This window comes from Calonectris borealis, unplaced genomic scaffold (genome assembly GCF_964195595.1).
Source record: "Calonectris borealis unplaced genomic scaffold, bCalBor7.hap1.2 HAP1_SCAFFOLD_72, whole genome shotgun sequence".
Taxonomy (NCBI): domain Eukaryota; kingdom Metazoa; phylum Chordata; class Aves; order Procellariiformes; family Procellariidae; genus Calonectris; species Calonectris borealis.
Window position 1 is genome coordinate 618057 of NW_027441474.1, and position 71567 is coordinate 689623.

Here is a 71567-nt window from a genome sequence, read left to right on the forward strand (position 1 = left end):
ACCAGTCGATATTCTTGGGTTCAGGGCTTCTTAACCGGTAAGATGGGAGTATTATCATAGCATATTGTCTTTTCCTTACCAGCTGAGCTCCCAGATCCAACTCTATTTTTACCGGAATGGCGTTCTTGGCTCATCCTGGTTTCTCAGAAGCCCATACCAGGGGTATCACAGCGTCCAGCGTTTCTTGTGGGATCCCGGTCTTTTTCCCTCCTTAGTCAGCAGACACAATTGGGCCTTCCATGCAGTCTCCTCAGGCACATGTAGCTGAGCAGACTTATCAGAGAACGTTAGCTGAGCCTTTAATTTACACAATAAGTTGCATCCCAATAATGGCAGAGGGCATTCTGGCATTCATGAATAGAAATTCATGAGTCAATGTAGTTTTTCCAATTGTGCATTCCATAGGTTTTAAAAATGGCCTAAGGGCTTGTTTTCCCGTGACCCCAACAATTGGCATGTAAGTTTTACTTTAGGGGTCCTTTTACAACTAGTTACTACTGAGTGTGTTGCTCCACTACCTACTAAGAAATCTCTAACTTCATTCCCCAGCTTTACTGGAACCAGGGGATCAGCTGGGGAGATCTTAATACTCTCCCCCGGTCCTCTTCATTCAGAGTCAGAGGTTCCCAACACAATCAGGTTAGCAACTTTCTCTTGCCTTCCTTTCTCCATAGATTCAACAAACAGTTTTTCCCTCCGGGACATTCATTTTTCCAATGTCTCTGCTTTTTACAAAAGGCACACTGGTTAGGGCGCGAAGGGGCACGGTTTGAGGGATTCTGTCCTCGCCCTACCCTGTTCCACCCGCTTCCTCCTCTCTCTGACTGAATTTTCAGTGATTGCAGCTGCTAGCAATGCGGCTTGTAATTTTATTCCTTTCTGGGTTTTTTTAAGTTTTTATTGTTTGTTTTTTTTTTTTTTTAATCATCTCTATTATTGTATACTTTGTACTCTATTTCAATTAATTGTGATGCAGATATTTCCCCAGCTCCTTCTACTCGCTGCAGTTTCCTTCTAATATCAGAGGCCGATTGTCTCATACATCTACTAGCCTCATCCTCCGGATCTAAATCCATCCATCTATGAGCAGTTTTACAGCATCTTTCATAAAAGGCCGAGGGGTTCTCCTCTGACCCCTGCCTGATTTCATGTTTACACATCTTCAGCCTCCCCACAGTCCTTAACACACTCCTTTCCTTTTTCACATCTCTCACAACAATTCTGTTTCCTTCTTTTCCCATTAGCACTTCCTGCTAACGTACACATTCCATTTGCATCATTCATCATCAGTTTACATTTCTTTTGCCACTCAGGATGTTGCCTCAGAGTAAGGAACGTGTCACCATACAATACCTCATCTCATTTTCCTTCCCTCCTTAGAAACAGCATTAATTGCAATAAAGTATTATAGTTCAAAGTTCCATTCATTGGTCACTTCTCTCCGTCTTCTAGTTTATATAATGGCCACCATTGATTACAATACTTAATCAAATCATGCCTTTTTGTGGTCTCTCCAGGGGATCCTGCAATTTGTTTCCAATGTGTTAAATTGCAACCCAAAGGTGATTTTCTTAAAATTCCCCCACCCGTAGACAATCTGCCACCCATTTTACAAACAGGAAACCACACAAACAAACAAACTTTTTGCACAAACCACCACCACAAATATTCAATCACTATGACAATAGACAATACCTTTACACAAAACAATCCAAGGGGACTCGAACCCCTGTGTCACTCTCAGCAAACAGACAAATATTTATAATAGTTACCGTGGGCTTATTCAGATTTTACCTTAAGCGGGGACTCTAACCCCTTCCAAACCAAGCGGGGACTCAAACCCCTTTTGAACCAAGTGGGGACTCGAACCCCTTCCCAGGTTCCCAACCCAACCCTGCAGAGCTTTCGCTGCGACTTACAGGCAGGCAACCAAATTCCTGAAAGAATGCCGTAATACTCACAATTAGTGGTCTTTGCTCAGGGGCTCTTCGGTCCGGGGATCGGGAGAAATCCTCTCCAAGAATCCCTCGGTGCCGGCTGAGGTTCCGCGATCCCAGGATCCATCGAGGCTCAAGAGCGATGTCCCATCTGGGTCGCCAAAACTGTTACCGTAAGTCGGTGAAATAAGAACTCTCCAAGACTCAATTTTGGAGTTTTAGAAAACAGGCATTCTTTAATGCGGCGCCGGGCGCACAGGGTATCGCTCCCCTAGCGTGCGCACCAAATCACTCAACCATAGAAGTTACACACAATTAGAATATACATATTCATTACATTTCCGATAAATAATCCAAATATTCATGTTATTTCCCGGAATTCATTAACACATGCAAAAGTCTTTGATGTATGCGCCTTTATATCCATAGGTGGTCTTCCAGGGTCCTCTGGTGGTCGTCGATAGTCTTCCTCACAGTGTCCTTTAGTTGAACTCAGTCTTCACGCATGCTCAGTTTTAACCCTTGGCTTAATTAGCACAATTCTCATTAGCACAAACTAGCTTAGGCTGGCACAACCCCCGTATCTATTCTACTCCAAGGTTGGCTTCCTCATCTATTTTACGCAGAATACGAAGTTTCAAGGCCTTTTTACCTACTGAATGTCCGGCCTGTCTATTCATAAAGCATTCCTACCCCATGTACATCGTTTCAACCACGGAATCATATGTCTCTTCGCTGTTCCTTTGCAATTGGTATCAGTGCCACAGCGGGATTTAAACGCCGAGAAACTGCCCCTGCCTGCGGGTTTCTTAGCATTACGCGTTATTAGATAATTATTAAATAACAATTACATTATCAATAATGCTTAGCAAAATACTAATAATGCTTAAATTGTTGAATTATTAAAATCAGCAGGCTTATTTCCAGCGGCTGTGGCAGCGAGCACAGCTCAGGCAGTCGGAGCCTGGCCCAGCCAGCCGGGACCCTCCAGGGCCGCTCTGGGCACGCGGGTCCCCCCCTCGCTCGGCGGCCACCCCCATGACATGGGACCGATGGAGCTGATCCACGGGGTCAGCTGTGATAAAGCCTCCCCCTCCTGCTGAAGAGAGCTGAGCGATGCGAATCTGCTCTGGGTAGCAATTAGACCCGTTACGTTTCTCCTTCCAGGGTTCATCTGGCTTAATTTTGTAACTCCTCAGTAAAATGAGGAATGTGCTGTTCCCACCACAGTTAGCAGCTCTGCGCCCCCATTAAACCCCAGCACAGATGATCCATCAGCAGAAGACTCTTCGTTCTGACAACGGGAGGATGGCAGCAAGCTACAGCACACCCTGCACGTCACTGCTCTTCCCGAGAGCCCACCAGCACGGGAGCCCATGATGCTCAGAAACCGAAAAACAGAAACACAAACTCTCATGTTTCTGTTTTGAAGGAAAATATGGGGAAGGAGGGAGGGGTAGGGCTGTCGCTGTGGATGTGCTTCCTCCTCCTCAGGAGTCCTTCTCCTTCTTAGGATGCCTCCTCCCCCTTCTCCTCCTCCTTAGGAGTTCTCCTCCTTAGGAGTCCTCCTCTTCCTCCTCCTCCTCTTAAGGAGTCCTCGCCCTCCTTCTTCTCCTCCTGAGCTCTTTTTCTCAGTAGTACTCCTCCTCAGGAGTCCTCCTCCTCCTCCTCCTTTATAGGAGTCCTGCTCCTTCTCCTCCTCCTCCTTTATAGGAGTCCTTCTCAGAAGTTTTCTTCCTATTCAGGAGTTCCCCTCCTCCCCGGACAACTCTTTCTACAGAGTTCTCCTCCTCAGGAGTCCTGCTTCTCTTCAGGAGTCCTCCTCCTCTTCCTCTTCAGGAGTCATCCTATTTTTCTTCCTCTTCCTCCTAAGGAGTCCTCTTCTTCCTCCTCCTTCTTCTCCTATTCAGGAGTCTTCCTTCTCCACCTCCTTCTCCTCCTCAGGAGTCCATCTCTTCCTCCTCAGGATTCCTCCTTCACCTCCTCAGGAGTCCTCCTCCTTCTCTTCCTCCTCAGGAGTCCTCCTCCTTCTCTTCCTCCTCAGGAGTCCTCCTCTTTCTCCTCCTCCTTCTCTTCCTCCTCAGGAGTCCTCCTCTTTCTCCTCCTCCTTCTATTCCTCCTCAGGAGTCCTCCTCCTTCTCCTCCTCCTTCTCTTCCTCCTCAGGAGTCCTCCTCTTTCTCCTCCTCCTTCTCTTCCTTCTCAGGAGTCCTCCTCTTTCTCCTCCTCCTTCTCTTCCTCCTCAGGAGTCCTCCTCTTTCTCCTCCTTCTCTTCCTCCTCAGGAGTCCTCCTCCTTCTCTTCCTCCTCAGGAGTCCTCCTCTTTCTCCTCCTCCTTCTCTTCTTCCTCAGGAGTCCTCCTCCTTCTCTTCCTCCTCAGGAGTCCTCCTCTTTCTCCTCCTCCTTCTCTTCCTCCTCAGGAGTCCTCCTCCTCCTCCTTCTCTTCCTTCTCAGGAATCCTCCTCCTCCTCCTCCTCCTCCTCCTCAGGAATCCTCCTTCTCCTGCTCCTCAGGATGTCTCCTTCTACAGAGTTTTCCTCCTCAGGACTCCTGCTCCTCCTCAGAAATCCTCCTTTTCTTCCTCCTCCTCAGGAGTCCTTTTCCTCCTTCACCTCCTCCTCAGGAGTCTACCTCTTCCTGCTAAGGAATTCTGCTCCTCCTCAGGAGTCCTCCTCCTCGTCCTCATGAGTGTTCCTTCTACTCTACAGGAATCCTCCTCCTTAGGAGTTTTCCTCTTCCTCCTACTCAGGATTCCTCCTTGGCGAGATTGTCCTCTTCTTCCTCCTTCTCCTAAAGAGTCATCTTCTTCTTCCTCCTCCTCCTCCTCAGGAGTCCTCCTCCTCCTTCTCTTCCTCAGGAATCCTCCTCCTTCTACTCAGGACTCCTTCTACAGACTTCTCCTCCTCAGGAGTCCTCCTCCTCCTCTGTCTCTTCCTACTCAGAGTCCTCTTCTTCCTGCTAAGGAAACCTCCTCCTCGAGAGGAGGACTCCTCCTCTTTGGGAGTCTTTCTCCTCTTCCTCGTACAGAGTTCTCCTCTTCAGGAGTCCTGCTCCTCCTTAGGAGTACTCCTTAGGAGTCCTCCTTCTCTTCCTCCTCCTCAGAAGTCCTTTTCCTCCTCCTTCACCTCCTCCTCAGGAGTCCACCTCCTTTTCCTCCTCAGGAGTCTTCCTCTTGCTTGTGAGTCCTCCTCCTCCTCTTCCCCTTAAGGAGTCCTCCCATCCTCCTCCTCAGCATCCCTCCTCCCTCCTCAGCATCCCTCCTCCCTCCTCAGCATCCCTCCTCCCTCCTCAGCAACCCTCCTCCCTCCTCAGCAACCCTCCTCCCTCCTCAGCAACCCTCCTCCCTCCTCAGCATCCCTCCTCCTCAGCATCCCTCCTCCTCAGCATCCCTCCTCTAGAGTCCTCTTTCTCTTCCTCATGAGTCCCTCTCCTCCCATGGAGCCCTCCTCCTCCTCTTAAGGAGTCTTCCCCATCCTCCTCCTCCTTCTCTATAGGAGTCCCTTTCCTCAGGTGTCCTTCTCCTCCTCTTCAGTGATCCTCCTTCTCAGAAATCCTCGTCTTCCTCCTCAGGAGTTCTCCTCTTCCTCCCCCTCCTCCTTCTCCTCAGGAATCATCATCATCTTTCTCCTCCTCCTCCACCTCCTCCTCAGAACTCCTTATCTTCTTACTCCTCAGGAGTCCTCCTCCTCCTCCTCCTCAGGAGTCCTCCACCTTCTCACGTGGTCTCCTCCTCCTCCTCCTCTTTAGGAATATTCCTCCTTCTCTTCCTCCTCTTCAAGAGTCCTCCTCCTCTTCCTCAGGAATCCTCCTCGTCCTCTTCAGGAATCCTCCTCTTCTTCCTCTCAAGAGTCCTCCTCCTCTTCCTCCTCTCCTCAAGAGTCCTCCTCCCCTTCCTCCTCTTCAGGAGTCCTCCTTCTCCTTCTCCTCCTCCTCCTTACCACCAGACAAAAGGACACCTGCGAATGTTCCTTTGCCTTGGGAGACTTTGGTTTAACCACAGAAAAGAGGTATCCATTCTTCAAGATAATGTAGAACCTGAACTGCCAGAATCAGGCACAGTCTCTGACACAGGCTGGGCCATAGCCAGAACTGCATCTGCTCACAACTGCAGTATTAGTACCTTCTCCAGAACTTTGAGAGACCTCTTCCTTCTGACTCCATGTTTCCTTTGTTGTCCATTTGGTCCATTTGCTGCAGTAGCTGCATTGCACCCTCAGCCTGACTGGTTGCTGTTCTTTGTTCAAGGTTATATCCCACAGGTCCCCCTGTAAGAAACAGCAGCAAGAACAGAAACACAAGCTCACTCTCTCCACACTCCCTGCATACCCAATGGCAGACCCTGAAACGGAGAGATGGGTCCAGACTCTGACTGACATGACACGTGGGAGCTTTCAAAGAATCAGTGCAGACTGATTTGGAGGCTCCCATCTCATAATCCAGCTCTGAAAGAGCTACGCAGCCTAGCTCTGTGGGTGGGAAGTCGTTATGCAGGAAGAGAGTCTCGGCCAAAATCATCGGTGACCTAACCTCACGTGCTGGCAAATACCAAACACGATTTTTAAAGGAAAACTAATACCAATGTAATCCTTGCAGCTTTTGATTTAATATGACCAATTGGAATGAAACGATCCAGGAATTCCTTCCTTACAGAAACTCACTTGGTTACAGCCCATAGTAAGGGCTGCTGGACTAAACTCACACTTACTTTCTTTGGAGGAATTCTGTGTAGGAGACCAGCTGGAAGCTAACACCAAGGCTCACTTGTAACCCCTGGAACAAAGAACTGTTTTCTCAGAGGGTGCAGGCAAGGACAGGAGACAAAACCTGATAAGGGAGCAGGGGGTGGAAATCCCCCGAGCCTGTCTGAGGAACTTCTCAGACACTTGCAGGAATGGGGGATGAATCCCAGGAAGGCTCTGGTGAGATAAAGGAATGCAACAAAAGACATTATTCACCCTCTGTAGAGAGTTAACTGGGCCTGGCCTTGGGGGAAGAAACATGCTAAGTAAGATAAGCACCAAGAGAACAAAGACTGCCAAAAAGTACTTGAACTGTGGGTGAACTATCCTAATTAGCATGTTAAGAAAACCACCCACCAGCAGGAAAAGCCCCCTACCCAACAAAGCCCCTTCCTCACTGAATATGCGCAGTAAAAAGAAAGGACACTGCAACTTTAAGTGAAGAGGAGGCACACAAGAACCAATGGAAGCAAACTACGGAACTGCCACCGCAGCAGAGGGGCAGTTTGTAGTGAACGGTGGACATAAAAGGGGAAGGCAAAGTGCCAGGGGGTGGGGGAACTTCTGGACGAGTGCTCCTACAGAGCAGTGACCTCCCGTTGGCTGGACCAACGCTGGAACCCGGATCGGTGATCGATCTCTCCCCGTCTCTCTCTCTCCCCCCCCACCTCTTGCTCTCCTCTTCTCTCCTTCTTTTATTCTTTTACCTTTTCTAGTAAGTAACGCAAGGCATAAACCCCTTCAGCTGTGGCGAGCAATAAGTTTTTCTGCTACCCAATTATTTACCAATGAGCCTAGCTATACGGTGATGTACTGGATAGAGTTTGTTAAGATTTGTTGCTTAAAAGTTAGGTAACTAGCAGGTGTTGTGTCTGTAGGTATGCAGATAAACTGTGTACCTTGGAAGCATTGTTAAGAAAGGAACAGGGAAGAGACATGAGATTCTTTGGTTGAAATGATGTAGATGGGTTAGGAATGCTTTATGAGTAGATAGGCCGCGCATTCGGTAAATCAAAGAACCTTGAAACTTGGTACTCTACGTAAATTAGACAGAGAAGCTAACCTTGTAGGGTAGATAGGGAAGGTAGACTGGAATAAGCCAGCTTGTTACAAGTGAAAAACATGTAAACCAAGCCAAGGCATAGACGGAGCATGCGTAAAGACTGAGTTCAACCAGAGGGCACTGTGATGAAGACTATCGACGACCACCAGAGGACCCGAAAGACCACCGAAGGGCGCATGCCTCAGAGACTTTTGCATATGTTAATGAATTCCGGGAAATGACATGAATATTTAGATTATTCCTCGGAAATGTAATGAATATGTATATTCTAATTGTATTTAACCCCTGTGGTTACGTGATTTGGCACACACGCTAGGTGAAGCGACCCCCTGTGCGTCCAGCGCTGCAATAAAGAATACTGCTTTCTAAAACTCCAAATTGAGTCTTAGAGAGTTTGTTAGGAACGTCTTCGTTTCAATGGAATAAAAGTCTTTGTTTATGTATAGACCTGGAGTGTCGTTTCACCTTAATCCACACCGAGGGAATTTACGAATCTGAGTCACCTCTCCCTCCGCACAGGCGGGACGTGACATTCTGAAAGGAAAAGTTTTGGGCTTACAAGAAGATGAGGGCTGTTTCACTACAGCAGTTTATCTGTGCAGGCTGAAGATAACCATGCAGCTAGGAGCACCTGAAATTGCAGGCCATTGTATATGCAGTGAATCCCTGCAGAGCAAATATGCTGGGATTGGCCCTTTGAAACCAGTTCTACAGGAGCAAGAAGTATGCCCTGGCCATCTGAGATTGCAAGCAAGCCCACAGACCACATTTGCATAAAGGCTCAGCCAGTTGCGGAGCGGTCCAAAAGGTTCCTGAAATGGGGGCAGCATGTCATCATGCAGAAACAGGCAGAAATCCAGGTATGATGCAACTGTTCACCTCCCAAGGAACAGGGGGAGAAGAAGCTGTTCCTTTTATACTACCAGGCAACTTCTTCTGTGGACAATCCCAAGAGGAATGAGTTTGCCTCCTTGGAAAATACTCTCTCTAAGAGTTGGAGAGGGAAAAAGGCCAGGAAGGCGCTAGGGTGGCAGGGATTTGAACTAAACTTAGAACGGGTATCAGTATCCAGAAAATGGATGAAATGCACTGGGACATTTGGGAGGATGGGCAACAGCCGGGAGGAGGAGAACAGGGGCGTTGGGGAAGAACCTGTGAGCTAAAGGGTCTGCCGAACAGCAGCTCTGTCAGAGCAGCCTTTTAGCCTGTGGGCTAAAAGAGAAAGAATCTTCCCCTCCTGCAAGGTCTTTGGAGAACAGTGGGTTTAGAAAGCAACTGCCAATCCCTCTGGAATGATCCTGTCGTAAATCTGCCTCCCGATGCCATAGTGAGAAAAGTCATGACGCTGTTCAAAGAAGAGAGAGGTGCCTGCAAGGCCATCTGCACAGAGGAAGGACACTGGTGGGGGGTGGCAGGTACTCACACCGAAGCCAGTGTCAAGGTGTCAGCACCCACTGTTGGCCCTCCATCGAGTTCTGCACGAAGGGGCATCTGAGGTAAAAGAGGACTGGAGTCTTGAAGACAAGGCAAGGGCATCCTTCAGGCTCATCTCTGAGAGGCCACGCTCACCCCTAGAGTTTGTAGCTTGACAGTCAGAAAAGCTTGTGTCGTCTCCCTCTAAAGCTCATCCCTTGGCTAAGTTTGATGAGCAGGAATCAAAAATGTCTCCATGCAGGTGATGCAGGTGAAAAGGGAAAAAAAATACCTGAAGGCATTTTTATGCTTGCCACTTTAAGAATCCAGGACTAAACAGATGCTCTCGTCTCCTTCTGAATATTCTGTAGCTTACTGTTTCAAATCCATGCTTTGCTTTACTCATATGGTGAACACACTCAGCTCCAGTTCTAAAAATAAGTGAAATAAGTAAGAACTGAGCTTACAAAAAGTCACAAAAAGGAAGCAATCTCGTAAATGGCTACTCCAAGTATTTAATTAGAAATCGGGATTTTAGTACCTCTAGCCAACAAGATCTATACCCTTAATCTATATTCAGACTCATGTTTCAAAGTATCACTTAAAAACAGAAAATATGCACTCATTCCAGTATTAGGCTTTCTGCTTTTCTAGAAAAATCAACAAGCAGTTAAAGAGAAAAAAAAGCGTTACATGACACGGAAAGGGGGATGAGCAGCAAATTGAGCGAGCTTGCAAATCCTACATGGTTACTGACATAAAGAGACGGGCAGGTAGCAAAGAACCATAGCAAGATCTTACAAGAGTGGGTCATTGTCGCAAAATAGTAGTTTTGAGGCCGCTTAAAGAATCACTGGCAAAGGTATCAGCAAAAGTGATTTTAATAGGAATTTGTAAAAGCGCAAGTTAACAGAATTCGATGGCAAGGTTCACTCTGTTACTCATTACGTGGATTAAGCGTACACAGGGAAAATCGTGTCAGAATTGTATTGGAATGATTTATAGAAAGACCGAGGACAAAAGGCTAAGGGAGACCCTCCTGTTGAGTCACGAGGTTCAGAGAAGACCCGGCTGGATCCAATCTTAATCTCAGACTTGGACAATGGCTGGTGTCTAATACAAAAAGGGTAAGGAGACCCTCCCGTTGAGTCACGAGGTTCAGAAGAGATCCAACTGGACCCAGTCTTAGTCTCAGACTTGGACAACGGTTTATGTCTAATACAGAAAGGGATAGGAAGGACCTCCCGTTGGGTCACGAGGTTCAGAGTAGGCGCCTTTGCTTTCTAAACTCCTCCTCAGAGAGGAGCCTAGGTGCGGCTGGATCTACCCGTAGTCTCAGACCTGGGCAACGGATTTATACCTAGGGGTTACGTGTGTTTAGCAGCAATTTAAAGTTTTGAGGTAAATCATAAGATTCTAACAATATTTAATCATTAATCAATTTGGCAGCTACAGAGTAAGGTAGTCAAGTTTACTACAAATACTAAAAGAACTTAACTACAGATTATACTTATCATTGATTATACACATAAACACACAAAAGATCTAGATCAATTTTTATATATATATATATGAATATGGTACCAAAGCTAGATAAGTTTACAAGGGTATACCTGTTAAAAATCCGCCTCGAGTCTCGTGAAATAGTCACGTTAAATGCCTTGGCATTTCTCAACAGGCGAAGGGTTGAGCCCCGAGGAGTGTCTTGGCCGAGGAGTGTTTCAGCCCAGGTCTCAGTGATCCTCCGAATCGCACAAACTCAAGAGTTTGCGAACTCTGAGAGGCGTCCCACTCAGAGGGAGGTTCTGGGTGCAGCCCGTGCGGTCCAGGAGAGCTGAGATGGTCTCACTAAGGACCACTGTTTATAGTTCGTCAGATGACTGGCTTTAGTCATCCGTGACAATTCCCAAGATCTCATCAACAATGGTGCCACTCCCCTCAAATTACAACTCAGAGAAGTGTGTCAGGGAAGTGATGCATTATCCCCAACCTTGTCCCCCACCTGGGTTAGGTAACGGAAGTTCTGGGACGGCCAGTGCTGTTCCTCACTCCTGCCGTGCAGGAGTTCTTGGAGCAGTCAAGGGACACTTCACTGCCCAACTCGTTACAGGGGGGCCAAAGTTTATCAGGAGTTCCTGAGGTCGTAGAGTGACACTGGAAAAAAAAAAGGGGGGGCAGGAAGGAACGCACCACCACAGTCACGGAGCAATAAAATGGCAGAGGAAACTCTGTACAGAGAGGTACAGAGTGGGGATGCACGTGGGGAAAAACAATCCTGGCTTCACACACAAAATAGTGCTCTTTGAGCTGACCAGTACCACTGGGCAGTGACACCTGGAGATTCTGATAGCTCAACACTCAACAGCACCCCAAGAAAACCCAAATCCAAATCCTCCATGAGGAATTATGAGCAAAAGAGCTTGTCCAAAAAGAAAAAAAAATCAAGAGGTGGTCTGATTACAGTAGACAAACTCCTTCCTGGGGGCGGGAGGGGGGGAATGCTCAGACTGAATGAGGTCTTCAGTCTAACAGAGTACTCGGAAAAAAAGGACAGAAGGCTTGAAGTTGATGCCTCACCAATTTAATTTTGAAATCAAGAATACACTTTAAAATGATTAACTGTTTTAATCTTTTCTGGAATAGCGTAACTGCTGGGGCAAGATACAGGACTAAGAGAGAACTGCCAGATTGCATCATGAAATAGCCCTTTCTGGCCTTGTATTGTATGAATCTACAACTCATGTCTTGGCTAAAAGAGATTAGAAAGCATTTGAGATCCTGGTCTCATTCTTCACTCATTTCCAGCAGTTTTAGACTGGAAACTGATGGGGGGCGGGGGGGCAGGGTGAAAGGACTACATTTGTATGAGCAGGAAAAGAACGGGCTTCAGCCTTCTCCCGTTACAATCTCTGCATGAAATACATTTGGGAATTGGGTAGAATATAAGGCAACAAGGGAGATGAATTGACATGGTCTGTACATCGCCATAGGAGGGGAAAGGTGAGCATAAACACTTCCGATCACAACGCTGCATCTGGGACTGGCTGCCACGGACTTGTGAATATTAAGTACAGCACAAATTTTCTTTTTTTAAAAGCTACACTCTATGAAAGAAAGACTCCTGCTAGACTGTTACTAATATTGGGCCTGCCTCTGAAAGGCAGTCAAGAACGAAGCTTGAAGTTCGCCATCACGAGCCAGCGTTGCACCCTCGTGCTGAAGGCGGCCAACAACATCCTGAGCTGCATTAGGAAGAGTTTTGCCAGCAGCTCGAGGGAGGTGATCCTTCCCCTCTGCTTCAGGGCTGCTGAGGCCAGACTGCGAGCTCTGTCCAGACTGGGCTCCCCAGGACAAGACTGGGGAGAGTCCAGCAAAGGGCCACAAAGATGATGAAGGGACTGGAGCACTTTTCGTATGCAGAGAGGCTTTGAGAGCTGGGACTGTTCAGCCCGGAGAAGGCTCAGGGGGGATCTTATCAATGTACACCTGATGGGAGGGAATGAAGAAGAGGGAGCCGGGTTCTCCTCAGCAGTGCCTTCTGGCGGGACAAGAGTCAAAGGGCACAAATTGCAAGACACAAAATTACATATGAACACAAGAAGAAACTTTTTGACTACAGCTGTGGTCAAGCACTACAACCAGTTGCCCACTGAAGTTGTGGCGTCTCCACCCTTGGAGTCCACTCAAAACCTGAGGGGACACATCCTGGGCAACCTGCTCTGGGTGAGCCTGCTTGAGCAGGAGGGGTTGGCCTTGATGATATCAAAGGTCCCGTCCAACCTCAATGATTCTGTGAAATCCAGAGATAGAGATCTTCTTTGGAATCACCGCGAGAAGTTTAGTCAGCAAACAAACTGACGGGAAAGATGCGTGATAATCCTCATGTGCACACACAACGTGCAATTCCATGAGACTTAAAAGCACTTTGAAAACAGCAAGCTCAAATGTGTTTTGCTGTCAGCCTCAAGCTGAGAGGCAGCATTCATCAGCCGACTCAGAGGAACAGGCTGGGAGGCAGCTAGAAAACTGTTCCTAGTTCTTCCCTTGTCATCCCCGGCTCACGTCTGCAAGTCAGTGCACTGCTTTGTCTAGTTGCCGAGTTCTCACCCTGCTGTGATTCGACAGATAATGTTAACACGAAGGCGTTAAACAGGAAGACCTCTAGTTAATGGCATGGGAACCTGAAAGTATATGACTTTTCTCCAAATATGGGCAATGCTGCTTAGATTCTGTCACCTACGGAAGAGAAGGAAGAAGAAAAATGGGGCAAAGGATCACTCAGGAATGAAATATGAGGAAGGTACAAGAGACATTAAAAATATTGGTATGTGCCCTGGAAGACTATTTTGTCGTCAACTGACCTGTCCACACCCGACTGTGGGCATGAGGTCCCTGGTCCGACTTCCACTCTTCTCCTCTTCACTGTCTCTTCCACTGCAGCACCTTCTGACACTTCAGTTCTTCTCTTGACCTTCGAAACATTGCAAGCTTGGCATTGATAAAGTTTGATTTTAACTTTTCTATTTTAGAATAAAATTCAGAGTTAATATACATTCATAAAAAAATATACACTCATACTTCGCAAAATTGTTCATGTTTATACAATGAAAACCAAAAAATGATTCGGGAATAAAAGATTAGCTTCCTTATTCAAACTGAGAGGCCACCTAGAGAATTATGCTCAACAGTTTTAAACAAAAACCACTGCTTTCCAGCACATCCTATTTGCTCCATCTTCAGAGGAGAGCCTCTGAATGTAACTAGCAGGAATGTAATGCTAGCAGAGATAGAAAAATTCTTTTGGGGAATTTGGACAGGACATCTTCACTAATTCACTCCATCTTCAGACACTTACCGTATTGAAAACAAACCTATCCTGAGCTCTCATTAAACAAAAACTTTCCTAAGAAGCTTAACTTTGTTGTTTATCACATATACAGCACCTAGGAAACTACTTAATTATTCAGAAATATCAATCTCATACAGACTTTCACAGTGAAGAAACCATTGGACAGCTCAGCTCAGACTTGTAGAAAATAGATCTAACTGAAGCCAGCGGGGCTCGCAGGTCCTGAGGCAGGGCTTCCTTCAAAGTCTGCTGGAATTGACAGGAAGATTTCTCTCAACTTGGATGGTTCTAGGTGAGAATTCCGTGCCACTTTACACTGCCTGACTGACACCTAGAAATAGCAGAACTGAAGCATTGCCCATATATATATCCTGCTTCTCCAGATTATTTAGAATTAAAAAAAAAACAAAACCAACAACAAAACAAAAACACACACACCCCTTTCAAGCTCATAACTGGCCTTGTTTACATCTTTACCTGTAACAGAGGTATTATAAAATTTGGTGAATATTTAGACTGGACTTTCTTTAACCAACTTAAAAGTAGATTTTTGCATTGCACCTCACTTTTTGAGGACAAGATAAACTACTTAGAAACAATGCTGGACTTGCAAATGACATGTTGGAACTGAAAAACAGCAAATACAGCTCTTTCAGAACTAGAATTCCTGGCTATGAATACCACGTCGATGGGATGGGGACAATTGCTTTTCTTGAGGAAGTTGAAGGAGTCTTCAGAAGATAGGAAGGAAGTGAAGAACTGTTAGCATCACTCTGTGTTTTGGGCACCAGGTGGAAGATGCAAGGACATCTGGAGCACAGCCTCCAGAGAACATTGGTCAGCTAACCTCTGATCCATACGTATTTTCCTGAAGAAAAATCCCTGCCAACGGAAACTGGAAACATCAGTGCCTGAAAGCAACAGCACATTATGCTGTGCATAATTTTAGAATAGAAACGCTGTACAACTATCTGGGGAGGGTAATTAAATACTGGAGCAAGGTGTACAGGGCAGTGAGTGAATTCTCCACATTTAGAAGTTTTTACATCCAAACATGGTATGTTTGATAGGGGATGCTACACGCAAACAAACGGGTGAGATTAAGAAACGACTAGTTGTCTATTTTATAAAGAAGACCAGATTATCTACTAAGCAGTCTTAAGAAAAACAGCAACTTTTCTCAGGGACCAATAATCAGAACAGGAAATAGTCAGAATAAACACGCGGTTTTCACAACAGAGGAGGTTAAATGTAGAGTCCCACAGAGGTCTCAGCTGGGGCCTGAGGCTGTTCAGGGAATTCACAGAAAACCCAGAAAATGACACACTAGTGAGGTGACAACATTTGCTAATTACACAGAAGACATTATTACCATTATTACTATCATTATTTAGAAAAACAAATGCATTCTTTCATTAGGAAAATAGAAACAAAGAGTGTGAAGTTGAATGTCAACAAACGTAGTCAAGCACAAGGAAGAAAAACATGGGTTCCATATACATGTGCTGGCTCCAGCCTAGCTACTGACATTGAAGAATGAAGGTTGGGAGCCACTGGGCATTGCTTCATAAAAATACTAGCTGAAGAATCAGCAATGGTTGAAAAGGCAAAGAGAGATTCAGGAAATTTTAGAAAAGCAATACAGGACAAAAGAGAACACCTTGTTGTGCCCTATTTCAAATCCACAGCCATACTGCACGCAGTTTTGCTCCCTCTAATTCAAAGACACAGCAGGTGAAGGGAAAGGGAAAAGACAGACATAGATCATAGATGTTTCCAGAAATTATCCAAACATAACCATAGCGACTTACCACAAGACACGTTTTGCTGAAAGGAGTGGAGTTCTAGATACACAGTGCAAATGTAGGGATAAGGCACAAGATGGACATTCTCATGTTTGAATCTCATCTTTGATACTCTCTCCCATTTACTCAAACCTGAGAACAGCGATAGGACTCAAGAACACAGCACTAACATTTCAAAGGAGCAGCAGTCCTGACAATGTCTTCTTGTAAGGCTTCAGCAGTCATACCAACTGAACATACGGATAAGGGAGCAATCTGTCAATATGAACTTTGTGAAAAACCACTAGTAACATATGACAAGAAACATTCAGCCAGGTGACTCCCACAGCGGGTGATGAACTAAGAGTTATGCTACAGCCCGACACACAGATTGCAGGACAACTCATCACGCCAGGCCTCTGAACTTGCAGTTCGCATCAAGGCCCAGTGCTGGCTGAGCATGTGGATGGACTTCCAAGTCCTAGAAATAGACCTTCGTGAATCAAACACTCCTCAAGCACACAGGCAAAACTGGCAAACCAAGCAGAGGCTTCGTTTGTTTGGGTGCTTCCTGTCTGACGATGCTCTTGGCTACTTTCTCTTCCTGGCAGGAACGGGCGTAAGTTGCTATCGTACATACCAGCCTCTGACAGAGAAAGAGGATGACCTCCTTCTCGCCTGTTATTACGAGCTGTGGCAATAATGCAGCCTTCCAAGACTGGAAGGGAATGCCTTGGAGGCGGAAACACGTGGGTGTTCATTACTCCTGGGCACCCAGAACCACAGGAGGTGATGCCAGAGGGCCTGATCTGATTCACAAATTGACACACCTTACGACAGAAAAGGCTTCTCATTCAACTAACTTACTTTTCTCTTCAACAAGAGCCTCAGGAGAGTTACTTCTTAACCCTTTACACTACAGCAACTACAACAGGAACAATAATTAACGGTTACCATTTCTTTAATTTAATGATTGTCAATTCAAACCAATAAGCTGCAGAATATGCAGCAGACACGGCTAAGTTCTGTCCAGTTGCGCAAGCAAGAAGAAAGAGATGAAGGCTAGCCGGGCCCTTGATGCACTCTGATGAAAAAACATCTAGAGGGAGGAGGAGCCTGTAGTAAAGCTGCTGGCCAGAACAATCCAACCTCAAATGTCTCAGCACGTACATACCAAAAGTGAAATCCCCAGGAAACTACACTCAACAAAGCCTGTGCATGCCAATATTTGAATATTGGCTCCATATGCCTATGCTGTGCAATGGCACAAAGCTTTTACAGCGCTGCCTTTTGACAGCAGGCCAGACGGACGGCAGCTAAACGCCCCTGTAAACTCTAGGGAAGAAGGAAAAACTCTGGTGATTGGTCTCAAAGGAGTAAGGGGGATGAGCAAAATAAGGCAAATACTGTGTGGAGGACATTTGCTTCACTTTTATTTCCAGACTTCAAAGACTACATTGAAGAGGGGACCAGGATAACTGGGTGACAGTCCTGCAGGCTTTGTGTGTCCAAAAGCCTGTCTGGTCTTCCAACTACCTCAGCTCAACTACTTCTCCTCGTAAAACTCACTCTGTGAGGTGCTTTTTGCTCCCCTCAGCCATCTATGTTGGTGCATAAGCATATACTCACATTTGCTCCCACCCAAGAAACAACTCTTATACTCAACATCCCTCCAGGCAACGTAAGATTTCATGGGAACACTATCCTGTTCTCTCAAGTTCAAGCTCAAACTTCTTCCTGTACAGACTGAAGACGGCTTTGCAGGTACAGTCCATCCCCAGAGGCTCATGGATATGACTTAATCCTAATGTACCTTAGAAGAAAACTCCTGCAGTCTTCTCTACTAGTGGGCCACTGTTGCTGAGCCTGTAAGGAGCGTTTTATGTTTTATTAACCTTTTTAAGCAGTGCACTAGCTTTGCTCGCAGTCACATTAGGTGGGCTTCCTGTGATTTTATATATACACGTTCATTTTCTCTGGCTAAATCTGATTTGGAATGCAGGGGTGTTCATCTGAAAACACTGCAAAACACTCTTTTCACATCAGTTCTCTCTCTGGTGAAAGCAACGACTGAGGAGGATCTTCAGCTAAAGTAAAACTGCAAAGCTTAAAGGTGTCATACTCCAGCGAAAGATCTGCACGCTGCTGGACATGAATGTTGAATTAAGCCATGCCCAACAGATACAAGTCATTGAATCTTTTCTTTTATGAGTAGGAAAGAAAGGATACACGGAAAGATAGTGAAGCGGTCTGTAGAAAATGAATGTAAATCATCAAGATTTCCAAGGATTACTTGAACGCTTCCTGGAGAGGCCAAAAAAAGAAATGAAGGAAGAATATTAACACTATAGCCACAATTCCACTGTCAAGGACAGTTTCAAGGCTTTGGAAAAAATTAAAATTACTTTACAGTTTGCTTGAATCATGGAAGAGCAGGTTGGTCACAAAGTAATGGCATCATTAAAAGAACATCCACTGGTTCCACTAGCTCCACAGCTATAAGGAAAGCATGTGCAATTTAGCATTAGATTAGCCTCTGTCAAGCTAGCTCACCAGTACTGCCATGGCTCCTGAAAAAATAAGAGGGTTTGACAGCTGGTCAAGCCTGAGAAGTTAAAAGCAGTGGTCAGGCCTGGGGCTGAAAGAGAAACCATGGGATTCAGAATGAATCTGAACAGGAATCAGAAAGGAACGGGGTGCAACTAGCTTGACAAAGAGGGGTTTTCATTTGTCCAATTTTAAGTCAATAGCTTCTTGGAAATATTTCAAATAAAGGCGTTACTCGTCTACGCTAATTCTGCCTGTTGATGACATCTTTCATTTACGTCTTTTTTTTCACCCTCGTACTCTCCAGAGAAGTTCCCCATTTCTCACACTTGAAATGTTGCATTTGACAAAATGTCCTCAGTCCCGTAACAAACACAAGATTTGCTCAGCCTAACATTCAGCTAAGGTCCCGTGGAGCTGCTTCATCTCCTACCTCTAACTCCTTGACAGCACTTCCAGTGTGGTCGAGATCAGGAGTGCTGTGAAACAGAGAGAGTTAGCCCCACACCGATCAAAAAGCAATGGAGGTACATTCATTGCGAGAGTTTAAACAGCAACAGAACATCATTCCCATTGCACAGACAAAATACTTAGCAGGCAGGTGAATTCCTAATTTATTAAAAATTAGTAAAAAACATCCATTATTCCACAAGGACTGTTTCTTGTGAATTTTCTGCCCATTTATATTTTGTGTGTCTGAGGATACAATGGATGAGAGATCAGATGTTTTCAGTGGATCCTCAGTAACACCTAGGATTGGTTTTTTGACAAGGTGCCTGCAAACCAGCACCTTTGTCTTCCAACCTATCGCGATTCTGCTCAAGGGCCTGGAAGGCGGCACCGGCAGGACACGTCTCTTAATGCCCTCCACGGTGCAAACCTGCAGAGGAACGAGCCTTCGCAGCACTGGAGTCAGGCCCTGTGGTGCTGGGAGTTGTGTACTGCCCGCATCAAACTTTGTTCCCAAATATTAACTACATCTTTTGTAAGCCACCTTCTTAAAAGTTGTTTGCTGCTAGGTATCGGCCAACAATAAAATGCACAGGGAGAGAGAACATCTTAAAGAAAAAGACGTCTGGTATATGGTCTGGTAGGCAGCCATTCTCATATCCTCCACATTCCAGGTCCCCAGCCAGAACCTGGTTAGAGATGAGGACCCTCCTTCCTCTTTAGAAAGGCGCTCTCCTTGCCTGATACAGAACAAGTTAATGAAAGGAATTACACAGCACACCGCAGCAGCAGGACAGATGTCACCCACTCAAGACTTACGCTGTGGTCATGAAGTCTTCATGAAGCAGCAGGGAAACTAAAGGACGATTCAGGAAGGGACTTTGCCGTGGTGACGAGGAAACAAGGGTGGAAAGAATGGAATAAAGCAAGGCACCATCCAGGGTTTCATGACAAGGATGTCAGACCTGCTATCTTACTGTGGAGGATTCACCGGTTGGGTTGGGGGGGGCTTGGGGAGGACGGGGTGATTATTTTCTTTTAAGCCTGGAGTGTAGCGATGCAAAAACAGAGTCATCTTTGAGTTGTTAAAAAAGGGAAAAACCTTCATTGCTACCTGGTTTTCCCTGGGGATTCCAGAGACCTTCAGTGAAGATGACCTCACTCTAGCGAAAGCCTGCACACGTGTAGATCATCAGCTCTATGATCAGCTGGGATCAGCTCTTGCAACTCTTTCAATGTTCTTTTGGGAACCTGTCCTCAGATCAGTCACCACCTTATTGTGGGGCAGGGAACAGGATTTTCACTTCCCAAATCCGCAGGCTGACTGATAGCACTGCTTTGGGCATAAGGCTATGTAAGCACTTAGGACTTACTCCTTTACTCTCTCTTACGAATTGGGAGTGGATCCACATGCTTTGAATAAGTACGCCCTATTCACCACAACCATGACACAACGGGGAAGGTTTCACGAGTTGCGCTGTAAAAGGAGTTGCTTTTGCTATGTTTGACCATGTTGATGTGAAGACTGACTTGATGAGCTCACTACCAATTCCAGAAGTTATTATGAAACACAAAAGGTGCTGCAAAAGTCTCACGTCCTCCTCCCTCAAGTGTAACAATGAATTGCAAGAACTGATGTTGCAATGCACACAAACCGTGAGACGTGCAGGGGCAATGACAGACTGCCAAACTCAAACAAATGTAGTGCTCTCTTTACCATCAGGGGATCACACACCTGCAGGCTGTTCAGAAACGTGCGCACACTACTGGCAGTGCCTTCCAAAGGGATTACGCTGAGGGAAAGAGCTTAGTCACAGACAAGAGCAGCATTTCAAGGATCTTCTGAACGCCACACGACACCACAAGACAGACAACACAGCTTCCTCTCCAAAATCAACGCAGAGAAGGGTTAATCCTCCTGGATCTGACACTATTCCAGCAAAATGCTAATAAGCAAAGCTAAAGAAACAATTGCATTTCAATTCACCCCAAAATAAAGTCATGCAACAGAATTTCAAAGAGCCAGCCTACTTCTACAAAGGAAAAGGGAGAGCAGCGTTGCACGAGATTTAACGTAGCTTCACGTCTGGAGACTGCCTAATTGGCGTGATGTTCATAGCACACTCCCTTCAATTCTTCTGCAGCTAACAACAGTCACTTCCAGAGTAAACCCAGGCTCTGGCAATGTCTGTGCACGTCTGATTGCAAAAGGAAATCCACTCACACTCATGAAACCACTCTACTGGCAGATGCTTGAGTCATTGTCTATGGCATTTTAGCTCTGCTGCAACCTCACTGGCATGAAAACAGTGTTTTCGGGATGGCACAATGCTGTCCTGTTTCTCTGATGCAGGGACACTTGCTGACTCAAAAGGATCTCAGTCTTGGTTTCTGCATGGTCACCACCATCTGAAAAGAGATTTAACCTCAACAGCTTATAAGGCTTTCCAAAAGCCTTTCAGGGCATCGACCCTGAACTGCTGTCTGCTGATGATCACAGCCTTGAAGGATGTACACAGGGAGCCAGATTATGCGGAGCCACTGCTTTGTTTTTTTTAATTAATATTTATGAATACTGTCATTATTAATTATTTATCACAGGCTGAGACAGCTCAGACCAAGTCTGAGCTCTACAGGACACTCCTTCAGCAGGACACAATCTATAAGCACCTGGTCTGGACTACTACCCTTAAACCTGAGCAGCTCCATCTCCTTTTGCCAGAGTAGCACAAACTTCTGTGATTACTATAGCCCACAGCCTCCAGGATTCGAGTCCTCTCTCAAATTAAAAGCTCCAGAGCTCCTTGAGTGAGCCGGTCAAGGTTCTGCCCACTCGCAAAAGCACTTGCCCATCATCTCTGCGTGTCTGACCAGCAGACACAAGCAGGTTCTTCCAGGACAATACCCTCAGGGAAAGTCTCTTTTTCACCTCTAGAAGATCATCCTCCTTTCTTGTTTGGCATCTTCCCCACCTGACCAGACTACTCAGGACCCTGTGCTTCAGTTACTTTGCTGGCTACTAACTAGAACTTCCTTTTTGAGGCTTACCACACAACCGTTACCTCCCACAACCCTCCTACTCATTGTCCCCTGCACACCCAAAGGCTCTTTTCCTTTCTCTTCCTTGCATGCCTGCTTCCAAAGCCTCTTCCTACACCCACACTTGAGCGCCAGATTGCAAGGCCAGCGAAAGGCACATTGCTAACAGCAGACAGCCCAAGAAATAAGTACGTATGTTGAGTACAGAGCTCCAAGGCTGTACTGGTTTTGGCTGGGATAGTCAATTTTCTCCATAGTAGCTAGTATGGGGCTATGTTTTGGATTTGTGCTGGAAACAGTGTTGGTAACACAGGGATGTTTTCGTTCCTGCTGAGCAGGGCTTACACAGAGCCAAGGCCTTTTCTGCTCCTCCCCCCGCCCCACCAGCGAGCAGGCTGGGGGTGTCCAAGGAGCTGGGAGGGGACACAGCCGGGACAGCTGACCCCAGCTGGCCACAGGGATGTTCCGCACCACATGACGTCACGCTCAGCATATAAGGCTGGGGGAAGAAGAATCACAGAACCATTAAGGTTAAACCACTACGAAGGGTCTAGAGCTTCTCAGTTAAACACTTACAAAATTTGAAAATGCTGTCAGTAAAAACAGTTTCTTTTTCCACTGAAGCACAAAATCCACACATGGCAGTGAAGTAGGGGCATTTTTTACAGCTCAAATTACTCTCTTACGCCAATGCTCGGCCTGTGCAAGTGCAATAGCAACTTTTAAGTGGCCACTTTCACGGCCAGTGAAAGAAGGCAAGAAACGAGGAGCCCCCAAGATCTGAATTTAGGGTCTCGTATTAACCCTCTGCTACCTGCAGTCATCAAACTGCAGGTTGACTTTTCAGCTTTAACGTGCTTACCTGTTGAAGCTGCCATACCGGCTTTTAAATTTGTACACCAGCCTGCCTGCATGAAGAAACCTCGTTTCAAGCAACGGACAGGTAAATGGTTTCAACAACATCTTTCTTTCTCCCTGAATGCCAGCCTAGGGAAGCAGGAGAGTCAAAGGTAAATTACTAAACCCCTTCACCACATCTCATTCTGTCATACGAGAAGGAAGGCTTACGTGCAGTTTTTGCTCGAGAGGACATTTGCAGAGAGAAGAGATTTCCTACCAGCATCTCCTACCATCAGAGAATCGCTGATCCAAGTGCCCATTCCAAGACAGCAGGGTATTTTGGGGCAGGATCAGAGGACAGGCTCCGGGCTGATGGCGGCCCCGCCTTCAGCTGCCCTGCTCCGGAAATGTCACTACCCACGCCCCTGAAGCTCTGCAGGCCTCTCGCCCCGGGGCTGGCAGGAGAGCCCGGGCAGGACCTGCCGCAGCCCCTGACCGACACAGGCTGTGAGGGTCAGCCCGGTGCTGTGGGTCCCGGCAGCCCCTGCGGGCACAGCACTCGGTTCTCTCCACACCCGCACGTCTCCCCGGTGCCCCCGCCGCCGCCCGACAGCCACCAGCGGCAGGCAGTCCCCTGCTGCCCCGCAGCCCCGGGGGCGGGCGGGAGGGGCCGGGGCTGGCCGGGCCTGCCGGGGGAAGGCCGCGCCCCGCCGCGGACGCCGGCCCAGCGCCCCGGCCTGCCGAGAGGGGAGACGCCGCCGCCTCCTCAGCCCCGCTGCCGGCCTGCGAGGCCTCCGGGCAGCCCCGGCGCTGGCGACCACCGGGCAGCCCACCGCCCCACTGGAGGGGAGGCGCCCCCGCCACGGCCCCCGGCCCCACCGCCCGCCCTTGCCTCAGGCGGGGCCGGGCCGGGGCTGCGGCCGCAGCGGAGCCGAGCCCAGCCGAGCCGAGCAGCACAAGCGGCGCCGGCAGAGGGCCGCGCCCCCCAGCGGCGCGGAGGTCCGCGCCCCGCCGCTGGGCGAGGGGCCGGTGCCCGCCCGGGGCGGGGGGTCCCGGCGGCGGTGCCCGAGCGGGGGCGGCTGCAGGCGAGGCCGGGCTCTCCTCGGGCTGCTGGCGGTGACGAGGGGCTGGCGGGCAGGACTGCGCTGCCAGGGTGGGCTGGCAGCCCTGCGTGCCCGCGTCCTCCCACTGGGCACAGCCCTGCCGCTGGTTTGGGGGAAAGCCCCCGACTGGCATGTTCGTGCCTTGAGCTGATCGGGTGGGCCCGAGCGCGACCGGCTCCTGGCTGTGTGCACCGGGACGTGGCCAGGCTCTGACCACCGGGGACAGGGGATGGCCTCTGCGGTGTCTCTGACGAAAGCTGCCCGGGGGGATGCCGGGGGGTCTCCTGGTCCAGCCAGAGATGGCTCCGTGCGGACGCCTGTGGAGGGGACCCCCGCCCGCACACCTCAGGTGGGGACAGGACAGCTTGTTGGTGAGCTTTCTGATCAAGGGGGACCCCACCTCAGAGACCCTGGCAACGCTCGCTCAGCAGCCCATGGCTGCACCATTCGCACAGCAGGACTCTGGGCAGGTCCCTGGGGACGCTGGCGACTGGCCCCAGCTGCAGAGGGGAAGGGTGGACGTGGCATGGCATGACATGCCGTGACATGGCACAAAGTGCCCTGTGTGCCGCAGCTCGGCAGCCCCTTTCCAGCCCTGGTGCAGGCGTAGGAGGGGGCAGAGGGGCAGGACATGCTGGTGGCGGGTGCTGGAGGTGGCCAGCGCTGTGCTGCAGAGGGGGCATCACAGGTGTGGGGGGGGATCCAGGAGACATCTTACTTGCGGCGAGGGAGGCTGGGGGTCGATCCTCAGCTGCTGCAACAGCTCCTTTTATTCCCTTTCTGCACCACAGAGCTCCCTGCTGCACCTCTGCTCGGGGTCACCGGGGCTGCCACCTCCCTCTGCTCCAGGTCCCCACGGCCGCATGCTGCTCTGCACTGGCTGCTGCTGCTGCTGCACTTCAGAGGCAGCTGCATTTTGGGGCTTGGAGCACCTTGGGTTCCAGTGTGAGCCCAAAGTATCAGAGGAGTTGGCCTTTACCTTGTGGCAGGTCTTGCTACTGGTTTCAAAGGGTAGTCAATGTTAACTCTGGTGCCTAATGACAGTCCCTTGACAGTGGCCCTGGTAGCTCATCCCTTTCTCTCCCAAATTGCAATGATGTCATGTTTGCCTTTTCTTGGTTTAGGCACCTTTCATGCAAAGATTCCCAGAGATTTGTTCATTCCTCTGCCACACACACAGAGCGGGATTCCTGGAGGGCCACAGAAATGCAACAGCAGCAGCGTTAGTCTCATCTGGGTTTTTTGAGAGGAAACTCCCTCTTAGAGAGCTGTCTTGAGCCTTTCTGGCAGCCACGTTTTACTTCTGAAACAGACATAGCTGAAAAGCCCCGATGATCAGTGACCTAGGTGAGCAATGATCAAAAAAAAGCCACTTTTTATCCCATGAAAGCCTGACAGTGACGTTTGTAGGGAGAACAATGTCCCAATTAGTTCTCCTGTGCCAACCACAGAAACAGATTTTGGTACAAAAGAAGAGGCTTCTAATTAACTAAATAAAAACCTAAACAAACCACAAAAGCAGACACTGATCTGCCTTCTTGGGGCACGACAGTCAGAATGTCACTTTGCTCTGTAAAGGACACCCTTTCCATTAAAACGAAGGGTTCCTCCTTGATGAACCATGAGGCAGTCAGTGCTCACTGGCTTCTGACGGCAGCCCAGCCTGGGGAACCCAGCTCAGACAAGCGCTTGCACCACTTTGGTGCTTCTAGGGTGCGCCTGGACTCCTCCTGACTCTCAGGAAATGTCTATAGATCCCAAACATCGTTCTTGTAAAACAAAAAGATGGTGTTCATGTCAATCTACGGGGAATGAGAAGGTCTTAAGCTTCTGGAATAACAATTTGCATTTTATTATCCAAAAAACCAGTAGAGTGTAAGCAGAGTCAGGAGACAAACAAAGTTGACATGGAGCCTCGCAAAAACTGCTCCGCCCTGGCGAGACCCCATCTGCAGTACTGTGTCCAGTTTGGGGCTCCCAAACAAATACATTAACAAAAAGCCACTGACCCACACAAGCAAACCAAGTGGAGGCCACCAAGGTGACCAGGGGCTGGGAGTATAGGATGCATGAGGAGAGGTGGGGGGAGCTGGGTTTATTCAGCCTGGAGTAGCAAAGGCTTGTGGGGATCCCAATTGCTGCCTTCAACTACCTAATAGGAGGGTGCAGAGAGGCCAATGCTGGGTTCTTCTTAGAGGTGCATGGTGATAGGACAAGAGGCAATGGGCACACCAACTAGGTACATGAGGGAGAAAAACTACCATGAGACGGGTCATGTACTGGAACAGAGCCCAGAGAGGCTGTGGGATCTCCATCCCTGGAGATACTGGAAGCTTAACTGGAGGAGGACCTGAGCAACCTCTTCTAACTGAACCTGCTTGGAGCGGGAGGCTGGTCTAGAGGCCTCCAAAGGTCTCTTCCCACCTACATCATTCTGTGATACACTTACCAGCGGTTAACAGAGTTATCAAGAAAACTTCAGATACATTTCAATGAAACGAAGTGGGCGAACACACGCTACTGCACACAGCTAATATCGTGTGAAAGGAAAACCCTGTTAGAAAAGGAGGAGAAGACAAAGGGTCAGCATACTAGAAGGTAACCGATGATATACCCAGGGCCACAGTCCCAGGACATGCACCTTTTCTACTTCACCTCCAGCTTCCTCATTGCACTCCACATCTTTGTGTAGGAGAAGAGAAGGCCGGACACGCTCCCAAAGGGATGAGTCTGTTTGGAGGATAACTTCTGAGGGTCTGCTCAATGCACAGAGCAGACATTTGCTCTTCACCTCATCCTGAGCAGTTCTAGCAATGCACAGACGGGCTGCCAGCTCTCCCCAGGCTGCTGGTGGTGACCGTGGACCTCCCTCCCTCCGCAGCGTGTCCTGCGAGTGCCTTTCTGACTGCTGAGCTGGGGGAGTACACGCTGGGGGACAAGGCACCTGGTGAGGGTGGTGGAGGACAAAGGCCAAGTGGGAAGTGTCCTGCTGGAGTATTCAAAGCTGTGGCAGCAGGTGACAAACCTGTGTGGAAAGAAAAACGGTGTCCACCTTACAGAGATTTTGGTGCATGTAGGGGCAGATTTCCAAGTCTCTGCAATTCTGACAATCCGCCAGGTAGGGTCAGTGTTTCCAAAGAGCTCATCTTCCCAAGAAAGAGAATTAGGTTGGAAGGGACCTCTGGAGGTCGTCTGCTCCAACCCCCTTGTCTCAAAGCAGGGCCTTTTAGCTTCGACATGAAACCGTGGATGAATGCCGCTACCTTACACACACAGAGGGCTATTCTTTACGATTACACCGGCTCTGGGCTCCCACACAGGGACTACAGAAATGCAAACCCAAAGGACAGCCCCTGTTGCCAAGAGCTCACTCATCACGCAAGGACAGCACCCAGCTCTCCCTCCAGTCCCAGTGTCCCTGGACACATGGCTCCTCTCCTCGCTCAGTCCGTGTACAGCATCAGGTACAGCAGCAGCATAGCCTGCCCAGGAAAACAACTGCAGATCAAGTGGGCATTATGCAAGAAAATCACGCCAACATATTTGTCCAGAAATAGGAATGAATACCCTCCCTGAGAGTAATGTCCCGACCGTGCTCCACGAAATCTATAGCCCCCTTGGATGCTGGCGGGAGCAAGCTAGGAAAATCTGAATGCCGACACTCAGGAGGCTTCTGTGTTCAGCTCTAGAAAAGATTCCTCTTCGTCCTGTTTTCCTGTTACAGGACAGCCAGTGTTACCTTTGCAGGGCAGGAAACAAAGCTTATCCGATATACATGTAAGTGCGACATGAAGTCAGAGCACAAATCGTTACAAAAACGGGGGTGGGGGGGAAGCCCGGCCCAGCCCCTTGGGAGCCCCGAGTGTCCCCAGGGAGCACAAAGCCCGGCAGCTGCCCTTCCTCACGCTCCTGTCCAGCTCCTTCTGCCAGCTCCTCCCTGGAAAAGCAGGCACCGGCATCCTCAAACATCCCGGGGGCCGGGCCGGGAAGACCCCCGCCAGGGACAGCCCCGGGCGGTGCTGCCCAGAGCCCACCCAGCCCCGCTGTCCTCCCGCGGCACCCACCCTCACCCCAGCCCACGCCTTCTCCCCCGTGGGTTTGTCCTCGCGGCAGCCGCAGCAGGACCGCGCTGCTCTCCAGCCCCAGCGTGCGGGGCCGGGCTGCACGAATGGAGCCCAAGGGGTCTCGTCCTGCGGGCCGAGACCAGCGGAGACCTGCGAGGGAAACCGCCGCGCACATCGCACGGACGGGAGCAGCAGCAGCAGGAAAACGCTCCAGAGTTGTTGCACTCGCAGGGCAACGCTGCACGAGTGGGATGTACCGTCCCGAGAGCGGGGCTAGCCCAGACGCGGCTGGCTAACGAGCCCGGCGGCAGGGACAGGCTGGCCAGCAGTGCTGAGCACAAGGCAAAGGCTGCAGGTGCAGCCAGGGGCGGGCGCAGGCTTAGCCCTGGCAGGCTCCGTATGCCTCTAGGGAGCGCCGGCATCGGAGGATCGGCTCAGTCCCTTTGCGTCCGTGGCTTTGCCATCAGGGCGATCGCTGCCAGAGACACCGGGACCCAGCCCCCCGCTCCCCGGCCCCTGGCAGCGTCCCCCTCCATCTGCCCACCTACCCCTGCTGCGGGCAGGAGGTCTCCGAGCCCGCGCTCCCCCGCCGGAGCGCAGCGGGACGAGGAGCTGCAGCGCCCGGTGCGCGGTGCCGAGGGGCCGGTTCCTGCCCACCCTCCCTGCGGCTGGAGGAGCCGCACCGCGCCCGCAGGCAGCGCTGCCCGCCCTCCCCGCCCGCCAGCCGGCTCGGCTCGGCTGGACTCGGCGGGACTCCGCTCGGCTGGGCTGGGCTGGGCTGGGCTCGGCTCGGCTCGGCTCGGCTCGGCTCGGCTCGGCGCGGCTCTCGGCTCGGCTCGGCTCGGCGCGGCTCTCGGCTCGGCTCGGCTCGGCTCGGCTCGGCTCGGCTCGGCTGGGCTGGGCTGGGCTCGGCTTGGCTCGGCTCGGCTCGGCTTGGCGTCTCCCAGAGGACGGAGCCGGGGCAGGAGGACGGGTACAGCCGTGCACCCCTGCCGGGGCTCCCACCGCCTCAGCCGGGCTGTGCGCGGGGCCTGGCTGGGCACGGCCATCGGGTCCTCTGCCCTTGGAGACGGGGCAGGGGTGGATGGGGCTGATCTGCTCCCGGGGAAGGAGCGGCTGCCCTGGGAGCGGAGGCGGGACGGCTGGGACCCCCCCTGCGTCTGGTGGGGAGGAGGAAGGGGGAGCCGGGGTGCAGGACAAGCTGAGCGCAGAGCTTGTGTTGGCCAAGTCCCGCAGCGAGAACTGGGCTCCCGCGGGGCAGCGGGAGGAGAGCGGGTCACAGCAGAAGCGGAGAGCTCCGGGGTGCCTGGAGGCAGGGAGCGTGTGGGACTTGCTCCGTGGGCAGCTGCGGAGGCACCGGCAGGGGCAGAAACGCCTGGCCAACAGGTCCGTGGGCCGGTCCCGGCGGGAGCAGGCAGCGGCGCAGCCCTCGGGCATGCTCAGGCCGAGCCGGCGGGTGCCCCTGGGACGGGGTGCAGGGGGCCAGGCTCGAGCGCTCTGGAGAGCAGCTCGTCCTGCTGCTGTCAGCACTGACCAACCCTCCGGCTGGATGTCAGCAGGGCCATGGCAGACCCTGCCGCTCCCTGGAGGAAAGGGCTGGATGCTGGCTGGGCTGGGGGGGACAGGGGTGCTCCCCGCCCTCCCCGCAGCCCCTCCGGAGCCCCTGGGCACGGCCCTGCCCTGACCCGCTGCTGCTGGGGACGGAGGTCTGGCAGGGCGGCAGACACTGGGCTGCCCGCTGGGAAGTGGGGATCCGGAGAGGGGCCGGGCTCTGGCAACAGGCTCCTGTGCCATCCCGGCCCGCGGGGACAGGCCCAGGGAAACCCAGGCTGCCGGCAGGGCAGAGGCTGCCAGACTGGGCAGCCCTGGACCCAAGGAACAGGATCAGGCCCGGGCCGGTGGAGGTGCCCTCAGGGTGCGACCAGGACAAATGAGACACAAACAGCAACTCTGGCAGACGAGACCAATGCTCTGCTTTTATTGCATGTACGGCCGGGCGGCAAGTGGCAGCTCCTTCTTGATGGAGCATCACGCCTGCAGCCGCTCCAAGCAGCCAATGTTTTCACAGGGCAGAAGACCCCAGGTGACCTAATGCATGGAAGTCCTTGAGGTTCCCTGCCAACCTGGCACAGGGAAGAGAGGAGGAGGGACAGAGGGCACAGCTGGGTTCCTGGTCCTGCAACAGCAGGGAATCCCTGGCCAGAAAGGGCCCCAAGGCGTCCTGGCACGGGGCCATGCTCAATGCTGCAGAGGAAGGCGAAAAACCCCCGGGGACCTGCGCCAATCTGCCCCGGGGGAAAATTCCTTCCTGACCCCAGAACTGGCGATCGGCTCTTCCCTGAGCATGTGAGCAGGACCGGCTGCCTGGCCCCCTGGGGCTGCCATGGCTGCAGGGGACACCAGAACTGCCCATTCCGTTCCTTTCCTCCACCAGAGGTGTTGTCCGAAAAGCGGATTCGTGCCCGGTGTGCAAGTAACCAATTCCACACGCTCAGGAAAGAGATTGTTTTATTCAGGCCTGGGTGCTCGGTGGACTTGCCACAAATCAAGCACACCTGGTCTAGTCACCTTTCTGTTTATATCCATGCTTCTCATGCATATTTTAAATTTCCTTGTTACATATTCATTACATTTCTGAGAACTAATTATAATATTACATCATCTTAAACACATGCGCACTAAAGCCTTTAGGGTCTTCTTGGGGGTCTCGGGTGGTCTCTGGTGGTCGGCAGGGTAGTGAACTCTTCATGAACTTATTTCCTCTTTACCTTATAGGGTCGCAATTTGTCCCTGAGCCATGCTTGGACCACGTCTGTTTATAGTTTCCATAGCTAAAATTAATTATCACTGCCTCTAAAACACACAGTTTATCATGAATTACTACTCCACACAATTACAAACACACACCTGTTAGTTACCTAACTTCTAAGCAACAAATCTGCATTGTTTAAAATTACAGAAGCGAGCAATATAGAATCCACAACAAACTAAACTATCTATCACCATAGTGTTCTTAAATTAAAACATATACATCTTGATCTCCTCCAATCAAACACCCACTCACTAGCTTCATCATTCTGGTTTCTTATTAACTGGTCTTTTAACCCAGTTCTGGGTGAGGGCTATACACAGGATGATAACACTTTGAAGATTAATGTTGAGTAAGATTAACATTAACAATTCCCCCCTTTGAGACTTATGATGTTAAGCATCATGAGTCTCACATCATTTACTTGTAAGCATTTGGTCTACAAAAAGACATACATTAAATCATACAACAAATAATTATAATTAAGATGACGATCAGTATTGCAAATAAGAACAATTGTCTGTGCCAATTTAAATTTGGAATTTCTATCTTATTTTGGCAATAGAAATTAGGATTCAGCTTTACTGATCGTCATAATTAATAACAACAGGCTTTATATTTTCTACTCTTAAATTTACAATTTCTTAATTAATTTGTTTTTTTTTCTAACAATAAATATTTTAAATATCACAAATAATTTAACAAATCTCTGATAACTCATCAAGTACGCCTTAAAGTTAATTTCAATGGTCCCTTAGGTATAGGTGTTCACAGTTTAGGATTTTTTTTTTTTTTTTTTTCTGGTGTAACATTTTTCTCCTATTACATGCATTTGTTTAGATTTTTTTGTTAGATTAACATCATAAGGTTTACTATACAAAATTTCAAATGGACTTACTTTTTCTCTAACTCTCGGGGTCACCCTAATTCTTAACAAGGCAAATGGTAAAGCTTCAATCTATTTCCACTGAGCTTCTGGATATATTTTAGGAATTTGTTTCTTTAATATTTGGTTCTTCACATTTTTAATAACCTCTGCTACAAAATGTGGGCCTCTATCAGAGGACATTCCTAAAGGGACTCCAAACCTTGAAATTATTTCTTTCAACAAATGTTTCACAACCTCTTTTGCCTTGTTGGTTCGACACGGGAAAGCTTCCGGCCATCCAGAGAAGGTATCTACCAATCCCAATAGATATCGGTATTGGTTACATCGCGGTAACTCTGAAAAATCTCTTTGCCAATATTTACCGGGAGTTATGCTTTTCTTTACCTCTCCAGGAGGGGGTTGGATTTGTATTTTCGGATTGTTCCTAAGACAAATCTCACATTTATTACTCACACTTTTAGCAATCAATAACATTTTGGTTCCTATCGCATATCGTTTTACTGATTCCACCATTGCCTCTGCTATGTGTTTCAGCATGGGTTTTGACCATTAATTTCTTCATAATTTCAGGGGTTACTATACATTGTCCATGTGAAGTTATCCACCATCCTTGATCATTCTTCTTGCAATGTAATAGCATAGCTAATTTATTTTCTTTCTCATTATAATTTGGGGATTCCACCTGAATTTCTTTTGATGGAATAAAAACATAAATCATAGTATTTAATGCTACACGTTTAGCAGCCTCATCTGCTTTTCGATTTTCTTGTATTACTTTTGAGTCCTCTTTTTGATGAGCTTTACAATGAATCACCGCAACTTCTTTAGGCTTCTGTACCGCTTCCAACAAATTCAAAATCTCTGTTCCATATTTTATAGGGGTACCGCTAGCAGATAAAAGTTTTCGCTCCTTCCATATTGCTCCATGAGCATGCACAACTCCAAAAGCATATTTAGAATCTGTATAGATGTTGACTCTTTTACCTTTAGCCAAATTTAAGGCTTTTGTGAGGGCTATAATTTCTGCTTTCTGGGCGGATGTATTTGGAGGTAATGCTTTTACTTCTCGATCTTCAGTTAAAGTTACCACGGCATAGCCAGCCCTCCTTTCTCCTTTTACAACAAAGCTGCTTCCATCAGTAAATAATTCTTCATCCGGAGTTTGGAGAGGGACATCTTTCAGATCTGGCCTGCTGGCACGTACCTGTTCAATGACTTATAAACAATCATGGTTAAGATCACTCTCTTTTTCACTTGGCATTAAAGAGGCAGGATTTTCTTCAGGGCCTTTGGTTGCCTCATACAATGGTTTTGCCATCAAACCATAATTTGGAATCCAAAGGCGACACCATCCAGCCATTCCTAGAAATCCTCTCAACTCTCTTTTGGATTGAGGGGGTGCCATCCTGCAAATGGCTTCTTTTCTACCATTTCCCAATCTTCGCTGTCCTTGGGAAATCTCAAACCCCAAGTAAATTACAGTTTGTTTTGCAATTTGTGCTTTCTTCTCTGACACCCTGTACCCGGCCATTCCCAAAAAGTTTAGGAGGCTAACAGTCTTTTCTTTGCAGATCTCAGTAGTATCTGCTCCCAATAGGATGTCATCAACATACTGAAGGAGGGTGATTTGATCTTCCTTACCGGACCACTGTTCCAGTTCCTTATTCAGAGCTGCTCCAAAGATGGTTGGGCTATTTTTAAACCCTTGTGGCAGCACAGTCCAGCAGAGCTGAGTCCTCCTCCCAGTCGACGGATCTTCCCATTCAAAAGCAAAAATCTTTTGGCTGTTTTCTTCCAGAGGTATACAAAAGAAAGCATCTTTCAAATCTATAACAGAGAAATATGCATTTGATTCATTGATAGTTGTTAACAGCGTATATGGATTAGGGACTATTGGATGAATGTCCACCACTAACTGGTTTATCGCTCTTAAATCTTGAACCAGCCTATATCCTTGGTTATGTGGCTTTTTCACTGGAAGGACAGGAGTATTATAATCAGATTGACATTCTCTTAAAAGTCCGTATTTAAGAAAATTATTTATTATTGGTTCCAAACCTTTTCTGGCTTCTATACTAATGGGATATTGTTTCTTTCTTACCGGTCGAGCTCCTGTTTTCAATTCAACTTTTACCGGTTCCACATTTTTCGCTCTTCCTGGTTTCTCTGTTGCCCAGACAAAAGGGTAAACTGCATCTTTAATCTCTTCTGGAATTTCTTCATATTCATCTGTGTTTGTCTGTAATAAATAAACTTGGGCTTGCCAGGCATTAGCTTCAGGAAAATGAATTTGGATTCTTCCTTTTTTAAAGTTGATTTGTGCTCCCAATTTATTCAATAAATCCCGTCCTAAGAGAGGCATGGTGCATTCCTGTATATATAAAAATTCATGCATCAGTGTTTTTCCTCCAATTTTTCATTTTAAAGGTTTCAAAAAGGCCTTATCTCCTTCTTTCCCGTGACCCCAACAATAGATACATTAAATTTACTCAGTGGTCCTTTACATGTATTTATAACAGAATATTTTGCTCTAGTATCTACTAAAAAAATCGACTACTTCATCTCTCAGCTTTACTGGAACCAGGGGCTCAGCTGGGAAAATATCATTTTCTACCCCCGGTCCCCATCATTCAGAATCTCCTCCCATCATAAGTAAATCAGCTTCAGGTGGTATCTGCTGTGACTGAGTCACGACTGCTCCTTTGTTCTCCGGACACTCACTCTTCCAGTGTCCCTGTTTCTTGCATACAGCACATTGATTAAATCCTAATGGGGTATATTGTTTAAACATATCTCTACCTCCTCTGCCTTTTCCTCTCAAATACCCTCTACCTCTACCTCTCACATATCTTCTACCTCTTCCTCCTGCTGATCCTTGGGCATTTACAAAAGCAGTTGCTAGAATAGCAGCTTTTTGTTTCCTATCTTTTATTTTTTCTTTTTCCTGATTTTTCTTTTCCTCCTCTTCCCTATTGTTATACACCTTATAAGCAATTTCAATTAACTGTGATATAGTCATTCCTGTAATCCCATCCACTTTCTGCAATTTCTTTCGAATATCTGGAGCAGCTTGCCCTACAAACAAAGTAGTAAATATTGCTCTGTTCTCATCACTCTCAGGATCTAAGTCTGTCCATTTCCTAGCTGCCTCACATAATCGTTCATAAAAAGTGGATGGGTCCTCTGTTTTTCCTTGAATTATTTGAGTCAATTTCGCCACATTCTTTGGGCGGGATATTCCATTCTTTACTCTATACAAAATTAATTGTTGATACTGTTTAATCATCAATTTCCCATCATTACTATTAGGATTCCAATTTGGGTCTTGAGTTGGCATAAAATGAGCAGGACCTTCTCTTGCATTTATTCTCTCATTTTCCATATTTGCTTTTTCTAATACTACCCTCTTTTCTTCAGGAGTAAACAAATTATTCAAAAGAATTTGAATATCTTTCCAATCTGGATTATGATTTTCAATAATTGTTCGAAAGGATCTATACACCTGTTCTGGATTCTCTCTGTATGATCCTGCTAATTCTTTCCAATTCATTAAATCAGAAGTTGTAAATGGTACTTTCACAAATACTGGCTCCCCCCTTGGGCCCACTGCCTGGCGAAGGGGTGCTAACAATACAGACCCTTGCTGGGTTCTAGTCCTGCCGGCTATCGGACTAAAAGTATTGCTTCCTCTTGCTTCGGTTTCAGAAGTTTCATTTTTACTTGGTGGTACTAACATGTGTGTATCCTCCTCTTCTTCTCCTAGTTTTAAACACCATTTTCTTATGCTACAAGCAGAACAACAATGCACTTTTGGTTTCTTATTTTCCATCATCATTATCATCACATTAAAATCTAAACCTAAAAGTTTACATTTTTTTCCGAATTTCATGATCATTTCTCAAAGAAAAAAAAAAACAAATTACATAAGGTACCTCATAACATTAATTGTAAAATAGCATTATATTGCAAGGTTCCCAATTCTGGCCATTTTTCCTCATCTTCTAATTTATACATTGGCCACCATTTAGTACAATATTCAATTAATTTATCCTTTCTCAAAGGATCACCCCCAAATTTTCCCCAATGTTTAATGATGCATCCTAAGGGGGAACAAGGTGTTACTTTTGATGGTTGAGCTCCTATATCTTTACCAAAAAAAGAACGTTCTTTACCACAACTTCATATACTCCAGTCGTCACTGTCAAACGCATATGAATATACCTCTTTCCCTGTGGCCACAATTCCTTACCAAATGCATGCACAGTTTTATACTCCAGAACAATATCTCATTTACCTTAGCGTTGCACCGTTGAGTCGCTCACCTGCTCTGGTCGGGGAGAATACTCACGGAGTCCCCGATCAAAAGGTCGGTGCGCGCTGGAGTCCAGAGAGCAGGGTCTCCCCACCAAGAGCCGACAAGTCGATCCGGGCAAGGCTTCCCAGCAGTCCCACCTGGATCGCCAAAAACTGTTGTCCGAAAAGCGGATTCGTGCCCGGCGTGCAAGTAACCAATTCCACACGCTCAGGAGAGATATTGTTGTATTCAGGCCTGGGTGCTCGGTGGACTTGCCACAAATCAAGCACACCTGGTCTAGTCACCTTTCTGTTTATATCCATGCTTCTCATACATATTTTAAATTTCCTTGTTACATATTCATTACATTTCCGAGAACTAATTATAATATTACATCATCTTAAACACATGCGCACTAAAACCTTTAGGGTCTTCTTGGGGGTCTCGGGTGGTCTCTGGTGGTCGGTAGGGTAGTGAACTCTTCATGAACTTATTTCCTCTTTACCTTATAGGGTCGCAATTTGTCCCTGAGCCATGCTTGGACCACGTTTGTTTATAGTTTCCATAGCTAAAATTAATTATCACTACTTCTAAAACACACAGTTTATCATGAATTACTACTCCACACAATTACAAACACACACCTGTTAGTTACCTAACTTCTAAGCAACAAATCTGCATTGTTTAAAATTACAGAAGCGAGCAATATAGAATCCACAACAAACTAAACTATCTATCACCATAGTGTTCTTAAATTAAAACATATACATCTTGATCTCCTCCAATCAAACACCCACTCACTAGCTTCATCATTCTGGTTTCTTATTAACTGGTCTTTTAACCCAGTTCTGGGTGAGGGCTATACACAAGATGATAACACTTTGAAGATTAATGTTGAGTAAGATTAACATTAACAGAGGCAACTCAGGGGCTTCCTAGCATGGACACACGAGATGGTTTTCTTCCTCTGTCAGGTCCCAGTCATCCCATACCCAAGATTTTTTTTCTCTTTGGGAGGAAACTGTTTCCTCCAGGATCCACCTAAGACTCCTCCCAGGTCTCTCTCACAGACTTTTGACATCTGATTTAGGGACCAGAGATCCCGGGTAGCAGCCCCAGACTCCTCCAAGGAAGATACCAAGGATGTTTTTCTCTTTTCATAGAAGCTCCCCTCTCTGGGATCCACCCGAGACTCCTCCCAGGAATGTCCCGGACTCTTTTGACCTAAGCTTTAGGGACCTGAGATCTGCGGTAGGAGCCTTAGAGTACTGCAAGGAAGATACCCGAGATGATTTTTCTCTATTGGTAGAAGCTCCCTCCTCCGGGATCCACACGAGACTCCTCCCAGGCATCTCCTGGAGTCTTTTGACTTCTAATTCAGGGACCTGAGGTGCCGGTTGCAGCTCCAGACTCCTCCACGGAAGCTACCTGGGATGTTTTTTCTTTTTGGAGGAAACTCTCTCCTCTGGAATCCACCCGAGACTCCTCACAGGCATCTCCCGGAGTCTTTTGACCTCCACTTTAGGGACCTTAGATCCGAAGTAGCAGCCCCAGACTCATCCAAGGAAGCTGCCCGAGATGATTTTTCTTTTTTGGTAGATGCTCCTCCCTCCAGCATCCACCTGAGACTCCTCGCAGGCATCTCCCGGAGTCTTTTGATTTCTCCTTTAGGGACCTGAGATCCCGGGCTGCAGCCCCAGACTCCTCCAAGTAAGATACCCGAGATGATTTTTCTCTATTGGTAGAAGGTCCCTCCTCCAGGATCCACCTGAGACTCCTCCCAGGCATCTCCTGGAGTTTTTTGACCCCCACTTACAGGGACCTAAGATCCTGGGTTCCAGCCCCAGATGCTCCAAGTAAGCTACCTAAGATGATTTTTCTCTATTGGTAGAAGGTCCCTCCTCCAGGATCCACCCGAGACTCCTCCCAGGTGTCTCCCAGTGGCTTTTGAACCTCTCTTATTGGGAACTGTGATCTCAGGTAGCAGCCCCAGACTCCTCCAAGGAAGCTACCCGACATGGTTTTTTTCTATTGGTAGATGCTCCCTCCTCCTGGATCTACTCGAGACTCCTCCGAGGCATCTCCCAGAGTTTTTTGTCCTGTGCTTTAGGGACTTGAGATCCCCGGTTGCAGCCCCAGACTCCTCCAAGGAAGCTGCCAAGAAGATTTTTCTCTGCTGGTAGAAGCTCCCTTCTCCGGGATTTTCTTTTGGTAGAATCTCCCTCTGTTTGGATCCACCTGAGACTCCTCCTAGGCATCTCCCAGAGTTTTTTGACACCCACTTACAGGGACCGGAGATCCCAGGTAGCAGCCCCAGACTCCTCCATGGAAGCTACCCAAAGTGATTTTTCTCTTTTGGTAGAAGCTCCATCCTCCATGATCCACCTGAGACTCCTTCCAGGCATCTCCCGGGGTTTTTTAACTTCTGCTTTAGGGACCTGAGATCCTGGGTTCCAGCCCCGGAGCCCGCCAAGGAAGCTACCCGAGATGATTTTTCTCTATTGGTAGATGGTCCCTCCTTTGGGATCCACCTGAGACTCCTCTCAGGCATCTCCCGGAGTTTTTTGACCCCCACTTACAGGGACCGGAGATCCTGGGTAGCAGCTCCAGACTCCTCCAAGAAAACTCCCAACATGATTTTTCTCTATTGGTAGATGGTCCCTCCTCTGCAATCCACCTGAGACTCCTCGCAGGCATCTCCCTGAGTCTTTTGACTTCTGCTTTAGGGACCTGACATCCCGGGCTGCAGCCCCAGACTCCTACAAGGAAGCTGCCCGAGATGATCTTTCTCTGCTGGTAGAAGCTCCCTTCTCCGGGATCCACCCGAGACTCCTCCCAGGAATCTCCCGGGCTCTTTTGACCTGAGCTTTAGGGGTAGGAGCCCCAGACTCCAAGCAATATACCCAAGCAATATACCCAAGATGATTTTTCTCTTTAGGTGGAAGGTTCCTCCTCCAGGATACATCTGAGAGTCCTCCCAGGCATCTCCCGATGTATTTTGATCTCTTTTTAGGGATCTTAGATTCTGGGTAGCAGCCCCAGACTCCTCCAAGGAAGCTACCCAAGATGATTTTTCTCTATTAATAGAAGCTCCCTCCTCCGGGATACACCCGAGACTCCCCCCAGGCATCTCCCAGTGTCTAGTGACTTCTGCTTTAGGGACAGGAGATCCCGGGTAGCAGTCCCAGACTCCTACAAGTAAGATACCTGAGATGATTTTTCTTTTCTGGTAGAAGGTCCCTTCTCCAGGATTTAGCCAAGACTCCTCCCAGGAATGCCCCGGACTCCTTTGACCTGAGCTTTAGGGACCTGACATCTGGGGTTGCAACCCCAGACTTCCCCAAGGAAGCTACCCAAGATGATTTTTCTCTTTTGGTAGAAGGTCCCTCCTGCAGGATCTACCCGAGACTCCTCCCAGGCATCCCCTAGAAGCTTTTGACCCCCTCTTATAGGGAGTTGTGATCCCGGGTAGCAGCCCCAGACTCCTCTAAGGAAGCTACCCAAGATGATTTTTCTCTATTGATAGAAGCTCCCTCCTCCGGGACCCACCTGAGACTCCCCCCAGGCATCTCCCAGAGATTTTTGTCCTGTGCTTTAGGGACTTGAGATCCCCGGTTGCAGCCCCAGACTCCTCCAAGGAAGCTGCCAGAGAAGATTTTTCTCTGCTGGTAGAAGCTCCCTTCTCCAGAATTTAGCCAAGACTCCTCCCAGGGATGCCCCGGACTCTTTTGACCTGAGCTTTAGGGACCTGACATCTGGGGTAGGAGCCCCCGACTTCTGCAAGGAAGATACCCGAGATGATTTTTCTCTTTTGGTAGAAGGTCCCTCCTCCAGGATCCACTCGAGACTCCTCCCAGGCATCTCCCAGAGTTTTTTGACTTCTCCTTTAGGGACCTGAGATCCCAGTTTCCAGCCCCAGAATCCTCGAAGGAAGCTACCCAAGGTGATTTTTCTCTCTTGGTAGGAGCTCTCTCCTCCGGGATCCACCTGTGACTCCTCCCAGGCCTCTCCCAGGGTTTTTGACCTGTGCTTTAGGGACCATAGATCCCGGGTAGCAGCCCCAGACTCCTCCAGGGAAGCTGCCTGACATGATTTTTTCCTTTTGGTAGAAACTCCCTTCTCCGGGATCCACCCGAGACTCCTCCCAGGCATCTCCCAGAGTTTTTCGACCCCCTCTTACAGGGACTGGAGATCCTGGGTAGCACCCCAGACTCCTCCAAGTTAGCTACCCTAGATGTTATTTCTCTATTGGGAAAAGGTCCCTCCACCAGGATCCACCCGAGACTCCTCCCAGGCATCTCCCGGTGTCTTTTGAACCTCTCTAATTGGGAACTGTGATCTCAGGTAGCAGCCCCAGACTCCTCCAAGGAAGCTACCTGGGATGTTATTTCTCTTTTGGTAGAAGCTCCCTCCTCCAGGATCCTCCCGAGACTCCTCCAAGGAACCTCCCGGAGTTTTTTCACCTCTTCTTTAGGGACCTGAGATCCCAGTTTCCAGCCACAGAATCCTCAAAGGAAGCTACCCAAAGTGATTTTTCTCTGTTGGTAGGAGCTCTCTCCTCCGGGATCCAACCTGCGACTCCTCCCAGGCATCTCCCGGAGTTTTTTGTCCTGTGCTTTAGGGACCTAATATCCAGGGTAGCAGCCCCAGACTCCTCCAAGGAAGCTACCCGACATGGTTTCTGTCTATTGGTAGATTCTCCCTTCTCCGGGATCTACCTGAGACTCCTCCAAGGCATCTCCCAGAGTTTTTTGTCCTGTGCTTTAGGGACCTGACATCCCCGGTTGCGGCCCCAGACTCCTCCAAGGAAGCTGCCTGACATGATTTTTCTCTGCTGGTAGAAGCTCCCTTCTCGTGATTTAGCCAAGACTCCTCCCAGGAATGTCCCGGTCTCTTTTGACCTGAGCTTTAGGGACCTGACATCTGGGATAGGAGCCCCAGACTTCTGCAAGGAAGATACTCGAGATGATTTTTCTTTTTTGGTAGAAGGATCGTCCTCTGGGATACACCCGAGACTCCCCCCAGGCATCTCCCAGTGTCTTTTGACATCGGCTTTAGGGACAGGAGATCCCGGGTAGCAGTCCCAGACTCCTCCAAGGAAGCTACCCAAGATGATTTTTCTCTCTTGGTAGAAGCTCCCTTCTCCGGGATTTAGCCAAGACTCCTCCCAGGCATGTCCTGGAGTCTTTTGTCCTGTGGTTTAGGGACCTGACATCTGAGGTAGCAGCCCCAGACTACTGCAAGGACAATACCCGAGACGATTTTTCTCTATTGGTAGAAGCTCCCTCCTCCGGGTTCCACCCGAGACTCCTCCCAGGCATCTCCAGGACTCTTTTGACCTCCTCTTATAGGGACCTGAGGGCTACATAAAAGATAGAAAGGAATTATTTGCAAAATGTTAGGCACCTGCCTAGAAGCTGCTTTGCAGTATAGAAAGAATAACAACAGAAGGGAGCAGGACCTGAAAGAAAACAGAAGGCAGAAAGGCAGCTGAATGAATACTTTCCTTGAAAATCAAGCAGCTGCAAAACCAGTTACAGGAAGAGAAGGAGAAAACACAAAATTTGGAAGAAAAGATCGATATGTTGCTTATGCAGGCTCCCAATCTCCCTGACATTGTACAGATTAGGAAATTAATTGTATCCCCTGAGGAATGGGATGGTGATATTTGGGGTGATCCTGATAATATGATGAGGGAAATGGTAACCCCTTGTTCCTCTCAAATTCCTCTGAGTATAATGCTACACCCATCATTAAAGCAAAATATATTTTAATTCCAGTTGGTCCTCGACAACAATTGGTAAAATTTCTAATAGATACGGGAGCACAAATCTCAATACTAACACAACAAGATGCCGAGAAGCTGGGTGTATGACCTGGATGGCAACGAGTTAAAATCACTGGAGTTAACAGAGCAAGTCTTATGTGCCAACTGCAAAAGTTAATTTATGGCTGTCAGGCGAGAAGCGCATGTTTTCTGCTCGATTTGCAATTCAAGATCCTAACGAAAATATTTTAGGCTTCGATGTTTTGAACAGCCGAACCCGGTGTCTGCTGGACGGCAGAATGTGGTCCTTTGGTTCAAATGTCGACCCTAACCCGGATAAAAATCGGCAAGCTATAGTGTGTCTCCTCCACACAGCCCCTGCACTCCCTGATTCAAAAATTACCAACGTCCCACAGTATCTGACTTCTGCTGCGGCACGAGCTGGAATCTCACAAGTAATAGTAGATTTGGAAAAATGGCACTTTCTCTCCAGAACCCACTCCCCATGTAATCCACCGGTTTGGCCAGTCTGAAACCTGGACGGGAGGTGGCGACTAACTATTGATTATCGGCACTTAAATGCCAATACAGCTCCGCTAACGGCTGCAGTACCCAATACTGCAACTTTAACAGCCACACTACAAGCAGCCACTTGATATAAAAGATATGTTCTTTATGGTCCCCTCGCAGGAAAAAAAGAATAAAGAGAAACTTGCTTTTACTTGGGAAGGTATACGATACACCTTTAACAGACTCCCACAGGGGTATAAGCATTCACCCACAATCGCTCACGCTGCACATAAAGCAGAAACTGAAATCCCACCTGAGGGACCAAGGAGAGCAGTAAAAATTTTTAGGTACTCGGTGGATTGCAGGTGGTGCAACAATTCCACTGGACACCCTAAGTAAAATAGCAGATGCCCCAGTCGAGGAAAGAATTACAACAGCTTATGGGTACTTTAGGATGTTGGAGAAAACACGTACCTGGATTTTCTATCATTGCTCATCCACTATACTCACTTTTACAAAAGGGAAAACGGTGGGAATGGAATTCAGAGCATGAAGAGGCAGTCAAAACTCTAATACAGGAATTAAAAGCATATCAATCACTAGGACCAGTACAGCCCCACGACCCTCTTACAGCAGAATGGGGTTTTGCTGAACACGGTGCTTATTGGAACCTGTTCCAAACTGGCCCTGACGGAGCGAAAAGAGCTTTGATGTTCTGCTCGACTGCATTTAAAGAGACACAACAGAGATATTCCCAGTGGGAAAAGGAACTTTTGTCTTTAGTCCGAGCAGTAAAACAAGCTGAGAAAATACAGCAGGAACAACCCATACAAACCAGAGGTCCATTTAATTTACTAGAAGCAGTTCTGAAGGGGACTGCTCCCCCAGAAGGAATTGCACAAAAGCCTACAGTTAGGAAATGGTATGCCTATTTGACAGGAATTGCAGAGGAAATGAGATTAACTGAAGGACATACTAAAGTTTCCAAATTACAGATGCCTATAAATGCAGACTCATTAGCATTACAACAACCTTTTTTTTTTAAACGCACCTCCCCTCACTGAGGGAACATAGAATCATAAAATCATTAAGGCTGGAAAAAACCTCTAAGATCGAGTCCAACCGTCAACCCAACACCACCATGCCCACTACACCATGTCCCTAAGCGCCTCATCTACACGTCTTTTAAATACTTCCAGGGCTGGTGACTCCACCACTTCCCTGGGCAGCCTGTTCCAAGGCCTGACCACTCTTTCGGTAAAGAAACAGAAGACATTTGGTTTACTGATGCCTCAGCAAAAAGGATAGATGGCAAATGGCAATACAAAGCTGCTGCATTAAATATCAATACTGGCAAACAAGTTCTAGAAGAAGGTGAAGGTAGTGCACAAGTAGGAGAATTAAGGGCAGTTGTTCTAGCAGCACAAAATAGAGCAAAAGTTATCTGTGTCAACTCCTGTGCCATGTGGGTGGTGCATTCCAGGGGGGCAACACACTGGAAGCCCTGTGAGCCGAGCATTCTTTGTAAAAGCTGAGCCTAATATTCCCCCTGCTGATGAAAGAAGCCATCTGCTAACGTTACAGCCAGGACAATCCATTATGGTAAATTTACCACAAATTGGAACTGTGCCTATGACTTTAACTAAACCCCGTGGCCCACTTGCTTGGGAAGCTACTGATAGCAGTGGTGCAAAACACAGAATCGGTACTAGATGGATTTTTCCTTCTTTCTAAAAGGGGTAACCCCTTCGGCCTTCCCCACCGCAATGTCTTCTTCCTTTTGCTTTAACAGAAGATGACTCTGTACCGATGGCAACAACAGCAGCAGTATGCTCCCAAACCAATTTTGTTTTTCCTTTTAATCGGGACAAGTATAATCCTTCTAGTTCAGACACAAGATCCTTGGGACTATGCACTACTAAATTATACTCAAAGCGTTGGAATCCTACCAACAGATAAGACAAACCTGAACCTCGCTATTTTGATTATACATGGAAACGAGGCATATCTAAAAGATGAATGGAGATGGGAGACACTATACCAAAAGGGAGTTAAGATATCTCACAGTAATAATAACATTCATCGAATATTATCACTTCAAACCACACCAGGGGAAAATATAAAAATAGGATGCCGAGTAATCAACCGATCTACCCACAAAAAACCCACCAAAGTTAAAATATACTACACCAATTTTTTCTAAACCCAAAACCAACAAGAAATCTTGCTATAAGATACCAGAACCCAATTTCAACCTGAAATTGAAAGTACAATTTCACTTTTACACAACCTGTACTCACATTTTGCTCCTGGGGTAATCGTGATGTAGAACTATTATTTGATTTTATGCTTATGGAGCGCAAAATGTGGAATTTGTGTACAACAGGGTGGCCATGGGTTGATGCATACGTACTTCTTAACGTACCTCCATCTAATCTAAATTTACCTGTAAGAGCACTACACAATAACATCACTTTTCATAGGCAGGAATGGATTATTAAAGATGAAAATGAAAATCAACAAATTCCATCTTTAAAGGGAACCAAAGGAGACACCACTTCGATAGGATGCCGAATTGAAAATCACACTAAATGTATGACAGCAACCTCTCCCACAATGTCGAAGGAAAAGACGACATACATACCTGTCCTTTTAAACACGAATGCTGGTATACTTGTACTACATCGCATTCAGCACTCGTAACGTGTCTTTGGACAAACCCTAACTCTCATTCCAGCTTAGGTTTTCAGTTCAGGACTGATACCGAACAAACATGTTCACCACCTCAGCCTCCTCTCAAACTGTCTCCTCACATTCATAACATTGGTCTCTGTGTAATGAAAAACAGGACAACAGCAAGTGCTATTTAATCCACCGTGGTCTCTCAAACAAGTGAAGCTATCAATGCAAATTAATATCTCTGCAATTAAACCTGCCTGCTCACCATTCCCGAACACATCGTATTCAGCATGGTTAGCGTGGCTGCATGGACAAACCCTCACCTCTCCAAAACGATCAAGGAGAGATGTGACTGGCATCCTGGGAATGGGACTAGGAATATTGAACAGCGTGGATGCTGAAGTTTTGGCACACAAAATAAGTGCAGCAACAAGTGATTTACTTAAATTAGAACATCCATTACGACCTTCTTTGATGGCACTAGGAACTAGTCAATGGCTTTTAGCTAATATATTGCCTAAATGGGAAAGAATTAGTGAAGAAGACCACCAACTAATTATAGATGCATTTGGCGTAACCCAAAATAACGTTTCTCTAGTTCTTAGCTGCATCCAAGCTCAATTATGGATACAATCTACTGTGGCAGCAATTATAAGGGAAGGTGATGAGGGCACTTTGCCCACTGAAACCCAAAAGGTAATTTGGGATAATGCAACTAAATTTAAAAGGCAATTCCCATCTTGGTGGCGTCTAGTCAATTTTACTTACGACCCTACTGACAGCAAAGTCACAGCTTTTGTTTTGACAATACGCAATGCTTCGGTATACACCATGTACCCAATCATTGCGCTGGGATTAAATCATAATGGAACTGTCCTTTATCTCTTAGAACATAGAGTATGGGCCCAACAAAATGGGAACAAATGGCAAACTATTGATGTTGATGCAGTGTTTTGTATGAGAACAACAGGGATTTATTTGTGAAAGTAATACCATTAAGGCCCAATGACAAAGTGTTTGTCCTTTTGAAATACATCCTGGTGAAACCCCTGAAACTGTACTTATATATGTTGGGAATGGATGTGTTTGTACGAGAACTCTGTGATTCTGTATTTACAGACAACACCACTGTGGAAACATATAATCACTCCAATACATGTATTTGTAATTTTACCAAGATCATGGCATGCAACTTGAACTATTCAGCTACTGTTACAACATGATGACCTGACTCAATTGCTAAATAGGTTCGAAACAACGGACGAAGAACTCTGATTACTGTCCATCATGATGCAGAGAAGATACACCCTGTCCTAGAAAAGGTGAAGAAGGATGGAGGACACCACTGGTGGGAGGCCTTATTTGGATGGTCGCCAACAGCAAGAGGAACTTTGAATCGAGTGCAACATGCCACTGCAATTTTACTAATTTCTATTGTACTATGCTTGTTGTTGAACATTGTTCTGTGTGTTAGAGTGTGGACGATAACTAAAAAAAGGCACTATTACAAAACCTCCTCGCTTAATTGCATTTAACAAAACCTTAAGTATACCAACAAAAAATTTCCCTCAAATTGCAATTGGAATATGGTATTGATCTGTTTATAGGCACAGAGGCAAGCGGCAACCACACCGCTACTCTGTGATCAAGGTTGATTGACTTTAGTCACGGGGTGGGTTGTGGTGGTGCATTTTCCCCCCTACCCTAGGCCGTTTGTTGATCTCAGAAATTCCTGTGAAACCTTGGCGTTGGTGCACTGAGTCTGGCGGTTGAGTGCTCCTTGACTGTATCAGAAACTCTGCATGGCTGAGGCTGGGAACGTCCTCCCACTGCCTGGCCCCGGTGTCATCTTATCTGGGTTGTAGCTCAAGTGGAACACCACTGAAACCGTGAGAATTTTTTAGTAATTACCACCTGGGAGTGTGGCCAGGGTGGAAATTTACGGATGACTAGAGCCAATCGTCTTGCGAACCTATAAAGGGTGGTCCTAAGTGAGACCCTTTGAGCTCTCCGGGACCGCAGCGGCTGCACCCAGCATCTCCCTCTGGGTGGGACGCCTCTCGGAGCTTGCGACCTCTCGGGTCTGCGATATTCGGAGGACCGTCGTACGACAGGACCTGGGCTGAAACTCTTCACTCCTCGAGGTTCAACGCTCGCCCATTGGGAAATGCTGAGACATTTTACGTGAATATTTCTCCACCGAACTTGAGGGGGATTTTTAACAAGTACATTTTTTGTACATTTATATATATTTCTGTCTGTCTGTATGTGTGGACTAACAGTAAGCACGATCTGTAATTAAGTCACTGTCGTGATTGTAGTAGACTCTACTAACTTACTTTGCAAATGTTAAATTAGTTAATGATTAAATGCTGCTAAAATCCTATGATCTATACTTCATCTGTGTAGGAAGTAATGGAGTGACCCTTGCCATCAAACTCTGCTAAGTCACACCTTTACAAATCTCCATTAAAATCACTTTCTGCTAATACCTTTGACGGTGATTCTTTAAGCGGCCTCTAAACCACTCATTCGCGACAAGCTCGCCGTGCTACTTTTCCAGCAGACGTCGGGGTGGTTGAAGTCCCCCAGCAGGACGAGAGCCTGCGAGCGCGATGGCTCCTGTAGCTGGAGTGAGAAGGCCAACGGCATCCTGGCCTGTATCAGAAATAGTGTGGCCAGCAGGAGCAGGGAGGTGACCGTGCCCCTGTACTGGGCACTGGTGAGGCCGCACCTCAAATCCTGTGTTCAGTTCTGGGCCCCTCACCACAAGAAGGACATGGAGGTGCTGGAGCGTGTCCAGAGGAGGGCAACGAAGCTGGTGAAGGGCCTGGAGCACAAGTCTGATGGGGAGCGGCTGAGGGAACTGGGGTTGTTTAGTCTGGAGAAGAGGAGGCTGAGGGGAGACCTCATTGCGCTCCACAACTACCTGAAAGGAGGTTGTAGCGAGGTGGGTGTTGGTCTCTTCTCCCAAGTGACAGCGATAGGACGAGAGGAAATGGCCTCAAGTTGCACCAAGGGAGGTTTAGATTGAACATTAGGAGAAATTTCTTTACTGAAAGAGTGGTCAGGCCTTGGAACAGGCTGCCCAGGGAAGTGGTGGAGTCACCATCCCTGGAAGTATTTAAAAGACGTGGAGATGAGGCGCTTAGGGACATGGTGTAGTGGGCACGGGGTGTTGGGTTGATGGTTGGACTCGGTGATCTTAGAGGTCTTTTCCAACCTCTATGATTCTATGATTCTATGATTCTATGATTCTATTAATACATGGCTCCGTGGCTGGTATCACCACAACAATTTTGGGTTTTTCGATACTGGGGTGGCCTACGCGGCACCAGACCTGCTGGCATGGGATGGGATTCACCTTTCTTAAAGGGGGAAGAGGGTCTTTGCTCACGAGCTAGCGGGGCTTATTGTCAGAGCTTTAAACTAGACTTGAAGGGGGAGGGTGCTAATATCAGGCTTGCCCGTGACAAGCTGTGGAATGACACGCCAAGGTTAGAGGGACAGGGTGCTAGCGAGGGCCCTCAGCCTGTTGCTCTGCGATGTGCTGGGTGCACTGCGGCACACGTGAAGTCTTACGGAGATGAGCCAGGGGCTCCCGGCTGAAGTGCCTCCACACCAGTGCATGCAGCAACAAACTGGAGGAGTTGGAAGCCGCCGTGTTGCTAGAAAGCTATGACCTAGTTGCCATTACTGAAACTTGGTGGGACGAATCCCGTGACTGGTGCAGCTACAGGCTGTTCAGAAGGGACAGGCGAGGAAGGAGGGGCGGAGGGGTTGCCCTCTACCTCAAGAAATGGATAGATTGTGAAGAGCTGTCTCTGAAGAATAGCCACAAGCAGGTTGAAAGCTTATGGGTAAGAATAGGACCGAGGCAACAAAGGGAACCTTGTGGCTGGTCTTTACTACAGGCCACCCCATCAAGGGGAACCTCTTGACGAAGCCTTCTCACTCCGTTGACCACAACTCTCTGGGCCCGGCCGTCCAGCCAGCCGGCTCGGCTCGGCTCGGCTCCGCTCGGCTCGGCTCGGCTCGGCTCGGCTCCGCTCCGCTCCGCTCCGCTCGGCTCGGCTCCGCTCCGCTCGGCTCGGCTCGGTTCGGCTCCGCTCGGCTCGGCGCGGCTCGGCCCAAGCGAGGCGGTGAGGGCAGAGGCGGGGGCAGGGGGAGGCAGGGCAGGGGAGGGCAGAGGGGTCCGACCCGATCGGGGACGCAGCCGCGGAGCGCTCCCCTCCCGCCGTGCCCCGAGACCCCGGCCCTGGTGCCTGGCCGTCCTGCGGCAGCCGCTCCGTGTCCCCCGGGTCCCCGTTGTCCTGGCAGGGTGCGCTGGCGCCCTGGAAGGGCATCGGGAGAGCCCCAGCGCTGGGCTGGGGCCGGCTCTGTCCTGGCGGCGACCCCCCTCTGGCGGGGCGGCCTGGCGGGGGGGCACGGGAGGACCCCCCTTCGTCTGCCCCGGGGCACTGGGACTGCGCTGCCCTCACGATGGGGGACAGCGGCGTCACGCACAGAGCCCTGGGGAGCTGCCCCGGAGGAGGGGGTCGCACCCCCCAGGCGCTGGGGGGCCGCATCGCATCCCCCTCGGGCACCCCTTCCCCAGGCAGAAGAAACCCAGCGCCCTCCTGCTGTCCTCCTCGGCCGGGGCCAGACCCAAAGGGCTCCTGGCCAGCGGGGGGTCGAGACCGCAGCCGGGGGTCCCTCGCATCCCCTGAGACACACGGCCATGGGGGCTTCCTCCTCGGAACCTCGCTGCTGTGTTACAGATGGACACCGCTGCCACACCGTCCCCGCGAGCAAGTACGCCCAGGATTACAAAAGCAAATGTGTGTGTGTATCTCCATCTATCTATCTATCTATCTATCTACTTATCTGAAGCTAGTACAAATAATTATCAACCGATAACAGCAACAATCAATCACAGTATCTGTATAGTATTACAGGTTAACACAAACTTATCTCTAAGAAAGTAAATGTATCAACAACAGAACAGCAGATACTCTTAGGATAGGTCACTTATACGTCCACATACGGTACCCAGTGCATGAGACAGATCCCAGAAGGGGACCCAACCATCCCAGAGGTGGGGGGACAAAGTGAACCCCCCCAGCAGTGCGCTCAGAGGGGGACCAAGAAAGGAACAGACAGAGTCTCACGTCTCACTCCAGTGTGGGTGAAAATTAAGTCATTTTTGTACCATAGAGACCTGAGAGGGCGTAGGATACCACCGCTTTGAGTGGCCAATAGATGCTGGTAATTTCTGTGTTTCACCCGGGACAGCCAACGGGCGATGATGTTTTCTGTTCTCTCAGATCAATTCTTATTTTCCAGACTGTTTTCCTGTTCTTGCAGTGAGAATGGCCAATGGCAGTTATCGATCCTAACTTTCGCAGGGTGTCTTCCTCTTTTTCCACGCTATTTTTCACATTTTCAGACGATAAGTTGCTGTTACAGTCCCTAGTTTTGCGCTTATCAACGGTACCTCAGGACGTCTCCTGTTTCTCGGTACTGCTACCAAAATGGATTTGCTCGCATTTTCTTCCCTTCTAGTTTGTGCCTGGGCACCGGAGAGAAGGCAGCAGAAGTGCACACTAGTTAAAACCCCTTTTTATTGCTGGCAATAAAGGTGCCTCTCGGCTGGGAAGGACCCCATATTGCAACTCTTCATTCCTTATACACAGTCTCAAGACTACTCACATGTTCCTTTTCACCATTTACACAAGCTGTTGGCTTTGGCCATGATATATTGTCTGTTGCCCTTCACTTTTGAGTATCTGTACATGCGACCCCCCTGTGCAAGCAGACTTAATGCGTATTTCTTAGCTGAGCTTGCAAGATTTTGTTGCAGCCTCGCTGCTTTCAGCCCGTTCGGTCTGGTTTCTTTAAGCAGATCCACTTGGAGAGGCGAGGTCGCTGTCGGTCAAGTTCAACTGCGCATGTCCTGGAAGACATCTTTACATTGGAGCTTTTTCTTAGGTAACATTCCCTCCTTTTGTTTTGTGCATACCTGCACACGTTAAATTGGAGCAGAATAGTATTTGTAGCCACTAATTCGAGCAAGACAGGCTGGGCATACTTGAGTAAACCAGCAGACTGTAATCCCCAAACTAAGTGAAACTCCTAATATCATTAATATCAAACTGATAAATTGTTTCAATATTGGGACAGTAGAAGGAAATAGATTTGACAACCAGTTCCACCTTTCTCTTCCTTTCAGGACCTGTCTTACGTTTTTACTAAAGCTTACTAAAACTTTAAAGTTTTTCAGCTGGACTTCTGTAGCTTTACTGTTACCTGTGAGATTGAAACAAGTCCTTCCAAATCTTCCCAGCCGTGGTTGGCCCTAAGTAACAAGCAATCTACAGCTGCTCTATTTTGTAGGATTCCTTCCCTGTCCAACTGTTGTTCCTCTTGCAGTAATGCAATCAAAGTGGAGGTGGCATTCAGAGTTCTCGCTAGCGTACAGGCCACCTTTGTCAGTGGGAGGTTGGCACCTAGTGCCAGTGCAGGGACGCCCACCGATGGGATGCGTAAGGCCACTGCTTCCGCTGCACTGAACAGACATTTGAGTCGCAATCCGGTGGCAGAGCCTGAGGTAGGCTCCCCTGCTTCTTTCTGTGTAATGTTTGGCTGAGGTATTTCTTGTTAGCAGGGAGACTGCGAGTGTTCAAGTGTGCACGGACCTCCGGCGGCATTTTTGGGTACATAATTACAGGCCTCAAGTCCACACAGTAGAAACCACCCTTTTGGGAGGTAGATATCAGCGGAATAATAGGAAACCTTTGTTGTGTTACAGATCAAATCACTGCTGTTCAAGGGCACTAATGGTGCAGTAGCGTCAACCATATACATGCAAGATTTGGCTGGAGTAACACTGAGAAGTTGGAATCGCATAGCGTGTTAATTTGTCCGTGCAGCCAGCGTCGAGATTTTCCCTATACTGGGAAACTGACTGTCGGTTAGGTTCTCCTCAAAGCTGGGCCAGTTTGAGTCGTTAGGTATGAGTGACCGAGGTGTGCTCGTGCCTACAAAACATGTAGCTGCAACTTTTGCGATACCCAACCCATTCTATACGCAGAATTTGTCTGAATTATTTAAGGCACCCTTTGCTAAAAACAGGCACCAGTTCGAACTCGGAGCTACGTGCTGTAGTAGAATTTCTCCGACTGTGTTCAACAGCAGCAAACGGAGGATCATGACCTGAGTGTGGTGGATCCCTGCATCTTTAGCTGCAACTTCGAGAGCAGAATAAGCACATAACAAGACTTGCACAGGACCCTCCCATTCGGGTTGTAATGCATCTTTAGTCTTATGGACCTTTGTCATGACACAACCTCCGGGTCAATATGGATGCAAATGCTTTCCTAAAGGTAAAGTTTCCATAATTACAGCTTCATACCATTTATTTTTAAAACTATCTTGTAGCTATAAGACTTATTGGGTCGCTGCTTCATCCCCTGCCAGAAGGCTTGTGTGTGCTGGAGAAAAGGTTCCTGGAATTCTATCTGGTCTTCCAGACAGAGTCTCAAAAGGAGTTAATTTATGACCTGAGTTTGGGCATCGCCTTAATTCCCTTAGTGCTAGTGGTAAAGGTTCTGTCCATGTTAATTTTCTCTACAAATCTTTGCCAGTTTACTCTTTAGAGTACGGTTCATTCTCTCCACCTGTCCCGAGAATTGGGGATGGTAAGGTGTAGGCAGTCTTTGTCAAATTCCTAAAGCTTTATACAGGTTTTCTAATATTTCAGCTGTAAAATGTGATCCTTTATCAAAGTCTGTTTCTTCAGGCACTCCAAAATGTGGTATGATACCTTTCACTAAAGCTTTAACCACCACTTGAGCAGTTGCTTTTTGGGTAGGGAATGCCTCTACCCAGCGGGATAATTGATCCATTATAACCAGTAGGTGGTTTTGTCCATCTCTGGGAGGCACATCTTGGAAGTCAATCTGTAGTTTCTGGAATGGCATCCAGGCCCAAGGGCACCCTCATTTTGCTTTTGCCTCTGTATTGGAGTTTGCGTTACATTCTGCACATCTCAGACATCCTTTTGTGACTTGTAATATTGCTTGGGTCAGTCCAGGTGCCACCCATGATTGAGAGACCTGATTTTCTAGATAAGATGCTCCTCCATGTGTCCGATGGTGGAGTTCTCTGACCAAAGGTATCAGCATAATCCTGGGGAGTAGAGGTGTTCCTTCTAATGTCCAGATTCCATTTATCTGTTTTGCTCCTAAATGTTTCCATTTTTCAGTTTCTTCTGTGGGTGGGGTTTCATGTTCTCTTTTTAATTCTTCTTCAGTTACGGCCATTAGCATTTCTTCTTGTATTTTTGGTTGGACCTGGTAAGGATTGTAAAGCTGCTGCCTTCGCCGCACCGCCGGCAAGATTGTTTCCTTCAGCCAGATCAGAAGTATCTCACTGGTGGGCTTCATGATGTAATACTGCTACTTGGTTTGTTTTTTCTAGAGCATGTAGAAGATCCAAAATTTGTTCTCAATGTGCTATTTTGTGTCGCACTGATGTTAGAAACTCTCTTACTTTCCAGATCAATCCTGCTGCAAACACTACTACCAGAGCATATTTGGAGCCTATGTGGATGTTAGAGGTTTGATTTTCTGCTAAAACACATGCTCGAGTTAAAGTTATTAATTCTGCAGCTTGTGCCCCGAGGTGTCCCGGAAGAGCTCTTGCTTCCAGCACCCCAAATTGCGTGGTGACAACATATCCTGTAACCCATCATCCCTTTTCGTAGCAGGATGATCCATTGCAGAATAACACCAAGCCTGGGTTGTCGAGGGGCTGTTCCTTTACGTTTGGCAACACTGTTGGTTTCAATCCCAGAGTTTCGAGGCAGTTGTGAAGCAATCCCCGTTCCTGCTGTAATATTTCTGGCAGTAGGGTTGCTGGATTTAACAGGTCCCACTGTTCTAAGGTAATATTTGTTTCGGTCAGTAGTATCAATTCATAATGATGCAGGCGTTGACAGGCAAATAAGGAATGACCCCTCTGCGTTAATGCAGCTTTCAGTGCGTGGGGCACCGTTACCCTTAGGGTGCCCTAGGACTATGGTTTTGCCTTCTCAATCATCACAGCTGCTGCTGCAAGAGCCCTAGTGCATGAAATGATGCCTTGAATTACGAGGTCTCGTTCTGCTGAGCAATACGCTACGGCTTGCAGACGTTTGGCTGTTTTCTGGGCCAACACACCACTGGCTATTCCCTTCTGTTCATGTAAATATAATAGAAAAGGTTTGTTGTAGTCTGGCAGGGCTAACGAGGGAGCTTCCATGACTGCTTGTTTTAAATCTTTAAATGCTTTTTGGGTTTCCAGAGTCCATGCAATTCGGTCTGGCTCTTCATCTTTTGTAAATGTATTAGGGGTTTTGCTTTTTCCCCAAACCCAGGTATCCAATAGCTATTAAATTCATCTGCACTTAGAAATGCTCTGGTCTGTTTGTTTGAGGCAAAGGTATCTCTTGTATTGCCTGTATTCGTTCTGATGATATTATCCTTTCCCCAGGCCAAATTATCATCCCTAACTTGTCGCTGGCACAGCTGCATTTTGGCAAGGGAGACTGTATGACCCTTTTCTGCTAAAGCAAATGACAATGTCTTAGTGTCTTGTAAGCAAATATTACAGTCTTTGCTTGCAATTAACAAATCATCTACGTATTGTACTAGTACAGTATCATCTGACAGCGTTACTGCCTTTAAGACCTGTTTCAATATTCCCGAAAAGAGTGTGGGAGAACCAGCAAATTCCTGCAGCAATCTTGTCCAGGTATATTGTTGTCCTTTCCAGTTGAAGGCAAAAAGGAGTTGTGGTTCTTCATGAACAGGTATACTGAAAAATGCAGCTGTAAAGCAAGTAGCATCAGAAGGTCCTCTAACTAAAATTTCATTTTTTAATAGGTCATTAATTACAGGTTTAATTCCTTGTTCAGCTTCTCGAGAGAGGGGGTCTTGTTTTATTGATGGCCAGTCATAATGTTTTAATGAAATTTTTACAGGTGTAGCTGATTTTAATAGTCCAGCCCCATTTCCAGACGTAGCCCATACTCACGGACATCTTTCAGTTCTTGGGGTATGACTTGGAACTCCTCAGCCATCATTACCTGATCAATTGCTTCTGGCAGTTCCAACGCTATGCCCTTGTTTTTAAACTGAACTCCTGCCTGTAATTTTTCCAGTAAATCCCTTCCCAATTAATTAATTGGACTGCCTTCCATTATCACAAACTGATGGTATAATAAATGTGGACCAACTTCTACTAAAGGGATTGTTATCCCCAATGTCACTGGGTGCCCCTCGGTTCTCTGCACTTGTACTTTCTCTTGACCTAATTCACCTGAGCATTGATTTAGCACAGGGTAGGTGGCACCCATGTCTATCAGAAATTCTAAAGTGTGATTAATGATTTTTATCACGACTCGAGCATGATCTCCTACCGCTGGCTCGCATGCCGCAAGGGTTACAGACTCTCCCACCTCCTGTCATTGTCAAGAGTCATACTGAGGGAATTCTGGCAGTTCCTCAATGTTTTCTCTACTTGGCAGCTTCCAAACGGGGGGATTCCCAAATCCTCTGGTCATTTGTGGTCGAAAAGGACAATCTCTCTTCCAGTGGCCTGGTTTCTTACAGCATGCACGACAACTTGGGTCCACTTGCCCTCTTCTCATTGCTTCTGCTGTTCCCGCACCCCTTCTCATATTCATCCATCTTCTTCTCGTCACCGGGGTTCCTCCCATCGCTACTGCCAACATACTCCCTTCCTCTCGCTTTCTTCTTTCCATTTCTTTCTTCTCTTTTTATGACCTACCGTCATATACATACGCTGCCAGAGACAGTATCTTTTGTGGATTTTCCCTCTGCCATCCTGGAGCATGCTTCACAAAGTATTCATGAATGTCTGGGGCTGCCTGTTGAACAAATACATTCACCGTCAATTTGTCATTAATCTTCAGTCATTCCTCCATATCGCAGCAATGCTTGCCGCAAGTGACTCCAAAAGTCGCTCGGGTGTTCATCTGATCTTTGCCTCCCTTCCTGAACTCTTTCCCAGTTAACACCAGTTTGTCCTGCAGCCTTTATTGCCAGGACCAGATTATGGCAAGCTGTTTCACAGGCAGCTCGGTCATTTGCAGTGTTATAATCCCAGTTAGGGTCCACACTTGGCCAAGGCTGCTTGTTTCCATCACGACTTGCTAATTCTCTATCTTTTTCCAATATCCGATCTCTACCTCCCAACCAAAACATTTGCTGCAACAGCACTTGAACATCCCCCCAAGAGGGGTGATGTCCCGCTGTTATTGTAGAGAAGAGTTGGGCAGCCTGTTGCGAATGAGTAGTGGAGGCTTAACGAATCACCGTCAAAGGTATTAGCAGAAAAAGATTTTAACAGAAATTTATAAAAGTGCGACTTAACAGAATTCGATGGCAAGGTTCACTCTATCACTTATTAAGCATACAAAGGAAAATCATGTTGAGTTGAGTTGGAATGATTTATGCAGAGACTGAGGACGAAAAGGGTAAGGGAGACCCTCCCGTTGAGTCACCAGGTTCAGAGTAGACCCCCTTGCTTTCTAAACTCCTTCTCAGAGAGGAGTCTGGGTGCGGCTGGATCTACCCTAGTCTCCGACTTGGTCAATGGTTTATGTCTAAGGGATTAGATGTGTCTAGCAGCAATCTAAAATACATTCCTAGTTTTAAGCTGGATCACAAGATTTTAGCAGCACTTGATCATTGATTAATTTAACATTTACAAAGTGAGTTAATAGAATTTACTACAATCACTACAGTGACTTAATTAAGATTATTCTTACTATTGGTTATCTAAATCAATTCACACACACACTCACATAAGGCCCCAAAGCTAGATAAAGGTACCTGTTAAAAATTCCCCTCAAATCTTGTGAAATCCTCATGTTAAATGTCGTGGCATTTCTCAAGGGGCGAAGGGTCGAGCCCTGAGGAGTGTCTCAGCCGAGCAGTGTTTCAGCCCAGGTCCTAACGGTCTTCCGAAAATCAAAAACTCGAGAGTTCGCAAGCTCTGAGAGGCTCCCACTCAGCGGGAGATTCTGGGTGCAGCCCGCTGTGGTTCAGGAGAGCTCAGAGGGTCTTGCTTGGGACCGTTGTTTATAGGTTTGCAAGATGATTGGCTTCAGTCATCCGTAAATTTCCATCCTGGCCACAATCCAGAACGATCCAGGATAGTAACAATGGTATTGTTCCACAGTAAGAATGGTATCGTTCCACTTGAGCTACGATCCAGGTAGGGAATGTTTCAGGGCTGTCAGGGATGAAGAATTATTCCTGCTCTCGTTCCCTACCTTGGTCAGGCAACAGGAGTTCCTGGTACGGTCAGTGCCGCTCCCCACCTTAGCTATGCAAGAGTGCCTGGTCGGTCAAGGGACGCTTAACTGCCCAACTCATTACACAAAGGCTGAGGTCTGATGGGGGTTCCTGAGGTTGTAGAGTGGTGCAGGGGAGGGGGGGAAATGCACCACCACGCGACCTTTTCTGGGTCCTCTTGCACCCAGGGCATCCGTTGTGCCCATTGAGTCAAATCTCCTGGAGCCATGGCTGATAAACATAGGCATGTAATGTTGGAGGGGGTGGTTGCTGTCCTGCTGCCAAGGCATGCCTTCAGCCGGACTAGCCTCGCTGTCCCAAGGACAGGAGCTTGCAAAGCAGGAGCGTGATTTTCAGGAGGAAGCGGCGGGTACAGCACAGGGGTCTGAGGAGCAGCAGGAGCAGGCGCAGGGTGAAGCAGAGCAAGAGTTCAGAGTCGAGTCTCCCAGCCTTTGTTGCGCTACCATCTGCCTTACCTTAGCCAAATCCCCGTATCCCCTTGGTCGTTTAAAAGCCCAGTTATCCCAGACAAACCAGTAGTTCATTTGCTAAGGTTTCTGATCCTCCAAGCGTTGATGCAGGAAGGCCAGCTCATATCAAATGAACTTTCCAGGGGCCACTGCTCGGGGGGCATCTCCTCCCGAGTTTCAGCTGGCCCCTCAACCTGACAGAGAACTACAGCTCGAGCTTTCGAGCTTTACTGAGTCCTGAAGTACCATCCATTTTCTTCCAGTTTTGCAGAATTTCTTACCTACTGACCCCCCAATGACTTATGCTGCCCCCAGTTTCAGTACCTTGCCGGTGAACGCAGACCCCGCAAGGACGATCGGGTGAACTTACCCAGCGCCGGCTGTGTTGTGTGTGGTAGCGACACTCACCAGGTTGGAAACCCACGGAGTCCCACTGGGTCACCAAATTGTTAGCAAGAAGGACTTGCTTGCATTTTCTTCTTTTCTTCCGGATCGTGCGCGGGTACTGGAAAGAAGGCAGCAGAAGTACACGCTAGCTAAAACCCCTTTTATTGCCGGCATTAAGGTGCCTCTTGGCTGGGAGCCCGAGAAGGATCCGTGTTACACTCTTGATTCTTTATACACAATTTTAAGACTACTCACATCTTCATTTTTACCATTTACATAATCTATTGGCTTTGGCCATGACATCACCTGTTACCATTCACTTTTGAGTCTTTGTTCACACGAACCCCCTGTGCAAGCCTGCTTAATGCATATTTATTAGCAGAGTTTGCACTATTTTGTTGCAACTTTGCCACTTTCAGCCGGTTTGGTCTGGTTTCTTCTAAGAGCAGACCCTCTTGTACAGGAGAGGTCACTGCCGGTCAAGTTCTCTTGCGCAGGTCTTGGAAGCCATCTTTACATTGGCACTTTTTGTTATGTAAGAGCCTCCGTGGTCTGTCCAGCTCCCTTAGGAAAAGGCTCCTTTGCTGGCACCTCCCCTTGGGGAGAGGAACTGTCCCTCAAGTCCAACTCCTGCCTAGGGCTGCCTCTGCCTTCTACTGAGGCACCCAGAGTGACCCTTGGAGGAGCTGTACATGTCTGTGGTGGAGACATCTGCCCATGAGAGCTCCTCAGCAGAAGGTCCCCTTCTATCCCACGGTGATCTGGGAAGCTAAGTCACCAGAGGCAGGGCTTGCTTTAGTCTTGCGTGCAGATCTTGAGCTTAGGCAGCTCTCCAACCTCGTCGTCCCAGTATCAACCCTCTCTCCACATCTGCCCTCTTGATGCAGCTAAGGATGTCATTCTCCAGCCTGAGGAGCCAAAAAGGGTGGACCGCAACTCTCCTCCCTCCTCTGCCAGGCCCAGCCTTGGAAACCAGCTGGTAGCATCAAGGAGCTCTATCGAAGGGTGGGAAGTTTAGGCGAGGAGCGTGGGGAGGCACGGCCCTAGTTCTGGCTGGGGTCTGAGATAGCATTCCCAGAAAAAGTCATGGACATCCCTCTTCCCTCCCTCCATCCCTGACTAGTCAGGCAGCCCCAGCTCCAGCTGTGCTCCTCTGGCTCCAGCTGTGCTCTGCCCCTCGCCTTTCACCTTGGGGTGCCACGGGTGGGGAAGCCCCCGTGCGCCCCAGAGCCTTCCTTCAGCCCTTGGATGAGCAAACTTCCCCTCTCACCCCTCCTTCCTTGCTGGAAAGCCCTCTGCTCCTTGGGGCTCAGGGTGACAGCGCCAGAGCGTGGTGGGAAGGCAGGGAAATCTGTCGGCCGTTGGGGGGACACCGCAACTGAGGTGGGGTTTGTTCTGGCCTCTGGAGGGACTTCTGCCTGAAGTTTTGAGAGCAGCAACAGGGGCAGCCACACGTGAGCCAGTCGCCCAGGGAACCTCTTCTGCTCCCAGGGCAGGGAACATCCCACAGCCCAATCTCTGGGTCCCAGCACCCCAAGAGCCTGCCCCCCCCCAGCCCTCCATGCACAGGGAGCACCTGGGGACCCCTCGCCTCCCATGGAGGTGGTGTGGCACAATGGGGCAGTGCAGCCTGGCCATGCCCTGGGGAAGCGCGGCCGCAGGATTGGGGCCGTGCTGGCCTGGGGCCCCTGGGGGCCCTGTGCCCCTGTGGGCTGGTCCTCACCTCCCGGCCAGTGTCACAGGCTTCCCTCCAGCCCCCCACCTGGCCCAGAGCTTGCTCCTCTCCCGGAGTGGGGCAGGAGGGGGCTGCCCGGGGGAAGCGAGGTGTCAGAGTTACGCTTGTGTTTGCTCAGAGGAGACTATGCTCTGTAAACAGCCTGTCTTCAGCAGCTGCTGTTGCTGCTGTTGTGGTTGCTGCTGTCAGGAGAGCTAATAAAACAGGCTAGCAGAGCTCAGCCCCTTCGATCTATTGCCTGCTGGAGCCTCCCCACTCCACAGTTTCATCTGTTCTGGCCTGGCCTGACATGAGAAACCTCCCCTAAAGACATCCAGGAACTCCACCTTCAGGACTCTTCGTGGTCCTTTGCTTTCTTTCAGGAGATGCAGCTGAACGAACGCGCCTGATCCGTGCAAACAGCAAGTCAGGGAGAAATAGGAGTTACGGGCAGGGCTGAGAAGGTCGGTGGGGTTGGGAGGAGGCTCAGACCATTTGAGGGCAGCGCAAAGCCCGACGTGCAGGGAGCCGGGGCTCACACGTGCCTGGGACCGACCCCCTGCAGCAGTGGGGCAGGACGGGGTCCCTCCGAGCCCCCCTCATACAAACGCCTGCTGTGGAGCACATCCAGCTCAGCTGCTTGGCACACTCAGCTCCCAGGACTGCCGGAGCCCTCGGCACTGCAGGTGCCCGGGGAAACCCCTGGCCCCGGCACCTCAGCCCTTGCTGGTGCCCCTTCCACAGCAGGAGCCCCTCTCAGCGTGGCGTTCAACCCAGAAAGGGGCTCGACTCCCTCTTGCACCTCCCTCCTCACCTCTCTCAAGGAACATGACTGTGCAAGGCGGGAGCGCGGGTTGTGTTTGAGCAAACTTTGCAGTCTTCAGTTTGGATCGCACAGATGGTGGGGCCCCTGGGGCAGGGGACCAGAGGCTCACGTGCGCTCGCAGCGGGGCCGGCGTGCACAGCAGCCCGAGGGACAAAACCACATCTCTGCTGGTGGGCTCCCTGTGTGGAGCTGCCCCTGCCCCGTGCAGATGTACCCAGGCCCGCCGGGGCAGGGGAGCAGCACCAAGGGGCCTGCGTTAACGGGCAGGGGTCCGATGGGCCAGCCAGACCCCTCTGCTACACTCCATCCCCCTGCTCAGCCCCTGTGCCATTGCTGGCCCGTTAAGATCCCCCCCCGACATTCCCCGCTCGTCCCCCAGTGCCCCCCTTCTGCCCCCCGCCCACACCCTGTAAACTCCTGTGCCCCCCCGGGTTCCCCCCACCCAGTGCCCCCTGCTCCCCCCAGTGTCCCCCTTTTCCCCTGCTACCCCCGCACTGTGTCCCCGGGCAAGTGCCATGGGGGTTCCAGCGTGGTGGGACACCGGGGGCCAAAGCCGGCTGTGGTGGCACCGTCAGGGCTGCCCTGGGATGCTCCCTGCGCCAGCCCCAGCTGGTGCTGGAGGTGGCCATGCCGTGGCGGGGGGGTGGCAAGGGGATCCCCATGGGCAGTGGGAGGCACGGCAAGGCCCCAGTGCAAGAGACAGCCCTTTCCCCCCGTAAAAGACTGATAGTCTATTTACAGACCAGCAGGCAGCTGGAAGGAAATCCCGTTATCTCCGTTTTACAGACAGGGAACTTAGATATGGAGCGACACATGGACGGACATGCCCGAAGCCACCCAGAGAGCCTCTGCAGAGGTGGGAACTGAGCTGAGAACCCCCGAGCATCTGTCACAGCGCTAAAAACCATTTTCTCTCTGCAGTCCCTCTCTTCCAATGCACTGTGAAGTAACTGCTTTCCACTTAAGTTTGCTCGTCAGATCCTCTGCATAAAAATCAAAAGGATCTCACTTCAATTGCTCCACTCACTCTTTCTCTTAGGACATTTCTGGGTACCTTTGAATCCTGTCCTGGTTCCGGCTGGGACAGAGTTAACTTTCGTCCCAGTAGCTTGGGGGTGTGCTGGCTTTTGGGTTTGGTGTGAGAGGGGCGTTGATGGCCCCTCGATGCTTTGGCTGTTGCTGGGCGGTGCTTGCACCAGGGACTTTTCTTTTCGGCCTCCCATGCCCTGCCAAGTGCAGGGGAAGCTGGGGGCGGGGGGAGCACAGCCGGGGCAGTTGACCCAGCTGGCCAATGGGGTATTCTATAGCATGTGATGTCATGCTCAGTATAAGAACCAGGGGTGGTTGCATTGTGCATTGCCTGCTTTGTATATTCTGCTATTGTTGTTGTTATCATTGTTATTATTACTGTTGTATTTCGTTTTATTTCAATTATTAAACTGTTTTTATCTCAACCCGTGAGTTTTCCTACTTGTGCCCTCCCGATTCTCTCCCCCATCCCAGCGGAGGGGGGCGGTGAGCGAGCAGCTGCGTGGGGTTTAGTTGCTGGCTGGGGTTAAACCACGACAAAACCTCTACAGTTCTTGCTAGCCACACTAAAGTAGAGATGCACCTAAACCAGGCTCCAGATCCAGGCTCAGCTTCTGCAGGAGACAGATTTGCAGTCCGTTTTCAGCGTATGAACACCTTAAATAAAACACAGCCAAATCCCTTCTCCCTGTATTTGTTCCTCGAACTGCTGTTCCCTTGCTCGTCATGCCATCTGCTATGACCCAGCACCGCAGCAACCCTCCCGGAGGCCACTGAAATCAGTACGTTGAGGAGTGCTCTGTACGTACCAGGAGATGTTTAGCACCGCACAGTCCCAGATCTGGAACTTTTGCAGTTCTAGCGCCTTCGGCTCTACAAGCTTATCAGTCATTTTCCCACGCTGGAGTTCCCTCTCCACCCTCCTCCAGCAGCACTCAGAGCTCAGTCCAGATTGCTCTTTTATTCCTGGTGGTGACTCGTGTCTTCCTACACTTGACCTCTCCCTCTCGGTTCAGTCTACCGTGTCTGATTGCCTCCCTGGTATCCTGTCCTGGATGTCCTGTGGCCACTCACACTTCACAGGATGAAACGACACGCTTCATTCTTCCCTCACATACAGTTTGACTGCTGCTTCTTCATCTCCAACACCATTTCCATTATTCTGTCACCCAAACTCTCAGTAGTGGTGCTTTTATACACACACCACCCCCCCACATCCTCCCCCCCACCCCCGTTTTCTACTTACCAAATAATTTAGCATTAAACACATCCATTCCTTTCAGTCCAGTCTGAAAGCATCTAAAGCATCTCCCACTTCGACCTGCATTACTGTAACCTCCTGCTCCTCTGTGAGCTTCTCACTTCCCTTTTACCTCCTCAAAATGCTGCATCCACATCAACTCCTTACTTCAGTGAGTCCATCTGCATGTCCAGATTCCTTCACCCACTTCTCTCCAAATTACACGACCTCCCTTCCAAGACATGATATGACTCAGCACTTGCCTCCACCTTTTCCTTAGGTTCCACAGCTGTCTCTTCTGCCATTCTCCTAGTCATGACGTGTGCTAGGTTTGTTAGTGGTCTGTGCAGGAGTACAATGAGAACGCAGAGTAAGACGATGACTAGAAGCCAGGACTCATAATTGGATTTGGAGGCTACTTCAGCATTAAATCAATGTACCCCCCTGGCTTGCCTGTGCTATAAGGAATGAGTCCTGCTCTTTGTGCCAAGAAATATAACAGTTGCTCGGGTCACAGGATGCGCGCAGTACTGGTCCACTAGTGCGGCTTCAGGCCTGCAAGACCATGTATAAACTATACATAGGTTTGAACAGGAGGGTGGGGGTGTCCGCATTGCAAAATGATGTGCGTTTCCGTTATAAAAAGTACTAAATGGTGCCCTTTCTTTAGGCTGTGCAACTGTCAGGACGCAGAGATGTCTCGAGATCCCTACAGGCTTCTCTGGGCTGGTCACAGGTTTTTATGTGATACCCTTTATCTGTCCGGCTGATATTATGATCACATCATCATTTCAGTTCATTATATCATCCTTGCCCTCCAAACCCCAAAAGGTCTAGAACAGGTATAAAGCAAGGAAATACTGACATTTTTCAGTCCTGAAAAATGTATCAGAGTCAAGCCAGCACGCGTGCTCAGCCAGCGTAGCTGGGACTACATTTTTTGTACTTTCTGAAAGAAGCTCATAGCTGCGCATGCTGGTAGTAAAGAAAGGATTAAGGCTGTACCAGTGTTACATTCTTTTTAAATGATGACCATAAAAGCGACCACCCACCAGAAATCCTACCCCGCAGAACGAGGGGGTGAAAACGGACCGATGAGATGCTCTGGAAGCCTGCGGGCTGGAAGCCTCTCTGCTCTATTCTTTGCCTCTCTAGGGTTGCCAGATTATCTCCCGTCAAGAGGCATACCTGCCCCTCAGAGTATCTAACGGTTTGAAGCTAAACAATCAAACATAAAAAAGGAAGCCGAGTCCTTCAATATACCCCTATTAGTCTGTTAAGAGGTACGTGTAACTGGAGTTATACATTCATAAGCGTCCATGCATATGTGCGTGGTGCATACATATGTGCATTAAAGGAGAGGAGAGCAATGTTTTCTTACTGTGCTAAGATTTAAAGTACAAGGTTGCAAAAAAACCCAGCAAAAGATGTTGATGCAATTGAGTTTCAGGTCAATTCAATGAATTCAGGAAAGCATATTTTTAACACATGGTTTCATTTGCTTTTAAGGATAAATAAACCATGCTAACAGTGCAAAGTACCTGCTGCTGCTGTGCACAGCCCTTCATTTTAATATCTGTGGGGCTTGCTGTCACCAGCAGCTCATAGAGGAAAGAAAACACTCAACATTTTGCATAGCATTCATCAGATTCTTCCCTCTGCTGTAGTGGCATAAGCAGTAAGAGTGCTTAACGCACTGTGGGTAGCCAGGCTCCTCAGGCTACCTTCCCCCTTTCCACTGGAAGCAATTCCATTCAGCTTTGGCTGCAGTTTAATCAAAGCAAATTATAATCACACTAGCAGGATGCTAATTCTGAAGAGACATGAGTAAAACCGTAGTTACTTCATTAAACTGCAGACCTGTGGTTGACAAAGGACCATCAGATCCCAAATAATATTTTGTTCTTTTGCCTAGAGCAAACAAAGCCAGCTTTGGTTAATTAAAATCAGCAGCAGTGACAAAAGCTGAAAACTGAAGTGCCAATGACGACTGAGAACCCTCAGCGCAGAAAATGCTAACAATTTCATATTCACATTTATCACAGAAAAAAGCCTTTCCCCGACCTTCAAAAAATGAGATTTCTCTACTACATCAGTTAATAGGGAGTCCGAAGTAGAGTGCCTTCAATCCTACGTAACACGTAAAACCACACAGCAAAAGGCAGTAATACAACATCGAAAAGAACGCGGGGTAACGTCTGTGAGGCTGGTTTTTGCCCGAATGCTTTTATGCTCCTTTTAGCTCTCAGCAGAGCGGGCAGAAGCACTGTCTGAGCCTTGCTGCCCTCTGCGACCCTGCTCCTTAACCAATCCCGTTGGGTTTGGCTGGAGGATGCTCAGCATGTCAGCAAGGAGCCTCAGCCACAGGCACTAGGCACGTTCGGCGGCAAGGCAGATCTTGGTACAGTTTTGGCCACCTTGGCGGCTGCACGCATCCCAGGAGCGCAGAGCCTCCCTTCGCTTTCCCCTCCCACCCACCAAGCTATTCCCTCCTCCCCCTCCTCTTCCATGCCCTCCCCCTGTTCTGGCAAGCCCCCCAGCCCCGCGGGAGCCCCGCATCAGGCTGCAGCCCTCTGGGATGTCGGGCGCAGCCGCCGGCACTGCCAGCGCCGTGGTCCCCTGGCAGGACACGCTGCGATTCTCTAGCCCAGCGAACACGGCAACGTCACCTTTGCGCTCAGGCGGCATGTTCTGACGTAATTAATATTTGACGCAAAAAGGACAACCTGCCAGCAGGCTGACAGCGGGCTGCCCCACATCCCCACCCCAAGACTGCAGGCATCTTCGGCTCCGGGGGTGCAGGGCCCTTCTGCTTTGGGTGCCCCAGGAAAACCAACTCCCTTCCTGCAAAGCCCTCCCACTTCTCCTTCTTGCTTTTTCTGCGTGTTTTCTTCTTTCAAAAGACAGAGGAGGTGCTGTCCTGTCCTGCCCTGCCCTGTGCGGGGCTCACAAGGACAGCCACTGACAGCGGCTGGCTCTGCCCGGTGACTTCAGCCCAAGCCCCCTGCAACGGGGCTGCTCCTAGGCCAAGGCTGCCCAGAGGCTCCTGGGGAAGCGCAGACAGTTTGAATTCAGCTGGGGGACGAATGCTCCCTTCTCTGTCTCCCGTGCCTCCCGCCCAAAGAGCAGCGGCTCTGGAGAGCATCATCCGCGGGTGCCCGCAGCCTGGGCAGCACGCTTCCAGAGCTCCCCCAGCCTGAAGGGGATTATAATCTCTGACCAGACGCTCTTGCTGCCCAGCTGCCCCCAAAACGTGCCATCTGCTTTCACAGCACGGTGAAGAGACCAAGCTGCCCGACGTGCCAAAGCAGCAGCTCAGGACAGTACTATCACACAGAGAAAAATGGGATTTTAGGATTTTGCCATGTGGCAGTTGCCATGAGTACGAATCACACCGTCTTCCTCAAAGGGTACAAGGCAGGCGCTGGGCAGCCAGGGGCTCTGTGCCTCCCCCTCCCAGCCCTGGCTGCCCACGCAGGTGGGCTTGGTGGCCGCCTTGCTCAGTCCCACCCCCTCGGCCACTGGTCTTCCCTGGGGTCAGCCCTGACGAGGGGCAGGAGGGCGTGCAGCCCAGCCGGCAGGGCCGGGGGCTGTGCTGCTGGGAGCATGCTGGGGGGCAGGGGTCTGACGACGCTCTGTGCCTAGGGCTTGCCGCGCGGCCCCTGAGGGACCAAAGCAGGGAGAAGCTGTCTGAGATCTGCAGCGGTGAGTAGGGGCTGGTGGGGCAGGGGACAGAGCCTGGGCAGGTAGCTGCCATGCCGTGCCCTGCTCCAGGGAAACGCTTTGGGGGCAGGGAGGCAGAGGGCAAAGGGGAAATGGCAGCCCCCGAAGGAATCAGCATTGCCCGGAGAGCTGCCTGACGCCCACGCTTTCCAGCAGCCCAGAGGTATCTGCCTGGTTTAGTCAAGATGTCATTTCAGTTCCCACCACATCCTTCTCTTCAAAACGCTGTGTTTCTACAGACTATTTCATTGATCGTTGTTTGCCCTAAAATCTGATTGTTTCCCTGAGGCAGAAAAATAATAACGGGACTTGTGGGAACCACTGAGAGCTCTTTGCAGAAGATCAAGACTTACACAGGGATAAATACGCATTTCCAAAGACCAGAGGTCCTGTTTCCCGGCGAGGCTAGCAATAGGAAGAAGTTTGACCACAGCTCGGAAGAGCAAAAGTCGTGACCGTAGGGATGTTTCTGGTTCTTCTTTTCCACCCTGCCGCTCTGTTGGCAGTTTCAAGGGTGACATTTCCTCGTTGCCACGCTTGAGCTAACCGTGACTCCCTGGTGAAGGATGCCTTTTAGGCGGGAGGTTTTCCGCTAAGCCTGGAAGCGGAGAAGAGGAAAGGGACGCACAGCGCGTTCTTCCCTCCCACAGCTCTGCCTCGACACTGGGGCGGCGATTCTCCAGGCCTGCCGATATAACTGCCTGGAACAGGCCTGGCCCTTGCTTAGGAAGGGAGCTGCTGTGCTGGAGTCTCCGTGGGGCAGAAGCTCCTCGGGCTGGCCTGGATCCCCGCCGCGGTGCTCGCGGGCGGGCGCTCGCTGGCGCCCCAGGCCCTCCCCTGCAGCGCGCAGGCAGGGGAGGCAGCCGGCCGTGCGGGTACGGCAGGCACGGAGGGAGCGAGGGCGCCGACGGGCAGTTTTACAGCGGGCTCGTCCGAGCGCCTCGGCAGCTCTTTCCCGCCGTTTTCCCCTCGGCGCCGTCCCATCCCCCGAGGCTTTCCACAGCGCCGTCTCAGGAAGCGAGACCCTCTGCTCCGGCCGCGGGGCTGCCGGGCCTCGTCTCGCACGCTGCCCTCCCCCCTCGCTCGCAGCTGCCGCTCAGCGCTCTCAGCCTTTCCTGAAGACGCTTCCCCAGCGGCGCTGCGGGGCTCAGCCGCGGCAGCGGCGGGTCCCCCACCGCGCAGCCGGGGCCGGCTGGAACCGGCTGGAACTGGCCGTGTCCGGCCCGGGGCGGCCCAGGCGTCTCCTCCCAGAGGCCGCCCCTGCAGCGCCCGGCGCAGCAGGCGAGGGAGAGCCCGCACGGACCCAGCGCTGGGCACCGGCTGGGGAGGGTGGAGGCGAGGAGGCAGGGACGGCACCGCCAGGCGCTCAGGGCGCGGGCGCTGGTGCCGGCGGGACGGCACACCGCAGCCGCCTTCCTCCCGCATACTGACTTGCGGAAACCGGACTCCGCAATCTATGAGACTGTAAAGTAGGTATGTTTATTCAGCGCTGGGCGGCACGGGGGGTAGTCCCACCAACATCGTGCGCGCCTCAACGCAGCACTCACCATAAATATATACAGTCAGATATTACATATTCATAGAGTTTTGTAATACGCCTATACATACGCATGACCTGTCCCCGCTGTGTATTAAAATGAGTTCCAAGAAGTCATTTCCATAGACCCCTCCCATCTGCGCTTGCGCATTGCCTCCTAGTGGTGGTCGTCGGGGGTCGTGGGGATGAAGGCTGGTAGTTCCTCTTCGTCACCGCTAGTGACCTTTTGTTCTTGCGCAGGCTCAGTTGTCGTCTTACTTTTGTCCATCCCGCAGGGTCAGTTTTAGCTGGCTTCTTGAGACAAGTTTTTAGTCTTTATCGGGAGCTGTCCTTGTGAGGCGCCTCAGTTAATTTACACCATAGCTAAGCCGGCCTTATCAGGCTGAGCCGGCCTTGTGAGGAACAAAGTATCAAGCCCCTACCTACTGATTCAATCTTCTACCTCCTATTAATCATTCAACTACTAAAATTCCTTAATCCCTTGTCTCAATACTTCCTTGAGACCCTTCACTCCATGAAAGCCACCTGAGGGGCCGTCAGGTCATTCAGAGAGATGCCGCCGCACTGCGTTAAGAGCCTTCTAAAGGGCTTACTGTTCATCTTGCAAAAACAGGTTTGTTTCAAAGCTCCTAAGTAATATGCCACCGAATACGCGGCGCCGCAGATTCCTTCAGCAAAATACAGCCCAAGAAGCAGGAAAAGGAGGGTAAAAGCTTATCCGGCTTCCAATCGTTTTCTGCTAGAGAGGGGCACTGAAGCGAAAGCAAACACCGGCAGGCCCTCGTCTCTCTTCTCTTCTCATTGCCAGCCTTTCTGCCCCGCTCTCCGTTGCTCTGCCCAGGGCCCGCCACTGGCGGAGATCTTCGTCTCCTGGGAGGGCGGGGGAAAGCGCACAGCCTCAGGGTGCAGTGCCGGCAGCTCTGGGGAAAAACAAAGCACGGCCAAGCCCGTGAGCAGGGAGGAAGACAAGCCACTGACGGAGCTGCCGGGCCTGTGCAGCCTCCCTTCGGCCTGCTTCCATCTCCCCAAAAGTGCCTGCGGTGCTTTGCAGGCGAAGGAGGGGCTGCGGGCCGTGGCCAGGCACAGGGCTTCCTCTCCTGGGTCTGTCTGCCAGGGGAGGCCTCGGTGCCGGGGACAGCGCTTGGGCGAGGTGCTGCAAAGCCCGCGGAGCGTCCGTCGAGGCTGTGTGCCTGGGGGTGACGGTGGAGGCAGAGGACGGGCAGGCCCTTCGCCAGCCACCAACCGGCCGAGGGAGCAGCCAGCCCCAACAGATCGACCCCTCGGGATGCTGGCCGGGCGTCAAGGGCACCAGTGCGGGCGGGAGCTGCTGGGGACCAGTGCCTGGGAGAAGAGGGGCTGGCTCCCCCACGGGACTGCTTCCCCAAGGCGGCCGCGCGTCTCGGCAGCAGGCTTTCAGCCTACGGGCCGGGCTCCCGACAGGCCCTGCTGGGCTGCCGGCTCCCTGCCCCTCCCACCAACGAGCCTGCCCAGGGAAAGGGAAGAGCGGATGAGTGAAGCGGCTCCTCGGCTGGGGCCCCTGGGGCTTCCCCCAGGCCCTTCTTGCTTGCCCCGCTTGGCCTCTTCCTCCTGGCAAGAGGAGGCCCCTCGGCCGGGGCAGGGTCCCCGGGTCGCTGGCGTTGCCTGCCAGGGCTGGGGAAGGGGCCCTGCCAGTTGCTACCTGCTGGGACTTGGTCTCCTCCGGATAAGGTACCTTGCTCTGCATACTGCAATGCAAAATGTGTCAATGCCACGGAAAGGGTTTGCCTCTTACTTTGCAAGTAAAGGGGAGCGGGGAGCTTGGCACAACCGCCAGTCTGAGAGACACAGCCACTTTCATCTGCTCTGAACACCGGAGGAGTCTTAGCCCATCAGTACAAACAGGATGAATCCAGACCTTCCCTTTACAGCCTCAGTGTGCTTTGAAGTTGTTTTGAACACAGAGAGATGTAAAATGACAAAATATTCTCATGCCTTACTCCTTCTCAGGAACTGATCCCTTTGGCATTTTCAATATCCACAGGGCAATACAAACCAAAAATCAGTGGGACCACTTTTTTCCTCCCGAATATTCTTGTCTGACCAACAAACCCCTTGTTTGGAGAGGCTGGATCCCTCCTCCGCCCTCTCTGGGGTACCCCTGGGCTGACACTGGGGAGTGCTCCAGGTCCGCCTGACTACAGAAGCCACTCAAACACAGGCGGTACAGTCAGGACAACAGGTTTATTACCCTGCTGCAGGCTGCACTGGGCAGGTACGGGGCTGCTGGACTGGGACCCCCAGGAGTCCCGGCCTCATTCTTAGCTGCACCTTCTATTCCCTCTTTCCCCCCGTTTCCTGACGCTCTGCTTTCATAACTTTTGTCTGCTACTTTTCCCCCTTACTGTCTTACTAGTTCAACCCCACGCCAACTAGATTACTCCTTTCGTGCTCTGCCAACTCCAAGTTTCTCACTTTGTTAGAAGGTTAGTTCAACCCCAAGCCAGTGAGAGCTTCTGTAAGCAGTGAGACAGCAGACGCCACAAAAAAAGTCTATCCCCTCTGCTGCCCACCCTAGAAATCCCTAGAAATCTCTAACGGCCCACAAGAGCAGCCTCGCTGCTGTTCGGATCAGTCAGCCAGGTGAACACGGGGCTCTAGGACACACCGAAGGGCAACGGGGAGGCCCCCAGGGGACATGAGGGCAAAGGGGTGCCCGGAGGCACCCCGAGAGCACCCAGGTGCCCAGGATTGAGCCGGCCCCGTGCCCCCCCAGGCGACGCCCTGCCCCTCCCTGCCTGGGCGGCGGGTCACAGGGGGGCCCTTTGTGACCTGAGCACTGCATGTGCTCAGCGTGGTTGCAGCCCACAGCCCGCAGTGTCCGGCAGGACGGCGACGGGACAGGGCAGGAGCATGGAGCCGGCGAGGAGCCCCCGTGCACAGCCCACGTCTTTTCCCACCGCCCGTCGGCAGCCCCGTGGCACCAAGGCATTTTGCCGAAGCTTCCCCCTTCCCCACCCCTATCCCTTTCCTCCGTCACGCAGGATGGCGGAGAGACCCCCCAGCCGCCCCAGGGTGGCCTGGGAGCAGGGCGGGGCTCCCCAGGAGAGCAGTTCTCCACCGGAGCCCTACGAGGTGTGCATGCTCCAGCCACTGCAGATTGGTGAGTGAGGGGTGCTGTTGGTCTGGGCAGGGCTGGGGCCGGCGACCGCACCCTGCTCCGTGCCAGGATCACGTTTCCCCGGCATGCTGGCAGTGGGGGTCCCATGGGTGGTGGGCATGATGGTGCCTGAATGCTGGGGCTGCTCAGGGCTGGGAGCTGGCCCCAGCACGGCCTCTCCCAAGGAGGGAGAGAGCAGAGGGGACCAGCTCCTGCTCCAGGGCACAGGCAGCGAGAGGCAGCGGGGTTGGCAGGAGGCAGCGATGCTGTGGGACGGGGACACCTTTCCTGCCCATCTGCAAGCGAGTTCCTCAGCCCGGGGCACCGGGGGCTTTCCCTGCCGCGCCACGCTCCCCCGCATCCAGCGCTGACACGCGTGGGAAGCATG

The 71567-nt window shown here is 49.7% G+C and overlaps 1 long non-coding RNA gene across 2 annotated transcripts; it reads right to left on the reverse strand.

Annotated features, from left to right (window-relative positions):
- Positions 1 to 11714: 11714 nt before the first annotated feature.
- On the reverse strand, positions 11715 to 21268 carry LOC142076601 (uncharacterized). 2 transcript variants are annotated; one of them, XR_012671217.1, is made up of 3 exons: positions 21004 to 21268; positions 13511 to 13620; positions 11715 to 13385 (listed from the first exon to the last, which is right to left on the reverse strand). It is a non-coding gene; the product is annotated as an uncharacterized LOC142076601 (long non-coding RNA). The 2 variants fall into 2 exon arrangements; XR_012671216.1 differs by lacking the exon at positions 21004 to 21268 and having other exon boundaries at positions 13511 to 14604.
- Between the last annotated feature and the right edge of the window lie 50299 nt (positions 21269 to 71567).